The 72,089-nt window shown below is 45.1% G+C and overlaps 2 protein-coding genes and 1 non-coding gene across 3 annotated transcripts; 1 reads left to right on the forward strand and 2 right to left on the reverse strand.

Moving 5' to 3' along the window:
- Positions 1 to 16,095: 16,095 nt before the first annotated feature.
- Positions 16,096 to 22,199, reverse strand: EEF1B2 (eukaryotic translation elongation factor 1 beta 2). The gene is made up of 6 exons (XM_077275757.1): positions 21,876 to 22,199; positions 20,025 to 20,147; positions 18,792 to 18,927; positions 17,877 to 17,943; positions 17,239 to 17,364; positions 16,096 to 16,306 (listed from the first exon to the last, which is right to left on the reverse strand). Exons 1-6 carry the CDS (start codon positions 21,953 to 21,955, stop codon positions 16,152 to 16,154), a joined length of 687 nt encoding a protein of 228 aa, XP_077131872.1. The 5' UTR covers positions 21,956 to 22,199; the 3' UTR covers positions 16,096 to 16,151.
- LOC143786408 (small nucleolar RNA SNORD51) lies at positions 19,851 to 19,926 on the reverse strand. Its single transcript, XR_013218294.1, has one exon. It is a non-coding gene; the product is annotated as a small nucleolar RNA SNORD51 (small nucleolar RNA).
- Positions 22,040 to 52,244, forward strand: NDUFS1 (NADH:ubiquinone oxidoreductase core subunit S1). The gene is made up of 20 exons (XM_077275756.1): positions 22,040 to 22,381; positions 25,267 to 25,325; positions 27,157 to 27,248; positions 28,581 to 28,688; positions 29,159 to 29,235; positions 29,382 to 29,463; positions 30,073 to 30,203; positions 33,534 to 33,719; positions 34,323 to 34,457; positions 34,551 to 34,665; positions 36,815 to 36,960; positions 40,531 to 40,659; positions 40,865 to 40,994; positions 41,725 to 41,885; positions 45,463 to 45,617; positions 45,901 to 46,076; positions 46,722 to 46,856; positions 46,935 to 47,007; positions 48,929 to 49,574; positions 51,592 to 52,244. The coding sequence occupies exons 2-19, from the start codon at positions 25,271 to 25,273 to the stop codon at positions 49,018 to 49,020; spliced, it is 2,178 nt and encodes a 725-aa protein (XP_077131871.1). The 5' UTR covers positions 22,040 to 22,381; positions 25,267 to 25,270; the 3' UTR covers positions 49,021 to 49,574; positions 51,592 to 52,244.
- Positions 52,245 to 72,089: the final 19,845 nt, after the last annotated feature.

Here is a 72,089-nt window from a genome sequence, read left to right on the forward strand (position 1 = left end):
CGGACCGTCGACACAAAAAAAACTACATGTAACTTTTTTGTGCGACGTGTCCCACATATTTCAGTGCCACGTGCCACGTATTTAAGTGACACGTGCCACGTATCAAAGTGCCACGTGCCACATATTTCAGTGCCACGTATCAAAGTGCCACGTGCCACGTATCAAAGTGCCACGTGCCATGTATCAAAGTGCCACGTGCCACGTATCAAAGTGCCACGTGCCACATATTTCAGTGCCACGTGCCACGTATCAAAGTGCCACGTATCAAAGTGCCACGTGCCACATCTTTCAGTGCCACGTGCCACGTATTTAAGAGACACGTGCCACGTATCAAAGTGCCACGTGCCACATATTTCAGTGCCACGTGCCACGTATTTAAGTGACACGTGCCACGTATCAAAGTGCCACGTATCACGTATTTCAGTGCCACGTATTTAAGTGACACGTATCACGTATAAGTGCCACGTGTCACGTATTTAATTGCCACATATTTAAGTGCCACGTATCAAGATTTTCCATGGAGAACAGACACATCCAGAGATATGTCTGCTCTCCACGGCTGCAGCAACACACTGACAGGAGCCATAGTTCCTGTCGGTGTGTCACTGCGCATGCGCGAGCGAGTTTACCGGCGGTCATTGACCCCGGCACTCTCGCTTAACGGCAGTGCTGCGTGGGAAAGTTCAACGCAGCTGTACTGCTGTTAACCGAGACGCCGGAGTCATTGAACTCCGGAACAGTACGCGATACACTGCTAGGAGCTTCGCTCCTGGCAGTGTATCGCCGGAGAGCAGCCGATCGGCGTGGGACACTCGTTTTATGGATTCTGCGGACAGGGAGTATGAATTTGGTTTATTATTTTTGGATTTTTTCCTGGAGGATCGAGGGCTTCGCCTACAAGTGTGCTGTTGGTGAGTATATACTCTGTTATGTGTTGTATGTACTGTGTGTCATGTATGTGTATTGTGTGTAGGTGTTTTGTGTAACTTTACAATTGTGCTAAGTCGCCGGACACAGGGACAACTCTCCCATCCTAATACCGGATGGGAGTAGTAGTCCCATACGGCGACTTAGCACAATGGTGGCACTAGCGTCGCATGGGGACACACACACGCACACACACGCACACACACGCACACACACGCACACACACGCACACACACACACACAGAAGGACTCCATGCTGCTTCACTGGGGGGCGGGGGCTTCCCTCTTCCTGTCCGACGTCACGTCCGGTCCTGGGTGTCAACCCCTCCGTACAAAGACGCCGACACCCAGGACAAAGGCGCTGTGTGTGGAAGGTAATATGGGGCCCTAGGGGGATACGCAGACACGCCGCTGCGTAAAGAATTGACATGTCAATTCTTTTTACGCCGGCGTGTTTGCAGACAAAAGCGCCGCGTTTTTTTGCGGTGTGTCTGAACGGCAAAGTGAATTTCTCATTCACTTTGCCGGCAGACGAAAATGACATTGCGCATTTTTGAAAAGCGCCCGCAAAATAGCGCTCAAAAATGCGCTATGTCTGAAAGTAGCCTAAGGCTTCTTTCACACTTGCGTCGGTACGGGGCGGTCGCAATGCGTCGGCCCGATGTACCGACGCACGTTGTGAAAATTGTGCACAACGTGGGCAGCGGATGCAGTTTTTCAACGCATCCGCTGCCCAGTCTATGTCCTGGGGAGGAGGGGGCAGAGTTACGGCCACGCATCCGCGGAAATGGCGGACGCGACGTACAAAAAAAAGGTTACATTGAACTTTTTTTGTGACGACGGGGGCTAAAGTTATGGTTAGGGTTGGGGCTAAAGTTAGGGTTGGGGCTAAAGTTAGGGTTAGAGTTGGGATTAGGGTTAGGGTTTGGATTAGGGTTGGGATTAGTGTTACGTTTGGGATTAGGGTTGGGATTAGGGTTAGGGTTGGGATTAGGGTTAGGGGTGTGTTGGATTTAGGGTTTTGATTAGGGTTATGGTTAGGGTTGAGATTAGGGCTGTTTTGGGGTTAGGGTTGTGATTATCGTTAGGGTTGTGATTAGGATTATGGATCGGGTTGAGATTAGGGTTAGGGCTGTGTTGGGGTTAGGGTTGGAGTTAGAATTGGGGGGTTTCCACTGTTTAGGTACATCAGGGGGTCTCCAAACATGACAGCCAATTTTGCGCTAAAAAAGTCAAATGGTACTCCCTCCCTTCTGAGCTCTGCCGTGCGCCCAAACAGTGGTTTACCCCCACATATGGGGCATCAGCGTACTCGGGATAAATTGGACAACAACTTTTGGGGTCCAATTTCTCCTGTTACCCTTGTGAAAATAAAAACTTGGGGGCTAAAAATCTTTTTTGTTGGAAAAAAATATATTTTTTTATTTTCACTACTCTGCATTATAAATTTCTGTGAAGCACTTGAGCTTTCAAAGTTCTCACCACATATCTAGATAAGTTCCTTAGGGGGTCTAGTTTCCAAAATTTGGTCACTTGTGGGGGTTTCTACTGTTTAGGTACATTAGGGGTCTGCAAACGCAACATAACGCCCGCAGACAATTCTATCAAAGTCTGCATTGCAAAATGGCGCTCCTTCCCTTCCGAGCTCTGCCGTGCGCCCAAACAGTGGTTTACCCCCACATATGGGGTACCAGCATACTCAGGACAAATTGGACAACAACTTTTGGGGTCCAATTTCTCTTGTTACCCTTGTGAAAATAAAAATTTGGGGGCTAAAAAAATCTTTTTTGTGGGAAAAAAAATATTTTTTATTTTCACTACTCTGCATTATAAACTTCTGTGAAGCACTTGGGCATTCAAAGTTCTCACCACATATCTAGATAAGTTCCTTGGGGGGTCTATTTTCCAAAATGGGGTCACTTGTTGGGGGTTTCTACTGTTTAGGTACATTAGGGGTCTGCAAAGGCAACATAACGCCCGCAGACAATTCTATCAAAGTCTGCATTCCAAAATGGCACTCCTTCCCTTCCGAGCTCTGCCATGCGCCCAAACAGTGGTTTACCCCCACATATGGGGTACCAGCATACTCAGGACAAATTGGACAACAACTTTTGGGGTCCAATTTCTCTTGTTACCCTTGTGAAAATAAAAACTTGGGGGCTAAAAAATCTTTATTGTTAAAAAATATATATTTTTTATTTTCACGACTCTGCATTATAAACTTCTGTGATGCACTTGGGCATTCAAAGTTCTCACTACACATCTAGATAAGTTCCATGGGGGGTCTAGTTTCCAAAATGGGGTCACTTTTGGGGGGTTTCTGCTGTTTAGGCACATCAGGGGCTCTCCAAACGCGACATGGCGTCCGATCTCAATTCCAGTCAATTTTGCATTGAAAAGTCAAATGGCGCTCCTTTGCTTCCGAGCTCAGCCATGCGCCCAAACAGTGGTTTACCCCCACATATGGGGTGTCGGCGTACTCAAGACAAATTGTACAACAGCTTCTGGGGTCCATTTTCTCCTGTTACCCTTGGTAAAATAAAAATTTGGAGGCAAAAAGATCATTTTTGTAGAAAAAATGCGATTTTTTTATTTTCACGGCTCTACGTTATAAACTTCTGTGAAGCACCTGGGGGTTTAAAGTGCTCACCACACATCTAGATAAGTTCCTTAAGGGGTCTAGTTTCCAAAATGGTGTCATATGTGGGGGGTCTCTACTGTTTAGGCACATCAGCGGCTCTCCAAACGTGACATGGCGTCCGATCTCAATTCCAGCCAATTCTACATTGAAAAAGTAAAACGACACTCCTTCTCTTCCAAGCTCTGCGGTGCGCCCAAACAGTGGTTTACCCCCATATATGGGGTATCGACGTACTCAGGAGAAATTGCACAACAACTTTTGTGGTCTAATTTCTCCTGTTACCCTTGTGAAAATAAAAATTTGGGGGCAAAAAGATCATTTTTGTAGAAAAAATGAGATTTTTTATTTTCACGGCTCTACGTTATAAACTTCTGTGAAGCACTTGGGGGTTCAAAGTGCTCACCACACATCTAGATAAGTTCCTTGGGGGGTCTAGTTTCCAAAATGGTATCACTTGTGGGGGGTTTCCACTGTTTAGGCACATCAGGGACTCTCCAAACGCGACATGGCATCCGATCTCAATTCCAGCCAATTCTGCATTGAAAAAGTCAAACGGTGCTCCTTCACTTCCAAGCTCTGCGGTGCGCCCAAACAGTGGTTTACCTCCACATATGGGGTATCGACGTACTCAGGAGAAATTGCACAACAACTTTTGTGGTCTAATTTCTCCTGTTACCCTTCTGAAAATAAAAATTTTGGGGCAAAAAGATCATTTTTGTAGAAAAAATGAGATTTTTTATTTTCACGGCTCTACGTTATAAACTTCTGTGAAGCACTTGGGGGTTCAAAGTGCTCACCACACATCTAGATAAGTTCCTTGGGGGGTCTAGTTTCCAAAATGGTATCACTTGTGGGGGGTTTCCACTGTTTAGGCACATCAGGGACTCTCCAAACGCGACATGGCATCCGATCTCAATTCCAGCCAATTCTGCATTGAAAAAGTCAAACGGTGCTCCTTCACTTCCAAGCTCTGCGGTGCGCCCAAACAGTGGTTTACCTCCACATATGGGGTATCGACGTACTCAGGAGAAATTGCACAACAACTTTTGTGGTCTAATTTCTCCTGTTACCCTTGTGAAAATAAGAATTTGTGGGCGAAAAAATCATTTTTGTGAAAACAAATGCGATTTTTTATTTTCACGGCTCTACGTTATAAACTTCTGTGAAGCACTTGGGGGTTCAAAGTGCTCACCACACATCTAGATAAGTTCCTTGGGGGGTCTAGTTTCCAAAATGGTGTCACTTGTGGGGGGTTTCCACTGTTTAGGCACATTAGGGGCTCTCCAAACGCGACATGGCGTCCGATCTCAATTCCAGCCAATTCTGCATTGAAACAGTCAAACGGTGCTCCTTCACTTCCAAGCTCTGCGGTGCGCCCAAACAGTGGTTTACCTCCACATATGGGGTATCGGCGTACTCAGGAAAAATTGCACAACAAAATTTGTGGTTAAATTTCTGTTTTTACACTTGTGAAAATTAAAAAAAATGGTTCTGAAGTAAAATGTTTGCAAAAAAAAGTAAAATGTTAATTTTTTTCTTCCACATTGTTTTAGTTCCTGTGAAGTACGTAAAGGGTTAATAAACTTCTTGAATGTGGTTTTGAGCAGCTTGAGGGGTGCAGTTTTTAGAATGGTGTCACACTTGGTTATTTTCTATCATATAGACCCCTCAAAATCACTTCAAAGGTGATGTGGTCCCTAAAAAAAACATGGTGTTGTAAAAATGAGAAATTGCTGGTCAACTTTTAACCCTTATAACTCCCTAACAAAAAAAAAAATTGTTTCCAAAATTGTGCTGATGTAAAGTAGACATGTGAGAAATGTTATTTATTAACTATTTTTTGTGACATATCTCTCTGATTTAAGGGCATAAAAATACAAAGTTTGAAAATTGCAAAATTTTAAAAATTTTCGCCATATTTCCATTTTTTTCATAAATAATCGCAAGTAATATCGAAGAAATGTTACCACTAACTTGAAGTACAACATGTCACGAAAAAACAATCTCAGAATCAGCGGGATCCGATAAAGCGTTCCAGAGTTATAACCTCATAAAGTGACACTGGTCAGAATTGTAAAAATTGGCTCGGTCATTAAGTACCAAATTGGCTCTGTCACTAAGGGGTTAATAGTAATCCCAAAGCAGCTCGTAATTAATGGTCAGTTGCATAACAATGCCGTACAATATAAACAGGAAGGTCCATATCCTGGGATATTCTGATTCATGTTGAGAGTTCAATTCAGGATCAGGAATGCAACAAATTCTGACAAAGGGACATACGATATGACTGGAGGCATATGTAGATAAGTATGGGTACAGTCCAGCCCTTGTTAAAGAATAAGTTGACACTGTAGAAAAAAATGAAAAGAAATATAAAATTAAAATCAATGACATGAAAAACATTATAAGGATCCAAATGTGGTCAGGGAGATGCAAGAGAATGGAAAAGTTAGGGCGAATGTCTAATCTCAAGAAAGGGATTGCTGAAATGAGTTACAAATACACTCACCGGCCACTTTATTAGGTACACCATGCTAGTAACGGGTTGGACCCCCTTTTGCCTTCAGAACTGCCTCAATTCTTCGTGGCATAGATTCAACAAGGTGCTGGAAGCATTCCTCAGAGATTTTGGTCCATATTGACATGATGGCATCACACAGTTGCCGCAGATTTGTCGGCTGCACATCCCAAAGATGCTCCATACAAGGCAGGATGGATCCATGCTTTCATGTTGTTTACGCCAAATTCTGACCCTACCATCCGAATGTCGCAGCAGAAATCGAGACTCATCAGACCAAGCAACGTTTTTCCAATCTTCTACTGTCCAATTTCGATGAGCTTGTACAAATTGTAGCCTCAGTTTCCTGTTCTTAGCTGAAAGGAGTGGTACCCGGTGTGGTCTTCTGCTGCTGTAGCCCATCTGCCTCAAAGTTCGACGCACTGTGCGTTCAGAGATGCTCTTAGGCCTACCTTGGTTGTAACGGGTGGTGATTTGAGTCACTGTTGCCTTTCTATCAGCTCGAACCAGTCTGCCCATTCTCCTCTGACCTCTGGCATCAACAAGGCATTTCCGCCCACAGAACTGCCGCTCACTGGATTTTTTATCTTTTTCGGACCATTCTCTGTAAACCCTAGAGATGGTTGTGCGTGAAAATCCCAGTAGATCAGCAGTTTCTGAAATACTCAGACCAGCCCTTCTGGCACCAACAACCATGCCACGTTCAAAGGCACTCAAATCACCTTTCTTCCCCATACTGATGCTCGGTTTGAACTGCAGGAGATTGTCTTGACCATGTCTACATGCCTAAATGCACTGAGTTGCCGCCATGTGATTGGCTGATTAGAAATTAAGTGTTAACAAGAAGTTGGACAGGTGTACCTAATAAAGTGGCCGGTGAGTGTATGAGGCAAAGCTTAACGCCTCATTGAGTCCCTTTGGTACCATGGTATCTAGGCGCACTATCCAGTTTACCTCTCGTTGTGCCAGCCGTTTCTTATTGTTGCCTCCTCTAATTCCCATATGTAGGCTCTCAATTTCCCTGACTTGGAGAGACCCCACGTCTCAGTTGTGATGTGTTCTAAAGTGATGCGGTATTGTCTTCAACTCAGAGGGGTCGACCACCATCCAGGCAGCGCAAATATCTCTTAGGCTGGTTTCACACTTGCGTTTTGATCTGCAGCGTTTTAGCGCTAAAAAATGCATGCGTGTTTTTTTCTATACTTAACATTAAAAACGCATGCGTTTTTTAGCATGCGTTTTGACGCATTTTCGGCAATGCATGCGTTTTTTGACGCGTGTGTTTAGTTGCAGAAATGCAACCTGTAGTAATTTCTAGCGGCATTTTTTTGCCGCAAAAAAACGCATGCGTTTATTCGCGGCAAAAAAATGTATTGCTGTCTATGTAAACGCATGCGTTTTTAAGCACATGCGTTTGCATGCGTTTTTAAACGCATGCGTTTCTATAGAAAAACACAAGAAAACAAAAAAAACAAGAAAACCCTAACCCTAACCCTTGGGTTACTAGGGATCCTAACCCTAACCCTAACCCTAAGGTTAGGATCCCTAGTAACCCTAGGGATCCTAACCCTAACCCTTGGGATCCTAACCCTAACTCAAACCCTTAGGGTTAGGGTTAGGATCCCTAGGGTAACGGTTAGGGTTAGGATCCCTAGTAACCCTAGGAATCCTAACCCTAACCCCAGGGATCCTAACCCTAACCCTTAGGGTTAGGGTTAGGATCCCTAAGGTTATGGTTAGGGTTATGGTTAGGGGTAGGGTTAGGGGTAGGGTTTGGATCCCTAGGGTTAGGGGTAGGGTTAGGATCCCTAGGGTTATGGTTAGGGTTAGGATCCCTAGGGTTATGGTTAGGGGTAGGGTTAGGATTAGGGTTTGGATCCCTAGGGTTAGGGGTAGGGTTAGGGTTTGGATCCCTTTATCACCTTGATGGTGGGGGGTGGCTTATCAGTGACCTGGTGACCAGGACATTCTTCTAATAAAAAGCTACCCCTAACCCTAGGGATCCTAACCCTATGTAATTCTATTAATAGTGGGTTTTCTAGTTGATTTTGATGATTGGCAGCTGTCACACACTTCTCAGCATGCGTGTCAAAAACGCAAACGCAGGAAAAAATGCATGTAAACGCATCAAAACGCCGCTTTTTTTTCTGCATGCAAAAACGCATGCGTCTAAAAAACACAGCGTTTGCATGCGTTTACATGCATTTTTTCACCACCTGCGTTTTTTTAAAAAACGCTGCAGATCAAAACGCAAGTGTGAAACCAGCCTAACGTGTTCGCACACCCTGACTCTAAGCTCCCTTGGAAGTAAGGCCTATATAAATCCGAGGACAAGCACATGTGGCATAATAGATGACATTACTCGTGCCACAAGTAATGTGCTAACAAATGAAATTGTGTTAAACCGCACCCTCTACCTCTATGCCTTCCATAGGCCAATGTGCAGCGCACGTCAATGCCAGGGGGTCAACCCAGCTGTATAGTCCAATTCAATTCCAAAGAAAAGACAGCGCCAGCATGTTCAGTGAAGAATGACTTACATCTTTATTCTGCCCTCTGCGGCGACGTTTCGGTTAAAACAACCTTTATCAAGCACAGTCAAGCACATGTCCCAACCACCATTAAATACTATAAGCACCACCCCCCATTACATAGACCACCAATGAGAGAAGGCACCATGATATAAATACATTTAAAAACATCCAAATATACAAAATACTATACCAAATATTAGAACAACAACTCCTGCCCCCAAGTAAAGGTAGATAGGGTCCGATCGCTAAAACGTTAGGAGATCAACCCTCTAAACTGTAAACAAAGTTCCCCACAGAATCGCATAAACAAACTGTGATCATCCAATTAACATCGCGCATTTTCCGGTAACTAAGAGACGGACACACCCTCCACAAAACGTCACTAGCACCCACAATCCAATGCGAGGTCAGACGAATGCGGAAGTGGAGAGAATCACTGCGCAAGTCCTTTTCCAAAGTCCTTACTGCGCATGTCACAGAGCGTCCAAGCATGTTGCCAAGGTGATTCCCGTCCAGTTAGATCCTCAATTGTTCACAAGTAATGTGCTGTCTGATGTTGAATTGTTTCAGGCCATGTGATGATTCGAAGAAGGAGCTGCGCTGTATATTAGCGCAAGCCATACATACAGTGGCCACACTGGAAACACCCCAAAAGGGGACCCCGAGTACCAAATATGTTCTTGATAGGTTGAACATAATGACTACTAACTAGGAGGTTGCCAATATTGGGTGCTCTTCTAGAGGTCATGGCAGGAAAATCACCCAAGGTGGCCCCCAGAGCGGGCTCCGTTTTTAAAATGGACCAGTGTTTATTCAAGATGTCCCTGATGTTCTGCCACTCGTGATTGTACGTGCTGATAAATCTAATAGTATCATTATTACCCCTTATATTACGATTTTTCGGAGTATATAGTAGGTCTCTGTGCGGGTTTTTTTTTAGCTCTATCAAACCCACGCCTGATGCTCCTACGGCTGTAACCGCGTGATTCAAAACGGTACTGTAAATCAGCGGACTGGGTATAAAACTTTTGGTCAGATGAGCAGATCCGTCTCATTCTCAGGAACTGTCCGACCGGGACAGCTCTGATGGTGGCAGGATTGTGGGCTGAATCAGCACAAATTAGGGCATTAACGGAGGTGGGCTTTCTGAAGACGTCAGTCTGGACACATCGCATAGGATCAAGTTCCAGGGTGACGTCCAGGAAGTCAACCCTCACAGGAGCAACTCCATTCTAGACACGACGGAGCTAGATGTGGCCTGTGCCTGCTGAGCACTGATACTCTGAAGGTGGCGGCCCTGATTGTAGCTCGCTGTGGCTGGGATTTTGCAGCCGGTGAGTTTTGCAGGGTGGCTTTCGAGGTGAATGTGTCTCCGCCCGTGTGCGCTAACGTGGGCCGTGTGGACGGGGCTTTGCGTGTGGAGTGTGACTATGTGGAATGGGCGGGGCTTAAAACATACACACACACTTCGCGCAATGCATCCTTGGGAACGGAGGCCGCCGCTTGCACCGCTGAGAGCCGGGGGCCGTCGGAGGGTAAGTATATCCCATATTTTTTTTTTTTATTTTTTTTTTTTTTACATGAATATGGATCCCAGGGCCTGAAAGAGAGTCTCCTCTCCTCCAGACCCTGGAAACCATCCAGGACCGCTCCCTGCACACGCCGTACCCGGCGTATAAGACGACCCCCGACTTTTGGGATGATTTTCAGGGGTTAAAAAGTCGTCTTATACGCTGGAAAATATGGTATATTAAAGGAATACTGTAGCTTCAGCAATTGTTCTAATAACATTACTGCATTGTCAGATGTTATTCGCAGGGTTTTTTTTATCACCATTAGATCTGTGCTATAAATTTCATTTTTCTCCTCCTATAAACAGATCCATCACATGATTAGAACAGTGCCCTGACATCAATCATTTTAAGATTAAAATGGAGTTTGCACAGCAGCCGTAGGCTCCATTGCTGCACACACTCCAAGTCATGACCTTGGCATTCCTCATCTGCAGGGTTCAGATATGCACCTTCTACTGTTCTGCTCTCAAAATACCATAAATGATAAGAATTTCTATAAAATATTCAGACAAGAGTTACATTGACATGTAACAAGTTTTAGAAAGATTATTATGATTCCACATATATAAATGAGTCCTTTCATTTCCAAATTATGGGTTTACAGCAGCTGCTTGTGACTGGACTAGTCTTTTCCAAGGTAAGCAGAATCATATTCAAGTAACATCCAAGGCTGTGATTCACGATAGCTTGTAATGTAAAAACTTTGAGCAATTTGTAGCTGTGGAAAAAAAATGTTGCGACTGAGTTTTTATGCCAACTTTTTGAAAATTGAGCGGAGTATTGCCCAAAAATGTTATTTTATGCCACACTACTACAACCCCTGGCAAAAATTATGGAATCACCGGCCTTGGAGGATGTTCATTCACTTGTTTAATTTTGTAGAAAAAAAGCAGATCACAGACATGGCACAAAACTACAGTCATTTCAAATGGCAACTTTCTGGCTTTAAGAAACACTAAAAGAAATCAAGAACACAAAAATGTGGTAGTCAGTAATGGTTACTTTTTTAACCAAGCATAGGGGAAAAATTATGGAATCACTCAATTCTGAGGAAAAACTTATGGAATCACCCTGTAAATTTTCATGCCCAAAAATAACACCTGCATCAAATTAGACCTGCTCATTAGTCTGCATCTAAAAAGGAAAAAGCAGCAACACGGCACTCGTACTAATAATCAGTATAGGCAGCAAATGAAGGCGGGCACCACTACTGGGGATCTCCCATTGCATGCCACAAAGGAACAGAATTGACAAAGAACACAAGAAAAAGAAGGCATGCATAAAGCGGGGATCACCACACAAAAAAGTATCAAAAGCAATAATAAATTTTATTGGAAGATAGCAAACAACACTGCAAAAAAGTTAAAAACATTTAAAAAATATACACCACAACAAATACATTGAGCCATAATGGGGTCATGCCCTTGCCAACCCCAAAAACAAAAGATCGATATAATAATGCTGAAACACATACACAGGAACACAGTTTTACCCCAAGAATAAATATAATGAATGTTCATAATAGAGTAGTCCCGAGCTGATAGATTACAGGGTGCAAAAATACTATCTCCAGTCAAATGTGGGCAAATGCATGTCCTTTAAAAAGTAAAGGCAATAAGGCCACCTACATGACTTAAGCCTAAATACAGGACTTCCTGCAGTGCAAAAATACACATGACAAGCCTACGTGGACAAATATCACTGAGCTCGGGCAAACAATACAACCTGCGCAGAGGACTTCCTAAACCGGATCCCTGTGAGAAGCAGCAGTGCAATATGGAATGAGCAGAGAAAAAGGGGTTGACTAGTGCACACAATGTTGCAAAAGATGTTTGCTATTCACAGTCAGCTGTGTCTAAAATCTGGACCAAATACAAACAACATGGGAAGGTTGTTAAAGGCAAACATACTGGTAGACCAAGGAAGACATCAAAGCGTCAAGACTGGAAACTTAAAGCAATATGTCTCTGAAACAGGAAATGCACAAAACAAATGAGGAGCGAATTGATGGAAACTGGAGTCAACGTCTGTGACCGAACTGTAAGAAACCGCCTAAAGGAAATGGGATTTACATACAGAAAAGCTAAACGAAAACCATCATTAACACCTAAACAGAAAAAAACAAGATTACAATGGGCTAAGGAAAAGCAATCGGGAATGTGGATAACTGGATGAAAGTCATATTCAGTGATGAATCACGAAACTGCATTGGGCAAGGTGATGGTGCTGGAACATTTGTTTGGTGCCGTTCCAATGAGATTTATAAAGATGACTGTCTGAAAAGAACATGCAAATTTCCACAGTCATTGGCTGCATGTCAGGTAAAGGCACTGCGGAGATGGCTGTCATTACATCTTCAATAAATGCACAAGTTTATGTTGATATTTTGGACACTTTTCTTATCCCATCAATTGAAAGGATGCTTGGGGATGATGAAATAATTTTTCAAGATGATAATGCATCCTGCCATAGAGCAAACACTGTGAAAACATTCATTGAAAATAGACACATGAGGTCAATGTCATGGCCTGCAAATAGTCCGGATCTCAATCCAATTGAAAATCTTTGGTGGCAGTTGAAGAAAATGGTCCATGACAAGGCTCCAACCTACAAAGCTGAACTGGCAACAGCAATCAGAGAATGTTGGAGCCAGATTGGTGAAGAGTCCTGTTTGACACTCATTAAGTCCATGCTTCAGAGACTGCAAGCTGTTATAAAAGCCAGAGGTGGTGCAACAAAATACTAGTGATGTGTTGGAGTGTTTTTTGTTTGTTTTTCATGATTCCATAATTTTTTCCTCAGAATTGAGTGATTCCATAATTTTTTCCCTATGCTTGGTTAAAAAAAAGTCACCATTACTGACTACCGCATTTTTTGTTCTTGATTTCTTTTAATGTTTCTTAAAGCCAGAAAGTTGCCATTTGAAATGACTGTAGTTGTGTGCCTTGTCTGTGATCTGCTTTTTTTTTCTACAAAATTAAACAACTGAATGAACATCCTCCAAGGCCGGTTATTCCATAATTTTCGCCAGGGGTTGTAGAACATTTGAATAAATGCACTTTAGTCATGCATGTTGGGGTTTCAGAGAAACTTTCAGAAGCTGGCCAGAAACTATGTCTTGGAGGACACCCTAGACGGACGTGTGTCGAGACCCATCAGTCTGGGGCAGCGTGCACAATCTACTGGGGAGACTGTATGGCTGTCTTTTCAATGTAAAACATTTGGCTGCAATAGCGCAGCCAGTGCCCAATTCATGCAGCCCATGGTTCATGTAAGGTGACGCTCATGGCAGGTTCCTTTTAAATTGGAGGCTGTGACAAATGCACAACAGAGGATTGTGTCATTCATAGGCAGTGGGAATAGTTTGTATATTGGGGGGTCCTCATTCCCCCTGTACCCATCACTGACTTGTATTGTTTTAGATTGTACTTTTATTATTTATACCCCTTTCACATGTAAAGCACCATGAACTAAATGGTGCTATAAGATTAACATGCACTGGTCAAAAAAAATGAAGGGAACATTTAAACAAAATAATGTAGCTTCAAGTCAATCACACTTCTGTAAAAGAAAACTGTCCATTTATGAAGCAACACAGATTTTGAATCAATTTCTCCTGTTGTGCAAATGGAACAGACAACAGGTAGAAATGAAGGCAATTAGCAGGGCAACCATTATAAAGGAGTGGTTCTGCAGCTGGTGACCACAGACCAATTCTCATCCTCTGACTGTTTGAGTCACTTTTGCATTTTATTATTGCTCTCACACCTAGAGGTACTGTACAGTAGTATGGAGGTAGTGCTGCTCATCTAGCATGGCACAGCAATGCAAGCTGTGACAAGAAGGGTAGCTATGAGCAGTGTCCAGAGCATGGAGCACATACCAGGAGACTGGATGGTTGCTGTAGGAGAGCAACAACCCAGCAGCAGAACCACTACCTACTCCTTTGTGTTGTGAGCAACAGGAGCAGTGCCAGAGCCCTGCAACGTGACCTCCAGCAGGCCACTAACATCCATGCGTCTGCTCAAACTGTCAGAAACTCCATGAGGGTGATACGAGCACCTGACGTCCACAAGTGGGTTTTGTGCTTACAGCCCAACACTGTGCATGGCAATTAGCATTTGCCAGATTCAACATTGGCACCCTGGGCTCTTCACATCTGGAGAACATTCTGCAACATACTCCAGCATGACCAGTTTGGCAGTGTGTCAGTAATGACGTAGGGAGGCATTTCTGGAGGGCTATAGCCCTCCATGTGTTACGCAGGGGCACCAGAATGAGATTCTAAGACCCATTGTGAAACCATATGCTGGTGCAGTGGGACAGGGTTCCTTCTGATGAATGACCATGCCAAGCCTCATGTGGCTGAAGCGTGTCAGCAGTTCCTGCACAATGAAGGGATTGATGCTATGGACTGACCTGCCGATCCCCATTGAATGTAACCTAAGGGTGTGTGTCCACAGCCGTATTACATCTGGAATAGCTGCGGATTGAACGCTGCTTGGAGCCGCAGCGTTCAGATATTACAGCATAGTGGAGGGGATTTTATGAAATCCTGTCTCCACTATGCGTGTGATCACGCACCCAGCAGCACTGCGTTTCCAGACATGCGGCGCGTCTTTAGAACGCAGCATATCCGCCGCAAGGTAAAACACAGGGTCCCATGTGTGGGGTGCGATGATTCTGGATGTGTGCAATGAACATATCCGGAATCAGAGTCTACAGAAGGGGGTGGGGCTTTGGGCAGAGCAAGTTTTCAACTCCGTCCATTCTGAATGTGGACACATACCCTAACACATGTCTTGGTCCAGCCATCATTGCCACTTTGCACCACAGACGGTCCAGTTGACTGATGCTTTAATCCAGATCTATGGTGAGACAGGGTGTATGTGTCCAAATCTGCGCTACTGATAAAGCTATGAAGAATATCTTCTGCCATTCATCTTTATTTCAAACAGGTTAATAGTCAGCGCGTGTCAAGGTCATGCAGGACCTCTTTCCTCAGGACAAAACCTTATGGGTTTTATCCTGAGGAAGAGGTCCTTCATGACCATAAAACGCATTGACTATTAATCTGATGTTTGAAATAAAGCTTTGAAGAATATCTTCCGCCCTTCATCTTTATCAGCAGCGCCAATTTGGACACACCATTCACCATTATCCTCGGTCCCTGGACCCAAGTCCAGCAGCAGCTGATCAATGCTTTTTATATGTTGCAACAAAACAAGGTGAGCGTACCTCTCCCCAATGCACCCCATGTTTTTAACCAGTTAAGACCCTATTTGCACTTAATTTGCTCTCCAGATTTTCTACTTTTAATCCAGGTCTTTGAGATCCCTCAGAACATCCACCATCTCATAAGAAGAGGAATTTCTACTGAAGTTGGATCAGCCTGTTAGTCGATTTTCCACTTTGATTTTGAGTATCATTCCAAATCCAGGCCTCCATGGAGATATTTTACTGTAATGAATAAAGATTTCCAACTGGAATATTTCAGTAATACCTAGGATGTGGTATTTTAGTGTTTCCTTTATTTTGAGTAGTGTATTAAAAATGCATGACAAAGCAGTTGCATTATTCACCCATGGGCTCCAGGTTAAAAATAACGACCCCAATAGTCCACCAGTGCCTCAAGAACACGCTTCTAATTTGTCTGGAATACCCATTCCATGCAAGGAAAAACAAAAACAAACACCACACAGACTGGGGGTCGAGTGCGTTACTGGGATCAAATCCCATCAAGGAGTTTGTATGAGTTTCCTCACACAATCCAAAGACATACTGATAGGGAATTTAGATTGTGCGCTCCAATGAGCTCCAATGAGGATGATCGTAAAGAGCTGCAGAATATGATGCCACTACTGCATAAGAAAAAAACCCACAAATACAAGAGACCGCACATCTGATGTTACAGCAAGTTTATTAAGTGCTCAAAAAGAAAAAAAAAAATTGTGGAATTAAATCTTGTTAAATGCAGCAACATCCATAGACTGTACAAAGTCCTCAAATGCTGTGATCTTTTCCTCCAGAACATCTGTGCCAACCTTGTCATCTTCCACAACACACTGGATTTGCAGCTTCTTGATGCCATACCCAACCGGAACAAGCTTGGCTGTTGGGAAGAAAATGGTGATAAGAATTCTATAGCTTAACAGATATTTTACCTTGCATATAGAAAGACTGAAAACTACTACATTTGTGTCTCTTACAGAAAAATACTACCAATAAGAGGTCCATTGCATTTCCTGCAGAGCAAACCAGAGTCAAATACATTTTTCAGAAACACTAAACATTGCAGCCATCAGGAAATCTAGTACAGGATTTTTCAGACTAAGACGCACCCCAAATTTGCAGAAGGAAAAGGAAAAAAAAAAAAAAAAAAAAAATCAGTGTCAATTGGAGGTGCATCTTACAGTCTGAAGTCAGCTTACCAGGGAGGGGGTTCATATTGGTAGCACTGGTGGGGTGTGGTCACAGGGGCTGTTCAGTGGTCCGGCGAAATGACTCCATCCCAGACTGATGCGGCAGGTTCAGTGGTACTCTGGCGTGGGGGGCTCCACTAGCATTTTGTGAAAGCCCAGAGCCCCACCAGCACATCCATTACTGCGAATACGGTGGCCTCTGGGAAATGGCCGCCCCAGTGGCCATCACAGTAATGGATGTACGGACAGCTCCAGGCTTTCACAAAATGCTGGCAAAGCCCTCCCGCACCAGCCTGGTAAGGGAATGTGATCATTGCCCTGCAGCGTCGGACAGCCGCAGAATTGCCCGACTCCTGCTGCTTCACACTACTTTTAAGTATATTCCGACTAAGATGTACCCCAATTTTCCCCCAAAAAATGTGTCTCATAGTCCAAAAAAATACTGTATCAACTCAATGGTGAAAACAAAGTCCTGCAGTCCATCTACAAAGCCTCTAGTTGTGGCACATCAGAAATAAAAGAGTCATCATTACCATCAGCCGAAAGATGGTGATCAATTTAGCTCATCATGTATGCCACAAGTTCTGCCCTGTAGTCCACATGCACACTGATAAGTACTTACATGCGCCCCAAACCAAGCCGTCCATCTGGATGCTGCGGACACATTCTTCTAGCTTTGCCATATCTGTTTCGTCATCCCATGGCTTCACGTCAAGCAGGATGGAAGATTTAGCAATAAGTGCTGGTTCTGTGGAGAATACAAGACATTAGCCAAGCAGATCTACAAACAACCACCTCTACAATAACTAGAGGCTTCAAACATCAGCTAGTGGCCTCAAGCCAAAAAGATCACAGTAATTCACAGATGAACATATGTCGACTCTACAGACGACTCCCATCAGAGTAACTGAAAGGAAATGTCTGTAGAACACATTTCTGTGCCACAGGAGGAATGCTGGAACTGCCACATGGCCACACAATTCCAGACCAGTATCTGTGGACAAACCCTTGGTTCTCCAGGATTCATTACATGAAGACCGAGGCAAGCCGTGCACATCACTGAATATTAGATAGCCTGGTCACAATTAAAGGCATTACTTTGTGTAATACCACCATCGCCAAGCTGTGATGCCAGTAGTACAGCACTTTTCCCTTGCTGACGCTTCTCAAGCACAACACATTTTAGAAGTTAGATAACTCCTTTAATTGAGACACAGGTTTGTCAAGATGAGCACTAGATACAAAGTGCAGGCTACTTACTTTTGGATTTCTTTGATTCGTATTGTGCTAGGCGCTCCTCTCTAATGCGCTTGGCGTCTTCATTTTCCTGTTAAAAAAAAAAAAAAAAAAAAAAAGTTGCAATAGTTACAAGGTGAACCCAGCACCAACAGGGTAAAACCACGAGTGCCAACTGGTAAACTCAGAAAGAACGTGTGCATCACGTATCAGCCGAAAGATGGTGATTGAGTTCAATCATCACATTACCAGTCAGATGCAGCAACAATCTCTTATCTGCTCATGGGGGGCTCTTACTACACAGTTCAGCTCCCATTAGCTTGTGCCTTTTTTCTGGTTCCAACAGTGACACTTATTTAAGTTAAACTTGCACCTTTAAATAGTTAATTTTGTTTGCCATAATTCTTGCTGTCGTGTTTGTTATTCCATCAAATTCATTTGCAGTTTATAAAAAAAAAAAATAAATTATATATATATATGTTTTTTTTAAATAAATAAAGTTATGTGCCATTGTATTCCAGAAACTTCAACAGGAGCAGGGAAGGAAAAAAAAAAGTTGGCTCCTGCAATTGAAGACCACCGTGGGACATTTTAAAAGGAACTCTCCATTTTGTTTAAAGAAAATATTAACATTTGCACAAACATCAACCAGAGTGCACCATGTTGAGGAATATGATGAAAATGTCACCAGCAGAGACAAATAAAATTGTAATTAAAGCAGCTTATGAATTGGCCTACTTAAACTGCAAGCTTTCCCACAGTTGCATCCAAAGAGGGGAGCGGCCCATTAAAATTAACCTCCAACACAAGCTTGAGTTTTATCAGATTGACTTCATGCAGACAAATTAAGGAAGATTAACCATTAAGATTTATATTGGAAAATTAAATTTACTCTTGGCAGCAATTGAGTATTCTGTTAACAATACGAACAGCATTTACCTCCTCCTCATCATCTGAGCCAAATAAATCAATGTCATCGTCATCATCATCTTTAGCGTTCTTAGCAGCACTGTCTGTTGTGTCTTCTATATTCACTGGGCCATATTTTCCCAGGGGTTTCTTCACACCAGGTAGGCTAAAGAGAAAGACTGAATCATTCACTTGCATTACAAAAATATTGTTCCCAGTTTATATGTGGAATAAATGTTGCATATTCTATCCTCTTATTAAAGATGTTGCCCAGTGACCTAGCCACATCAGTGGACTTCTGGTTGGAGTCTCTTGACTTGTACTCTGGTGCCGACTTGCGGTAATACACTGCCAAAATTAAAACTGCACGCAAGCTTTTTTTTTTTTTTTTAGCATTAAAGTGATGCTTCTACTGCAAGGTCCCTGCCCCAGGTCTTGCACACACCAACTTTCCCAGCACCACTCCAATCCCATGGCGCAATCTTGTGACAGCAACATCTAACTGGCCGCAAGTCATAAACTACGTCACAAGTGCTCAATGCAAGTCTATTATTGACAAAACCCTCATACTTCTGGATTTGCGACCGCCGACTCGCTCCCAAACACACTGCCGGAGACAGACTGGTAGATAGGTGGCGCTTTAAGCCTGCAATATATACATCTGCAGTGTGGTGTACTTACATACCACAAGCAGGAGAGTTGTAATCTTGCCATATCTGGCCAGCTAAAGGTCAGAAAATGCAGTATTCCTATACACACCAGGGTATGGAGTCACTGTCTACCTCACCAGAACATACCTTTGCAGTACCCTAACATGCTAGCCTGGCCGCAGTCAAAGGAAGTAAGATTTCATCTGACATAATCAGACCCTTATAGACACTGTGTGCAGATCAGGAGCTTCTCCTGGCGTACAGACTAAACGGAGGCCATCAACTTCATCTGAACAGGTCTTTAAAAGAAAAAAAAAAAAAAATCCTCGAAAGAGATGAAAATATGGCGTTTTATGTGTCCATTGTTTAGCTTTCGACATTTTTATCATGTTAACATAGTATAAAACATTGCACCCATAAAGGTGGCAGCAGGCCATAGCAGGTCAAGTCAGAAAGAACATGTGCATCACATATCAGCCGAAAGATGGTGATTAGTTCATTCATCATATTAGCAGCCCACAGTGACCGGTGTAGGAGATACATGGAGCTCCAGAGGAGCGGGCCACAATACACATCTAAGCGGCATTGTCCCGGACTGCCAGGACTCACTTACCTGCCTTTTTGCTTTTCGTAAGACTTGATGTGGTTGTACCAACGAAGCGCATGGAATAGATCAGCCGGTGGAGCGCCAGACAGAGCGTCAAAGACAGCTACATCAGCCTGGGAGGGCACGTACCTAAGGAGGACAACATGGGCACAGGTCAGTCATGACTGCAAGTCCGCACAGAACCAGGTCTACTGCACAGAGGAGCCGACGGCCTGTGTGTGATCAGAGCACGGGCAGAGGGGTAAAGCCATGTGCACTCCAATATTGGGGGAGGCTACCTCAGTATGTGTAAGCCAAGACCAGAAGGGGGTGATACAGAAGTGGTCACAGGCTTCTATCATACTTTTCCTCTGATTTTGGCTTACAAATACTGTTAAACACTGACCAAATACTGAACGTGTGACCATGGCCTAAATGTTAACATTCACCCAAGTGTTGGCAGCTTCTTTCTGAACATAAAAAGGACATTAGCCCCACAACCAACACAGGGGAAGTTAGGTTTTTACTGACACTTGTGGTTAGTAAAAAGTGCGTGACTCCTGCACTCCATATGGCGGAAACTGCAGAAGCCATCGATACAGTGGAGAGTCCCAAGCCGCCATACACCATGTGACCAGTAATGGGGCACACATGGCTCAGTAAGGACAGCAGTCCTGTGCGCTGGGTGATACGGCGGGCAGGGGCTCACACTGCCATACACCATGTGACCAGTAATGGGGCAGACATGGCTCAGTAAGGACGGCAGTCCTGTGCTGGGTGATACGGCGGGCAGGGGCTCACACTGCCATACACCATGTGACCAGTAATGGGGCACACATGGCTCAGTAAGGACAGCAGTCCTGTGCGCTGGGTGATACGGCGGGCAGGGGCTCACACTGCCATACACCATGTGATTAGTAATGGGGCACACATGGCTCAGTAAGGACGGCAGTCCTGTGCGCTGGGTGATACAGCGGGCAGGGGCTCACACTGCCATACACCATGTGACCAGTAATGGGGCACACATGGCTCAGTAAGGACAGCAGTCCTGTGCGCTGGGTGATACGGCGGGCAGGGGCTCACACTGCCATACACCATGTGACCAGTAATGGGGCACACATGGCTCAGTAAGGACAGCAGTCCTGTGCGCTGGGTGATACGGCGGGCAGGGGCTCACACTGCCATACACCATGTGATTAGTAATGGGGCACACATGGCTCAGTAAGGACAGCAGTCCTGTGCGCTGGGTGATACGGCGGGCAGGGGCTCACACTGCCATACACCATGTGACCAGTAATGGGGCACACATGGCTCAGTAAGGACGGCAGTCCTGTGCGCTGGGTGATACGGCGGGCAGGGGCTCACACTGCCATACACCATGTGACCAGTAATGGGGCACACATGGCTCAGTAAGGACAGCAGTCCTGTGCTGGGTGATATGGCGGGCAGGGGCTCACACTGCCATACACCATGTGACCAGTAATGGGGCACACATGGCTCAGTAAGGACGGCAGTCCTGTGCGCTGGGTGATAAGCCGGGCAGGGGCTCACACTAATACAAGAAACACTAAGAGTTCACCACACCAGTGAGGAAAACTGTTAGGTGCAAGAGACTAATGAGACCTCACAGCGGGTACTGGAAACAGCATCTCAGTATGCATAAATAAACGCAGCGTGTGAACCCAGCCTTACTCACAGCCGTGCCTCTGCCCTCACCACACATTACTGATGGGCCAGTCCTACAGGAGCCCGCGGCGCCATCGTGCTACGTGGCCGCCTGGTACACCGAGAGCGCTCCCCAGCACGTGTCCAGCAGCAGGCCGGGAACAATGGCCGCTGCCGCCGATCGCTCCACGCAGACAGGTATCAGGCACTGACCCCTCGATGTAGCTTTTGTCGGCCATGAACTCGTTGAGGACCCTCAGGCCGGCCGCGGACTTGAGATCTCCGAAGCCCATGACAGTTGTAGAGAGGAGGCGTGCGAAAGAGAACTACGGGCCCGGCGCCGCGCCTTATATAGTCAGGCGGGAGCACGTGACCCAGGGGGAGGAGCGCAGCCGGGCCTCGGAGCTGTGACCCCAAGAGCTAACGGGGGCCACGGGCTCTAATACCGGAATATTCCCGGTAATTCCTCTCCGATTCATAAACTACGAAAATGCAGTCACCAGCGTAGAAAGGTTTACTCTCACTGCTCAGCTGTATAAAGACGACCCGCTGCACTACCGGAAGTTGTTGTAGCGCTCTCCGGAAATCACCGAGTGTTCGCTACAAGTTCCGAGTGTCTCCGGAGATTGCCGAGTCCGCCATATTGACCGGGGTCAGATAGACTCTGCTGTGGGCTGTCAGGCCAAGTAGCTGCAGAACCCCGAAGGGCAGAAAGCGGGGTGAGTAAGGGGCGTGGGGGACGTGCGGGCCTGAGGTGGCTGCAGGGGCCGCAGTGTAGAGGGGGCGGCCGGAGGCGGAGAGACGCGCGGGGTCACTGCCGTGTCCTTGACAGCTCTGACTGCTGGTGACTGCGCTGCTGCCACAGTGCCCGGGGGGTCTGCAGCCGGCACCACCACAGTGCCCGGGGGGTCTGCAGCCGGCACCATCACAGTGCCCGGGGGGTCTGCAGCCAGCACCACCACAGTGCCCGGGGGGTCTGCAGCCGGCACCACCACAGTGCCCGGGGGGTCTGCAGCCGGCACCATCACAGTGCCCGGGGGGTCTGCAGCCAGCACCACCACAGTGCCCGGGGGGTCTGCAGCCGGCACCACCACAGTGCCCGGGGGGTCTGCAGCCGGCACCATCACAGTGCCCGGGGGGTCTGCAGCCGGCACCATCACAGTGCCCGGGGGGTCTGCAGCCGGCACCATCACAGTGCCCGGGGGTCTGCAGCCGGCACCACCACAGTGCCCGGGGGGTCTGCAGCCGGCACCATCACAGTGCCCGGGGGGTCTGCAGCCGGCACCACCACAGTGCCCGGGGGGTCTGCAGCCAGCACCACCACAGTGCCCGGGGGGTCTGCTGCCAGCACCACCACAGTGCCCGGGAGGTCTGCTGCCAGCGCCCCCGCAGTGCCCGGGAGGTCTGCTGCCAGCGCCCCCGCAGTGCCCGGGAGGTCTGCTGCCAGCGCCACCAGAGTGCCCGGGAGTGCTGCTGCCAGCACCACCAGAGTGCCCGGGAGTGCTGCAGCCAGCACCACCAGAGTGCCCGGGAGGGCTGCAGCCAGGACCACCAGAGTGCCCGGGAGGGCTGCAGCCAGGACCACCAGAGTGCCCGGGAGGGCTGCAGCCAGCACCACCAGAGTGCCCGGGAGGGCTGCAGCCAGCACCACCAGAGTGCCCGGGAGGGCTGCAGCCAGCACCACCAGAGTGCCCGGGAGGGCTGCAGCCAGCACCACCAGAGTGCCCGGGAGGGCTGCAGCCAGCACCACCAGAGTGCCCGGGAGGGCTGCAGCCAGCACCACCAGAGTGCCCGGGAGGGCTGCAGCCAGGACCACCAGAGTGCCCGGGAGGGCTGCAGCCAGCACCACCACAGTGCCCGGGAGGGCTGCTGCTGCCAGCTCCCCTGCAGTGATGTGGAGATTCTGGATAAGTTTTTCATTTCCTGAAGTGGGTATTTATTCTCCTTTCTGCAGCCTTTTGATTGGACAGGGCCTAGTTTGGAGTGGATTCCATCAGGAGCTTTTCAGGACCTGAAGTAGACAAACGCTGAAAAGCCTGAATATAAGAACAGCAAAGTGGTTTCTCAATAGAAGTAACTAGGAAATGCAAGTTTTGTATTATGTCTGATATCCAATTATTGTGGATAGAACATGTACCCATTATATCCCGTGGTTCCACGGTCCCCCACTCTTTGATTGACAGCTTTGGCTTTAAAGAGGATCAGATCAATGAAAACAAGCAGAAGGGAAGGTGTACTCTTCATTTGATTGACCTCGCCATGATGCACCGAGCGCCTGTACTTGATTTGAACAGTCATTCTGAGCAAACAATATTTCCAGCTAAGAGGATCCATAAGTTATAGGAACTGAAAGACATGAAGATGAAAGAGCATCTATCACTAGGACCTTCACTGTCCTAAAGTCCATGGGAGTCAGGTCATAGTTCCCATCAGAGAAGATTTTAATGGTGGAAGGCGGGATCTGTGCAGGGCGTCTACTTCTCCCCAACATCTGAGAGCAGAGCCTATGGGATAAGGTCAGGAAGGCATTATATGGGGTGTGATACGTTGCTACATGCTTTCTCGATGTGACTACAAATGGCTTCTGCTATGCCCCGAATCAAAATGTGTACGTTATAGATTTAGCATTGATTGCAGGGTTGTTCTCCACGCTTCTCTTAGGGCAGCACGGTGGCTCAGTGGATAGAACTGCAGCCTTGCAGCACTGGGGTCCTGGGTTCAAATCCCACCACGGACAACATTGCAAGGAGTTTGTATGTTCTCCCCGTGTTTGCGTAGGTTTCCTCCAGGTTCTCCGGTTTCCTCCCACGTTCCAGACATACTGATAGGGATTCTAGATTGTGAGCCCCATCGGGGACAGTGATGACAATGTGTGCAAGCTGTAAAGTGCTGCGGAATATGTTAGCGCTATATAAAAATAAAGAAATAAAGATTATTATTATTATTCCCTTGCACCTTATAAATGCCGCCACCCCCCTGGGCCTACATGCAGATTAGCCCTATTCAGCGGGGTCTTCAGTAGTGACCTGGGACTTCTCTGTGGAATCCACAGCAGTAATGAGTTCACTGTTGCACCTAAAATCTGCACTGTGCTCATTATTCTGCACAGATATTTTCTTGTAGAATCGGTTTACTGAATTTACTTCGGTTACTTGCAGATTTGTGAACACGACATTTGATGAAAATATGTAAACTTTTTTTTTATAATTTAAAATGTAGCCAAGTGCTGAGCTTTGCGGACCAGCCATATGCACAAGTTGTGAACGTGACTGATTCTGTGTACAGGCCCAAGCGCTCGCCGCATAGCAGAAGATGGGAGGATCAGCTGCTAGTTACATGCTAATCCGAGGAGACTAGCCGTGCTTATACAGAAACCAGGTGTCAGAGTACAGTTCTCATCTGCACTGGCGCATCGTCTACCATTGGTCCATGTGCTGTCAGTTACCCGCATGTAACCAGTGGGCGCTCTACAGGGCGAATATTCTGTTTTATTTGCTTTCTAGTTGTTTTTCTTTAGTCATTGCACAGACAATATAGTAGCATGATAATCTTAATTCTAATTAAGTCATGCTTTTATATGTCACGTCTTGTTTTTTTCCCTCAGCACTATGCTGCTTCTCCCTGCCGTGTGCAGAGCTCTGACAAATGCCACTAAAAGCAATGGTGAGTATGCGCTGGGTGGTTAGATGGAAATGATGCTTGTACACAATGGAGGATTTATTACAGCTAGCACCAGAGAAATGCTGAAAAAGGAAAGCCGTGCCCTTAGGCTAGGTTCACATTACGTTAATAGGTTAACGCTAACGGACTGCGTTGCACGGCGAAAATGTGGCAATTAACGCCGTGCAACGGGTCCGTTAGCGCACCCATTGCCAGCAATGTGATTTTTCCCTGTAGCACATCGCTAGCGCATGCCATTTTCGGCACGCGCTAGCGATGTGCCGTTCTTTTGTGACGGACCTCGGACGCTGCTTGCAGCGTCCGAGGTGCGCCCGAGGTCCGTTCCTCGCTAGCGCAGATCGGGGATCTGCGCTAGTGGGGACGCCGAACGCGGACCCTAGAGAAACATTGCGTTAACGCAATCCGCTAGCGCTATGCGCTTAACTGATTGCCCTAACGCAATGTGAACCTAGCCTAAGGTATGAGACCACCGCGTCTTCTGAGCTCAGGCGAAACCGACAGCTTTCTCAAGTAGAAGATGCTTCAGGAAACTCGTTTTTTTTTTTCCTGTAACATCTTGTCTCCTTTTATTCAGTCTCTTTATTAATGTTTTTCTGAGGGTTTTTCAGAATATTTTGGGGATTTGTTTGTTGCTTTTTTTTTTTTCTTCTTTTCAGAAGTTTTTTCATTCCATTGAAAAATGAAGAAACCAGTAACATTTTTATAATAAAAAAAATAAATAAACAAGTTGGAAAATGCTCCAAAAGACATCTGGGCGACTGCTGGGCGTTATTTCAGCATTCCTTTTGGCTTGTATTGTACAGTGGAAAACACCAGAAGAATAGACGTTACTTTTTTTAACCTATTAATGTTAGAAACCTGAAGTGGTTAAAAGACATTCAAGACACATGAATACATGCAGAACAAGTCGTTTTTACGTAGAAGTGCTAACGTTCATTATTCTTAATGTTTAACTATAAGTTTTTCTAGCGGATTCTGCCTGAAGAAAGACGTCATGTGTACATGGCCTTAGGGTTATTGGCTGCTGTTCCATTCTTCCCTTATACTAGCTTTGATAAATATTCTATGATCATTATCTCCAGTTTTTTTATATGCTGCATATCCCGCCCCCGATTACTGCGTTGCCTATCCCGCCCCTCGGTAACTGCGTTGCCTATCCCGCCCTTCGGTTACTGTGTTGCCTATCCCTCCCCCCCCCGGTTACTGCGTTGCCTATCCCGCCCCCGGTTACTGCGTTGCCTAACCCACCCCCCGGTAACTGTGTTGCCTAACCCTCCCCCGGTTACTGCGTTGCCTATCCCGCCCCCTCGGTTACTGCGTTGCCCATCCTGCCCCGGGTAACTGTTGCCTAACCCACCCACCGGTAACTGCGTTGCTTAACCCTCCCCCGGTTACTGTGTTGCCTAACCCACCCCCTGGTAACTGCGTTGCCTATCCCGCCCCCGGTTAGTGCGTTGCCTATCCCGCCCCGGTTAGTGCGTTGCCTATCCCGCCCCCGGTTAGTGCGTTGCCTATCCCGCCCCCGGTTAGTGCGTTGCCTATCCCGCCCCCGGTTAGTGCGTTGCCTATCCCACCCCCGGTTAGTGCGTTGCCTATCCCGCCCCCGGTTAGTGCGTTGCCTATCCCACCCCCGGTTACTGCGTTGTCCTATGGGACTTACCTGTCTGCTTGGCTCAGTTCATTTGATATTTTTGTATCAATCTGTCTCAGATTTTTTAAAATCTTCCTTAACAAAAAGCTACCGGTACTTTACTTAGATTTTATTAATATTTTCTGTTGTGTTTTTTTATACTAATTTATTTCTTTTTAATAGTCCGACAGACAAGCACAGCTGCCAGCAATCTGTTGGAGGTGTTTGTGGATGGCAAACCGGTAATGGTGGAGCCTGGCACCACAGTGCTGCAGGTACGCTCCAGTTACTCTTTCTTCATTTCTTTTCAGTATTTAGGATTTATATAATTTTTTTTTTTTTTACAATGAATGCTTACCCAAGAATTCTTCTTAAAGGGGTTATCCAGCGCCTCTTGGTCACACGTATGGAGAGTTATAGTGCACCCATCCTAGTCTGATTAGTAGGGCTCTAGGCGAGCACAAGGACTGGAACTCCAGATGTATGGGGCACTAAATAACACCTTTTACCTAAAGTTAGTTTTGTGTGTCACTCTGAGGTTGTGATTTACCATCTTTATATATTTAGGTCTATTTATCGATACTAATTCTTAGACCATGGACATTTACGGTAGATTATGTTATAATGCTCCTGATTTATCACAGTGGTTCAATCTGGCGCCTCTTTAGACTTTCTATTCTAAAGTCATACCATCTATTAGTTATCTTCCTTCGTGGGAGACATTAGCACCAAATCTTTTTTGCATTGTAGGCCACGTTCTTTTCCAGCGACACAAGGACGGTGTAGAAAGGGTCTAAAACCCTTTTATTTCACTGCTGGAGTGGTATCACTAATGTATGTTCCCTGCCCCTAGTAAAATACTTACTAGGCTCCATCTTCTGTTCTTAGCGGCGCTTCAGTCCCATTCTGCCATCTTGTGACCACAGTTTCCTGACTGACCAGAAGTCAGAGTTAACGGTCACCAGCTTTCAGTGTAAGTATATGGGATCCTCGTCCTGGATATCATACACTTACATTGAGTAGTGATTTTTGGTCCGCCCAGCAAACACTTTTTTTTTTTTTTTTCGGCAAATTGTTCCAGAATTTTCATATTTAGCTTAGTAAATCTCCCCTCAGTGGGCTGCAGCACATAAGATTCATTTCCCATGTCAAACACATTTCCATTCATATCTTCGGTGAGTGATTTGCCCTCTTTTACTTGTTTGCCCACCACGAAGGTCAGTGACCTCTGGCTTGTCGCATGTTTCTATCCTTTGTTCCTAAACAGCAATTCTATTGTTTTATTTTGTTCGACCTGTGTGACTCTTCTCTTGGATTTCTCTTGCATACACTATTATTATAGCTCAGCTGTGTTCACATTTAGCTTTTGTTTTCCTTTACGTTCGTTGCTTTCCTGGTACATCGGTTGAACGTATCCAAAGGCCACCATTCACCCAGGAGAGTGTCACTTTCTTTTGTTTTATTTCGGTATAGTCCAATAAATCAGGGCAGTGGTCATAATTTCCATCCGAGTTACAAGAGATTTTAATAAATGACTGAGAACTGTAATTTATTATTGTAAATTTGTGTTAAAGTAATGAAACCTGCCTCATTCGTTCTCCCCTCAGGCATGCGAGAAGGTGGGCATACAGATACCGCGCTTCTGTTACCATGAACGGTTGTCAGTAGCTGGAAATTGTCGCATGTGTCTTGTTGAGATCGAGAAAGCTCCCAAGGTGTGTAAAGCTATAAGTCCATCACCCAGACATCTCTTTAGCTGCACCCGGCAGTTCTATTACCTCCAGTAGTTACAATGTTCTGTTCTGCTCTATGGAAGTAATTTATTAAGACCAATGCCTGTCCATCCCCGTGCTGTCAGTGCGTGAGAAATTGTAATCTATGGGGAATTTCATCTGGTGAAGCTTCTGTACATTGTAGTTTAGTAAATTTGTGGTGCTGTGAATCTCCATGCCCCATTTTGTCAACATGACCTACTTTTTAGAAGCATTGGAGCTGTGCACAAAGAAAAGCAATGTATTTGCACTTGTTTTTGAGTTGTGGCACCAGAAATGATAAAAACTTCTCTGTGCATTGTTGTTTTCATGATATAGAATACTGATTTATTAACCTCGTATTATGTGTAAAACAGCGCCAAAGGTTTGCACTTTAAAGGAATCTCACAGTACAACTTTTCATCTGTTCTCAGCCGGTGGCAGCTTGTGCTATGCCCGTCATGAAAGGTTGGAATATATTGACAAATTCAGAAAAAAGCAGAAAAGCAAGGTGAGCAAGCCAGAGGGTCATTGAACATGTATATCAGTGGTAATGGCTTAAAGTAGTTGATTTTAAAACACGAATTGAAGGAAAAGCTAAGACTGCACACCAATTTCTGTGCCTATAATGACCTGTCCACTTTTTGCTTCAATTAGGGAAGGAGTAATGGAGTTCTTGTTGGCAAACCACCCATTGGATTGTCCTATTTGTGATCAAGGTGGAGAATGTGACTTGCAGGTAAAGTTTGTCAGTGTAAATAGTTAGAACTTGCAGAAAGGTATAATTTGCAGCGTTGGACCTCCTATGAACAGTTCTCCATGCTGCAGATACTGCAGAAGTGGAGTAGACGCGCATATATTGCAGTAATGTACGGTTTAATATGTGTTTGTACTATTCGTAAATGAATAGTAAAGGGTTTTTCTTAAGTTTAAAAGTTATCTCCTATCCACAAGATAAAGGATAATGTTCTGATGGCTGGGTGTTCTGTTGCCGTGGCCCCCACCAATCCTGAGAACCAAGGCTCTGAAGAGCCCCCGGTGAATGGAGCGCAGGTCGTTCATTCCCACCACCGCACCATAGATTGCCAAGTGCAGCGCTTGGCTGAGATTCTGGGCTCATATTAGAGTTAATGGAGAGGCAGTGCGTGTGATCAACCTCCGCTACATTCAGCTGATGCTCTGCAGAGCCTCAATTCTCGGAATCGGTGGTGGCCATGATGGCTGGATCCCCAGCAATTGGAATGTTCTCTCTTTTCTTGTGGATAGGGGATAACTTGCAAACTTGAGAACATCTCATTAAGCCCAATGAAAATGAACTGTGTAACATATCTTTTCTTCTCTCTTGTAGGATCAGTCAATGATGTTTGGTAGTGATAGAAGCAGGTTTATGGAAGGAAAACGTGCTGTGGAGGACAAGAACATCGGACCCTTAGTGAAGACCATCATGACACGTTGCATTCAGTGTACCAGATGTATTCGGTAATGGCCTGTTATTGTATATTACTGATCTATCTATATAATTGTCTAAGGGGTACTTCCGTCTGTTTGTCTGTAACTTCTGTGATGGAAATCCCGGGTCGCTGATTGGTCGTGGCCGGCCGGCCACGACCAATCAGCGATATTGGGGTGGGCTTTAAACACCGCTTCACTTTTTAGTATTGATGCTGCCTATGCAGCATAAATAGTAAAAACAGATAATGTTAAAAATAATAATAATAAAGAAAACATTATATTCTCACCTTCCGGTGTCCGCCGCAACCTTTCCCGCTCCTCGCGACGCTCCGGTCCCAAGAATGCATTGCGGCAATGACTCGAGATCACGTAGCGGTCTCGCGAGATGATGACGTAGCGGTCTCGCAAGACCGCTACATGATCACGAGTTATTGCCGAAAGGCATTACTGGGAACGGAGCATCGTGAGGAGCAACGCTAAAGGCCTGGGCTGGATCCGGGGTGTTATGATCTGGTGACCTTGGAGCCGCATGAGAGACTTTCTCAGGAGTAGGTGGTACCTGTACTGACCGCAAACCCTAAACTAACACCGCAACTAGAAGTAGCCATGGGATGTACCTAACACGCCCTAGACACCTCGACACAGCCGGAGAACTAAATACCCCTATAGATGGAAATGGGAATTCTATCCTGCCTCAGAGCAGAACCCCAAAGGATAGGCAGCCCCCCACAAATATTGACTGTGAGTATAAGAGGAACGACACACGCAGGCAGAAAAACAGGATTTAGCAAAAGAGGCACTTCTAGCTAAATAGAAAAGGATAGGACAGAATTCTAAGCGGTCAGTATTAAAATCCTAAAAATATCCACAGCAGATAATACAAATATTCCACATCTAACTAAAGACATAGAAAGTATATCTGCATCTCCTGAGAATCCAGCATGACTGAAAAATCCAAACAAAGTCTAAGCTGGACAAAAACACAATAAATTGCACTGAATTGCAAAGCACACTGCATGTGTGCACAGAGACAAAAAAACAGACACTTATCTGAATTGGCAGCATGGTATGAGGAGCCAGAGAGAGATGCAATCCCTCCAAGTACAATGGACAACTGGCACTGCCTCATGGAGCCTGCACACCTAAATACCTAATAGAGCTGCAATCAGCAGAAACACCTGCCCGGATTACAACCCCAAGACAACTGCACTACCACCAACAACCACCGGAGGGAGCCCAAGAGCAGAATTCACAACACCGGGGGCCGACAGAAGGTGAGTATATAACTTTTTTATTTTAATTGTTTGTTTTTTTAACAGGGATATGGTGCCAACACTGCTATATACTACGTGGGCTTTGTTATATGCTATGTGGGATGTGTTATATACTGCGTGGCCCGTGTTATATACTACGTCGCTGTGCTATATACTACGTGGGGTGTGTTATATTCTACGTGCCCTGGGTTATATACTGCGTGGCCTGTGTTATATACTGCGTGGCCTGTGTTATATACTGCGTGGCCTGTGTTATATACTGCGTGGCCTGTGTTATATACTGCGTGGCCTGTGTTATATACTGCGTGGCCTGTGTTATATACTGCGTGGCCTGTGTTATATACTGCGTGGCCTGTGTTATATACTGCGTGGCCTGTGTTATATACTATGTGGCTGTGCAATATACTACGTGGGCTGTGTTATATACTGCGTGCCCTGTACGTCGCTGTGCTATATACTACGTGGGGTGTGTTATATACTACGTGCCCTGTGTTATATACTGCGTGCCCTGTGTTATATACTGCGTGCCCTGTGTTATATACTGCGTGCCCTGTGTTATATACTGCGTGCCCTGTGTTATATACTGCATACATATTCTAGAATACCCGATGTGTTAGAATCGGGCCACCATCTAGTGTTATATAATAGACTGGCTTATGCCTCTTATTGCTTAATATCCCCTACTCGTATGCTCTACCAGATCATATGGATGTTAAAGAGGGAGACTTTCTTGCTCAGGACCTCAATGGAGCGTGTCTTCCAGTTTGGCTGACCTAGTGCCTCTATGTGTAATGAGGATGACTATTCTTTTCAGTGGCCTGCACAAATTGTTACAATTTGTCTGTAGCTGATCATTGGAGGCAAGATACGATGAAGCTGCAATTCCGCTACTCCTGTTGCTGGAAATACGCATGCAGAATTGGCATGCATATTCCCGCTAAACACTAGCGTTTTGCAAGCATAATTACCTTGCAGAATGCTAGCGTTTTCCAAGCGATCTGTAGCATCGCTAGGAAAACTGATTGACATGTTGGTCACACTTGTCAAACCTAGTGTGTGACAAGTGTGACCAACTTTTTACTATTGATGCTGCCTATGCAGCATCAATAGTAAAAAGACATAATGTTAAAAATAAATAAAAAATCGTGATACTCTCGCCTTCCAATGGCCCCCGCAGCCTTCCCTCTCCTCGCGATGCTCCCGGCAGCTCCCATTCCCAGTAATGCCTCGCGGCAATGGCCCCAGATGACGTAGCATCACGCGAGACCACTACATCATCACAGGTCATTGTCGCAAGGCATAACTGGGAACTGGAGCATAGCAAGGAGCGAGAAGGCTGCTGGGGCTGCCGGAAGGTGAGAATAATTATTTTATTTTAATTCTTTTTTTTTTTATTACAGGTGTATGGTTTCCAGGGCCTGGAGGAGAGTCTCCTCTCCTCCACCCTGGGTACCAACCGCACATGATCCGCTTACTTCCCGCATGGTGAGCATAGCCCCATGCGGGAAGTAAGCGGATCAATGCCATCCTATGTGTGCGGAATCGCAGTGATTCCGCACAAAGAATGAACATGCTTAGTTTTTCTCCGGAATGCGATTCTGCAGCGGGAAAAAACGCAGCATGTGCACAAAAAATGCGGAATGCATTAAAAATGATAGGATGCTTATGTAAGGTTTTTTTGGCGGAAAACGGCCGAAAAAACGCAAAAAAACCTGAACTTGTGCACATAGCCGAAAAGTATTAGTCAGTGCCCCCATCCATGTTTAAACGGGGTGGGGGCTATGTGCTATGTACAAAATTGTTGTTGAGAGCCAATAAAGTTTTATCATTTTTTCAGCTCTAGATTTGTAATTTTTCCAATAATTATCAAGTAATTTTGATCAAGGGCATACAGAAGATAGCGAAATAAACCATGTTACCGATTTTTTTTTTTTTATTTTTTTCTTTTTTTTATAGGAAATGCCTAATATAAGTATACTTACCCAGTATAATTGTAATGTCCAATCGTTTAAATCTATAATTTGAGCTCAAGACATTTTTTTAAATGGTGTCTGGTTCTTGTAAATGGGGTCTTTCTTCACAGATTTGCCAGTGAGGTTGCTGGTGTTGATGACCTTGGAACAACAGGGAGAGGAAATGACTTGCAAGTTGGAACTTACGTAGAGAAAATGTTTATGTCAGAGTTGTCTGGCAACATCATAGATCTGTGCCCTGTTGGAGCGTTAACTTCCAAACCATATGCATTCACTGCTCGACCCTGGGAAACTAGGTACGTAAAGATCTGAAACTTGTGAATTTTATGTTCACTATGCTTAACTGTGAACACTAGTTAAATTGGTTATTTTTTATATTGGGTATAAACAGCTGAGGAGAAAAGATAACACCCCTATTTTTGTGCTATCTGGTAATAATAATCAAGGATGGTATGAATATTTACTAACCTGATCCCAGGTTGTATGGCTGCTGCAGATCCACGGGTGATTTCACCATAAAAAAAAAAATGAAAAGTCTGTGGTCTGTATCCGCGCTGCCAGATGATACAGAAACGTCAAATGCCGGAGATAATATAAAATGACTTTTGTTTTTATTTTTGTATGCAGTTCTAAGTGTAGCCCACTTCTTCAGGAAACAAAAACCCTGACTAATAAATGGATATGGTTTTTGTTTCCTCAAGAAGTGGACAATCAGACCAGAAACTTTCCATTTTTTAATTTATTGTTTATGTAAGAATTAATGAGTCAGTACTATAGGGAATTGTCTCCAACAGTTGGACACAATAAACAGGACATTTATCACTTTTTGATATGTTTTGTATATCCACTGAGAAAACCCTAAAGAAGAACTTTAATTATTTGTCTGACACTGTAAATAGGAAAACCGAGTCCATTGATGTCCTGGATGCTCTGGGTAGTAACATTGTGGTCAGCACTAGAGGTGGAGAGGTGATGAGAATATTGCCTAAAATGCATGAGGATATCAATGAAGAATGGATTTCTGATAAAACCAGGTTTGTTTTTTTTTCCCCATCATTTCCTACTTTGCATCTAGCCAACAATATTTTTAATGTTCTATGCAAATGATATAATTTATCTGTGAACAGATTTGCTTATGATGGGTTGAAGCGTCAAAGACTTACTCAACCAATGATCAAGGATGACAAAGGTTATCTGGTTCCAGCTGCATGGGAAGATGTACTGACGAGGGTGGCTGGAGTGGTAAGCGTTATGGACCTCTAAAATAACGCATGCATTAAGTGTAGTGCAAGAAACATGAAGAATGGATTCCTAAAGAGGTTGTCCCATAAGTACAAACCCTATTCGTGTTTCTTGTCAGGACATAAACATGTCATGGTAGGGGAAGAAGGTACTCTCCTTGTGACCCCCTCTAACTAGATAAGAGGGTTATTACAAAGTGCCTCCTATTGTAGAGGACTACGTGACCTTGTGTTACATGCAAAACTGTGGAGGTGGATGTGTAGTCAGTATAAAATGGACCGACTCTGACTGCTAAAATACATAACAAATTGGGTGCAGGAGTACAATGCAGGATGTGATGTAAATGTTGTCATAAGAATTTAGGAAAGTTATGAAATGTCCTATAAATGTCTGTTCTATTTCTGATTTAAGGATCTCGGCTTTTAATTGAGATTAATCTGTGCTGCACTTTATGTGCATGCTCAGTAGTGACCGGTGCTGGGGAGTCGTAGATGAGATGATTCTGTGCTGCACTTTATGTGCATGCTCAGTGGTGACCGGTGCTGGGGAGTTGTAGATGAGATGATTCTGTGCTGCACTTTATGTACATGCTCAGTAGTGACCGGTGCTGGGGAGTCGTAGATGAGATCATTCTGTGCTGCACTTTATGTGCATGCTCAGTAGTGACCGGTGCTGGGGAGTCGTAGATGAGATCATTCTGTGCTGCACTTTATGTGCATGCTCAGTAGTGACCGGTGCTGGGGAGTTGTAGATGAGATGATTCTGTGCTGCACTTTATGTACATGCTCAGTAGTGACCGGTGCTGGGGAGTTGTAGATGAGATGATTCTGTGCTGCACTTTATGTACATGCTCAGTAGTGACCGCTGCTGGGGAGTCGTAGATGAGATGATTCTGTGCTGCACTTTATGTACATGCTCAGTAGTGACCGCTGCTGGGGAGTCGTAGATGAGATGATTCTGTGCTGCACTTTATTTACATGCTCAGTAGTGACCGGTGCTGGGGAGTCGTAGATGAGATGATTCTGTGCTGCACTTTATGTGCATGCTCAGTAGTGACCGGTGCTGGGGAGTCGTAGATGAGATGATTCTGTGCTGCACTTTATGTACATGCTCAGTAGTGACCGGTGCTGGGGAGTCGTAGATGAGATGATTCTGTGCTGCACTTTATGTACATGCTCAGTAGTGACCGGTGCTGGGGAGTTGTAGATGAGATGATTCTGTGCTGCACTTTATGTACATGCTCAGTAGTGACCGCTGCTGGGGAGTCGTAGATGAGATGATTCTGTGCTGCACTTTATTTACATGCTCAGTAGTGACCGGTGCTGGGGAGTCGTAGATGAGATGATTCTGTGCTGCACTTTATTTACATGCTCAGTAGTGACCGGTGCTGGGGAGTCGTAGATTAGATGAATCTGTGCTACACTTTATGTACATGCTCAGTAGTGACCGCTGCTGGGGAGTCATAGGTTTGGCTTACCGACTTCACAGCCCTGGTTACATGAAGCCATTTTTTACTATATAATAAAATATAAAAACATTACAAGTATATTCAGACAAATATCCCCCCCCCCCCCCCCCAATCCCAAAGAAAAAGATCTAACACAGTAACATCAAAGGAAAAACAAGTTATTGCTCTATGAATATGGTGAGGAAAATCAACAAAAATGGGCTGAGCCCTTTGGTGAGTTTACTGGGTGTCACTACTACACCACAGTTAAGGCGATCATATTGTGACCCAGAGGGTTCTGTGACCACAACAAGGAAGTAAAAAAAAAAAAAAGTCCAGCCATAGTAGATTTTTTTTTTTTTGCAAGTCACAGTTGCAGTACCCTCACGGTCGTAATGTGATTCCATTCACTTGTATTGCACTTGTGATGTAGCAGTGACAACCAGCAAAATTTGGTAACATGAAAGTTTTTTCTGCCCAAGTTGCCATGTAGTCCTAGCCTAATGGCATCCCTCATTTCTTCAGCTTCCTCAATGGGGTTTTTAGCTCCTGGACCTACAACTATTAGTTGATTGCCAAGGGGTCCTGGTGAAGACGTTCATTAGGTGGGACAACCTCTTTCAACGTGGTGCAATACATCTTGTGTATATTGTGGCAGAACCAGTTATACAATCGTTACCAATTATAAATCTTCTATTTTAGTTGCAGTGTGTCCAGGGCAAAGATGTAGCTGCTATTGCTGGAGGCCTGGTGGATGCTGAGGCTTTAGTTGCTCTCAAAGATTTGTTCAACCGTCTGAATTCGGATTCTCTGTGTACTGAAGAAGTTTTCCCAAATTCTGGAGCTGGGTAATAGACTTTACATTAATTGTCTAATAAAAATAGTACTTCAGTTTTATTTTAACGTCTTCCTACCTAAGTCAATTTTCATCTTCTATCCCAGTTATTCTGACATTGTTTTTCCATTACGCATTTTTCTTTTTTAATGTGAAATTTAGGTTGATGTGATTTTATTTTTATTTATAAAAAACCTCTGAAATATCAAAAAAATGTAGAAAAATTATCAATTTTTGAACTTTGAATTTTTTGAGCTTTTAAAACAGTCACACAGCACAAAATAGTTAATAAATAACATTTACCAGATGTCTCCTTTGGATGTTAAGGTACCTTCACATGGAGCGACGCTGCAGCGATAGCGACAACGATGCCGATCGCTGCAGCGTCGCTGTTTGGTCGCTGGAGAGCTGTCACACAGACCGCTCTCCAGCGACCAACGATGCCGAGGTCCCCGGGTAACCAGGGTAAACATCAGGTTGCTAAGCGCAGGGCCGCGCTTAGTAACTCGATGTTTACCCTGGTTACCAGCGTAAAATGTAAAAAAAACAAACACTACATACTTACATGCGTCCCCCGGCGTCCGCTTCCTGCACTGTGTGAGCGCCGGCAGTAGCAGGGCACAGCGGTGACGTCACCGCTGTGCTGTGCTTTCACTTTCACTTTGCGGCGCTCAGTCAGTGTGGGAAGTGGACGCCGGGGGACGCATGTGAGTATGTACTGTTTGTTTTTTTTACATTTTACACTGGTAACCAGGGTAAACATCGGGTTACTAAGCGCGGCCCTGCGCTTAGTAACCCGATGTTTACCCTGGTTACCAGTGTAAAATATCGCTGGTATCGTTGCTTTTGCTGTCAAACGCAACGATACACGGCGATCGGACGACCAAATAAAGTTCTGAACTTTATTCAGCGACCAGCGACATCACAGCAGGATCCTGATCGCTGCTGCGTGTCAAACTAAACAATATCGCTAGCCAGGACGCTGCAACGACACGGATCGCTAGCGATATCGTTACAAAGTCGTTTCGTGTGAAGGTACCTTTAGACTTCAAAATTTAGAGGCCTTTAATTGGCTTAGACTTTGAGGAGCCATAAAAACAAGATCCCATTTTAAAAACTTAAATTAAAAAGTAACACAAAATGGAATGAAAAAGATTCTCCACTAAAATGTTTCTTTAGCCCCAAATTTTTCATTTACATTTTTCATTTTCATTTGTTTGGTTGTCTGATCAGAAAATTGCATTTTGTATGTGTTTTTTTTTTGTTTTATATTTTACAACATTCACCATAGGGGTTAAATCATGTGACCCTTTTATAGTTAGGTTGTTCCAGAAGTGACCATTTTTTTGCATTTTAACTGTTGAAACATTTTTCTGTTTTTCTTTTTATTTGATCCTACACCTAGATAATGTTGGAATCACCTTTAATAAAGTCACCGCAGAATAAAGTTAATATGTCATTTTTATTGCACAGAAAATATCATAAAAAATATTAGACGTTGTCCGGGCATCTAATATTGATGACCAATTTTTAGGATAGATCATTGTCAGTAGGGGTCTGACACTCGGGACCACAACTGACCAGATGTTATCAGTCCTGGGGCTAGCTATAGGAAATTGTTGAATAGAGCTGAACAGCGCTGTTCAGTGTCTAGCCACTTCTGCCGAAAATCGCACATCAGGGGGGAGTAGGTGACCTATAGCTCTCGGCAGAGGCGGCTACACACTGAACAGAGATGTGCTCTTTGACCCAATGGGCCAAAATTATTAAAGGGAACCTGTCACCCCAAAATGGAAGGTGAGCTAAGCCCACCAGCATCAAGAGCTTATCTACAGCATTCTGTAATGCTGTAGGTAAGCCCCTGATGTATCCTGAAAGATGAGAAAAAGAGGTTAGATTATACTCACCCAGGGGCGGTCCCGCTGCGGTCTGATGGGTGTCGCGGTCCGGTCCAGCGCCTCCCATCTTCTTACGATGACGTCCTCTTCTTGTATTGACGCTGCGGCTCCGGCGCAGGCGTACTTTGTCTGCCCTGTTGAGGGCAGAGCAATGTACTGCAGTGCGCAGGCGCCGGGAAAGGTCAGAGAGGCAGACAAAGTATGCCTGCGCCGGAGCCGCAGCGTGAAAACAAGAAGAGGACGTCATCGTAAGAAGATGGGAGGCCCCGGCCCGGACCGCGACGCCCATCGGATCGGACCGCTCGCCCAAGTGAGAATAATCTAACGTCTTTTTCTCATCTTTCAGGATACATCGGGGGCTTACCTACAACATTACAGAATGCTGTAGATAAGCCCCTGATGCTGGTGGGCTTAGCTCACCTTCAATTTTGGGGGTGACAGGTTCCTTTTAAGGGCTGTCCCCCCAGATAATTAACCACAAAATCCTCCTGAGGAAGCTATACGCGAAATGCGCATCATGGGTGCTGCCACATAGGTTTATGCTTATTTTCACATATTGCTTATTATGGGAATTTTATCATGGTCTTCTTGGTTCATATGTAGTTCAGTCCAGGAATATTCCCTCTTTCTCTTTTTTAAATCTTCTTTTCATATGGCATTCTATGAGATTTGTCAGACATTTTTCTCTATTATGCTATTTTATAGCCTACATGTCATCTAGTTTTAACAGACACCTGCCTCTGGGATACTTATGCCGATATGTTTGGATCATGTTTGCTTCATTGTGGTATATTATTTGCTTTATTTAGGTGTTTCTGCTTGGTAAGACTGTATTTGTTCCACCCTTCACTTTTGAGGTGTATATGCAACTCCTCTCTGCATATGAATGTTTAGATTGCTATTGATATGTGTCTTTACAGGCCTTGTGGGTGCCTTGCCTGTGTCTGATACCCTCATTTTTAATGCTTTTATATGTGTTGTGATTACTTAATAAAGATTTGTATAGTTAACACATGACAACAGCTGATCAGTGGGGGTGCCAGACACCCACTGACCTGACATTGATGACCTATCTGGAAGATTTGGCATCAATATTAGAAGCCCAGACCACCCTTTTAAACGGGTTCTCTCATCGGAGATTGTCCGCTACGAGCTGGAAGGGCCTGTGATCTGGTGAATTAATTTGGACAAGGAAGCAACAGCCAGGCAGACATTCATAGGAAATGTGGAATGACATGACTGGGAGTGTCTCGTTGTGGCTCACGGAGCGCGATCCTGAGCAGGGGGCTACTGGTTTTGTATATAGTCACAGGGTCTCTTGATGAGACAGCCACTTTTGAGCTGCATGTTGTATTAAGTTGTGTTTGTGGGAGAATCCCTTTATCACTTGTCCCAAGGATATGTTGCTGAAAATTTGGGGTCTGTGACCTTGACTACATCCAAGTCAGCCCCATAGACTTTGAATGGAGCAGCAGTGCACACACTGACCTGCGGATCCATTCACTTGGAGAACGTGAGGCCAATCATTCTCGTGATTGGTGGCGGGACCCCCGGCAATAAACAATTTATCACCTATCCAGCCCGTGGACACGTCATAGGTTGTGATTGTGGGACAACTGTAACTTGGCATTAAGTTGCTGTGGTTCCTTAATCTTTTTTTAAATATTTCTTCCCTTGATGTGTAGCTCTGACCTGCGATCAAATTACCTGCTGAATTCAAGGATTGCTGGTGTGGAGGAAGCTGACGTCTTACTGCTTATTGGTACCAACCCACGATATGAAGCGCCACTATTTAATGCAAGAATTCGCAAGAGGTTTGTCTCTTTTTACCCGGTTATCCCCCATCCGGCTCCGAGTGTCCCCACTGATATCCGCTGCATGATATGGCCCCTTCATGGTGGTGGCATCAGATGTGCTCCTAATACGAAAAATGTACATTTCTTCCAGCTGACATTTTATTATAATACTCAAGTTGCTGAAAATCTTAAAATGAATTAACCATGTGTGTCTTCTGATAAGCTGGCTTCACAATGACCTCCAGGTGGCTGTGGTAGGAAGTCCTGTCGATCTGACCTACACTTACGACCATTTGGGAGAGTCCCCTCAGATAATCAAAGATATTGCAAGTGGGAAACATCCGTTTAGTAAGGTATGTCCAGCTCAGGATAGTCTGTGCCTGCCAGATGTAGAGTATAGCCATTACTACAAATGGGACAAACGATCATTGCTGAGAATTGTGCAGTGTGACAAGATGATGTTGTAGACCATGGTTTCTTTGACTGGCATGTTATAGATATGTTGTCATTTTTTCTTTGAGTATGCATCATTCCTATGAAGATATTGCAGCCATCATATGAGGAATACACCAGTGCTGTACGCTTCTGAGAAAGTGGAGGTGTTGGGGCATAATTTAGTGCCAGCAGCAAAAGGGTTTAAGTGCAATAATAAATGTCCCTAATGTCTGCTGCCGTCTCTGGAATCAGTATTTGTTCTTGCAGTTAGAGGTTTCCCAGAGCTTCTCACCTCTGTATCGGGAGGATCGGCCACTGCTTCCATTGCTTCTGATAAATCTCCCGCTATTTTCCAATTGTAATTAGCTGACCGTTGTGTACAAGGCCTGCTGATCCCTAGAAGGTGGCCATTGCAAGATCCGCAGCGCTTCTCACCACCCGATGCCGAAATGAGGCCCTGGATGACCCCTTTTAAATAAAAAAGACCACCAGTCCCCAGGTGTAAAGCAGACAGTTTTTATGCTTGCGTTATTCCTGATGCTTCACTGATTATAGTGTGTTGTATTTTTTTTTTTTGATCACTCATTGGTTACTTGGAATAACTGCATCTCTGTAAAGTGATTATCTTACTTCTGTATGTATTTGTAGGTTCTTAACCAGGCCAAAAAACCCATGATTGTGGTAGGCAGCAGTGCTTTGCAGCGCAAAGATGGGGCAGCAATCCATGCCGCTGTATCCACTCTTGCCCAAAATGCCAGGAGCAGTAGCGGGGTCTCAGAGAATTGGAAAGTGCTGAATATTCTGCAGAGGTAAAGTTTGGATAAAGCAACACTTAAACTAAAACGCCAAGCTATAGCTCCTCCTTAACTATTTTGCTTTACTTAGCTTCTTGTGATGATGATTATTCCTGAAATATCATCAGTTTATAGCTCTGAGGTCAGAAGTGTCGTGGTACAACAAGGATGGCTCCATTGTTTGGTACCAAAGCCACCCTGCAATCTGGCACTGAAAAGTAACTACATATTTGTTTTGTATAAACCACAAAAGGAGGAAAAAGAGGATAAAACCTCCACTATTCTAGAAAAAACAGAAAATCAGTCAAGGACAATCCTAAGACCATCTCCAGAGAGCTGCAGCATGAACTTGCTGCAGATGGTGTCACTGTGCATCGGTCAACTATACAACGCACTGTGTTTTTTTTGCCGCCATGCATAACGCCTTTTTGTATTACCAAACAACTCAATCTTGGTTTCATGAGTCCACAGGACCTTCTTCCAAAAAGAAATTGGCTTCTCCACATGTGCTTTTGCATACCTCAGCTGACTGTTTGTGGCATGCTTGCAGAAACGGCTTCTTTCGCATCACTCTCCCATACAGCTTCTCCTTGTGCAAAGTGCGTTGTATAGTTGACCGATGCACAGTGACACCATCTGCAGCAAGTTGATGCTGCAGATCTCTGGAGGTGGCCTGAGGATTGTCCTTGACTGATCTCACCATTCTTCTTCTCTGCCTTTCTTATGTTTTTCTTGGCTTGCCACTTCTGGCCTTAACAAGAACTGTACCTGTGTTCTTCCATTTCCTTACTATGTTCCTCACAGTGGAAATTGACAGGTTAAATCTCTTAGACAGCTTTTTGTATCCTTCCCCTGAACAACTATGTTGAATAATCTTTGCTTTCAGATCATTTGAGAGTTGTTTTGAGGAGCCCATGATGCCACTCTTCGGAGGAGATTCAAACAGGAGAACAACTTGCAAGTGGCCACTTTAAGTAGCTTTTCTCATGATTGCATACACCTAGCTATGAAGTTCAAAGCTCAATGAGGTTACAAAACCCAAAAAAGTGCTTTAGTAAGTCAGTAAAAAGTAGTTAGGAGTATTTAAAACAAGAAAATGATAAGGGTGCCCATACTTATGCACCTGTCAAATTTTGTTTGAATGCAGATTGCACATTTTCTGTTAGTACAATAAACCTCATTTCAAGGCAGAAACATTACTGTGTCCAACAGTTATTAGATATATGAAACTGAAATAGCTGTTGCAAAAAAAAACATTTTTATAAAACATTAAGCTTAAGATTAATAGGGGTGCCCAAACTTTTTCATATGACTGTATGGTCACTCTTCCTGATGCTTCCTGACATGTATGGTCACTCTTCCTGATGCTTCCTGACATGTATGGTCACTCTACCTGATGCTTCCTGACATGTATGGTCACTCTACCTGATGCTTCCTGACATGTATGGTCACTCTTCCTGATGCTTCCTGACATGTATGGTCACTCTACCTGATGCTTCCTGACATGTATGGTCACTCTTCCTGATGCTTCCTGACATATATGGTCACTCTACCTGATGCTTCCTGACATGTATGGTCACTACCTTGTGCCTCTGTCATGTATGGTTACTCTACCTGGTGCCTCCTGACATGTATGGTCACTCTACCTGATGCCTCCTGACACGTATGGTCACTCTACCTGATGCCTCCTGACATGTATGGTCACTCTACCTGATGCCTCCTGACATGTATGGTCACTCTACCTGATGCCTCCTGACACATATGGTCACTCTACCTGGTGCATCTGTCATGTATGGTCCCTCTACCTGATGCCTCCTGACATGTATGGTCACTCTACCTGATGCCTCCTGACATGTATGGTTACTCTACCTGGTGCCTCTGTCATGTATGTCACTCTACCTGATTCCTCCTGACATGTATGGTCACTCTATGTGATGCCTCCTGACATGTATGGTTACTCTACCTGGTGCCTCTGTCATGTATTGTCACTCTACCTGATGCCTCCTGACATGTATGGTTACTCTACCTGGTGCCTCTGTCATGTGTGGGCGCTACCTGGTGCCTGTGTTTATGTATGGTCACTCTACCTGATGCCTCTGTTTGCCTTCCATTGTGTTGTTCATTGAGAATGATGTTCCGGTCTATCTGAATCTAAGATGGACACAGCAGTTGCGTATGGAGCAGTGGTAAGTCTTGAGCCTCCCCTGCCATTCCTGTGCTGTGGTGGTTTGGGTCACACTTGCCACTAATCCATTCGCCACTGCACGAGCCATCTTGGATGCATGAGGAGGTTGTGTAAGGGAATCGGAGGGCTCCAGAATGTACCTATATATGACAAATGTGTAGTTACTTTTCAGTGCCATTTAGCATATAAATTGGCTATATGGACAGTTTAGTAGGGAAAACCTTAACCGTTCCTCATATTGCCGGTCGATGTAGGTGTACATATGACTTGCTTGTATTAGGGTTTTGGCTACATCAATTGTAACTTGTTGCTCACAGTTCAGACTTAACATGTTTTCACCAGACAACCCCTTTATCACCGGGGTCTCACCTCTGGGACATGCACTGATCGACAGAATGGGGAACCTTTTTTACCCCTTAGAATAGAGGAACAGTGCTCATGCACCCCGACCACCATTCTCTTCATTCCCTTGGGGACTGCTGACCGCTGTGCTAGGCTTTGCCAGCAGCCCCATAGAGCGTGCTGCTCCAATTTTTAATAGTGATACAGCTTTCCCGATTAGTGCTGGTCTCAGGTGTCGGACTCCCACCAAACAGTAAGGCCTCTTTCACATTTCCGTTTTTTGCCATCCGTCGTTTTGGCAAAAAAACGGATCCTGCAAATGTGCCTGCAGGATGCGTTTTTTTGCCATTCACTTTTATTGACGACGGATTACGACGATTGGGCACACGTCGCATCAGTCGTGCAATGGATGCGTCGTGATTTTGCGGCCCGTCGTGACGAAATAACGTTCAAGGGAACGTTTTTTCCGTGTGTCGAATCTGCCATTTCCGACCGCGCATGCGCGGCCTAAACTCTGCCCCCTCCTCCCCGGAACTCATAATGGGCAGCGGATGCGTCGTAAAACTGCATCTGCTGCCCACATTGTGCACAACGTCCGTCGGGCCGACGGTTTGCGATGGGCCCCGTACCGACGGAAATGTGAAAGAGGCCTAAGTTATCACCTTTCCTGCAGATAGGTGATGACTTATTTTCACCAGACAGCCCATTAGTAGCATTGAAGTATTGCTATAGGAAACTCCTGTTTTTTTGGCGATTGTCCTGTACATTCACACATGTGTATTCCTAGTTTTTAGTTTGTAGTCTTGGCTTTCCAATTGTAGGCCCAGCATGAGCATATTGATGTTTTATCACAGTGGGCCATGAGAGTGGTTTGGTCGGTATCTGGCCAGGAACAGTATTTGCACTATGGATTATTCTGTCCATATCCCAAATATCAAGCACCACATGCTCTTAGTTTGAGTCCTCTCAAAGTGAACGTTAAACTGCATCCTGATGTGTAGATAAGATATTGGACCCCAGTTTGGGACAGAGACCAATATGTTCAGTCTTTCAATGTCTCACCAGAGTTGCCAGCCAAGTTGCTGCGCTAGATCTGGGCTATAAACCGGGGGTGGACACAATACGCAAAAATCCTCCAAAAGTTCTCTTCCTGCTTGGTGCAGATGCTGGATGCATCACTCGTCAGGACTTGCCGAAAGGTTGCTTCATTATCTACCAAGGTGAGTCACTGAGGCTTGTACTATATTCCCTGCGTCCAGTCTATATATACTGTGTATGCAGTCTGCAACTGAGACCTCTGTGTCACCGCACACATTCTCACATGCAAAGTTACAGATATTGCAGCTGCATCCTCCTCCCTCCCTGTCTAGTATTCATTGTATTACACTGGCTTTGTTGGAGCCTGAGGAGGTTTCTGAACCACTATACACTCTTAAGTTAAATATGATCTTTTCTAATAAGATTATTATTCCTTCTATGTTATATTCTACTCCAATTACCAAGGTCATCATGGAGATGTAGGGGCTCCTATGGCAGATGTCATACTACCCGGAGCTGCTTATACAGAAAAGTCTGGTACTTATGTCAATACAGAAGGCAGAGCGCAGAAAACATTGGTTGCAGTCAGTCCACCTGGAATGGCAAGAGAAGACTGGAAAATCATCCGGGCCCTGTCCGAGGTACTATGATGAAATCACATGCTTCCCTAGAGGCTAATGGGCAATGTTGCTGTAACAAATGCCTGTCCACTATACCTGTTTTATCAGTGTAGCTTATACATGAGACAGGTGTAGGAAAATCCTGTAATGTGCCTGTGGGAAAGAGTTAAAAAAATGGAAAAATGGCCAGTCTCAAACAGTGATGGGCAGTCCAGCTCTTTTTGGTGATCCGGCTCTCATGGCTCCGCTCACCAAAAAAGAGCCGGCTCTTTTTGGATCCTAAATGGATCCCTATTGAATAGCTGTTCAGGCGTCCGAAACTCCGCCCACCTACCGCAGAAACTCCGCCCACTTCTTAGAGCAAATTAAATTGAAGAATGGGCGGGGTTTTGCTTAGGTGGGCGGAGTTACACATGCCGAAGTCTGGGATTTTACGCCCAGTGAGAGCCATTCAGGAAATTTAGTGGCTCTCACTGGCGTGCCGGCTCCCATCGTTCACAGCAGGGAGCCGGCTCTTTGTGTCGGCTCGTTCGCGAACGACACATCACTAGTCTCAAATGGGTTAATAAATATTTTGGAGGAATGGTCCAGCACGGAGTTATGAAACGCTGAAGAAACTGTCTGATCACTAATCTTACATTTATCTGACATTTTTCCGTCTTACAGTTGGCAGGCGTGACACTCCCATATGACAACCTCGATGCTGTAAGGAACAGACTACATGAAGTGTCTCCTAACCTGGTGCGATACGATGATGTGGAAGAAGCAAATTATTTCAAGCAGGCCGCAGAGCTCTCACAGGTACTCAGAATGGCACGCTGGCCAGAAAGTCGCCTGGAAATCCCAGATCTCAAGTAATGGTTTTTCTTTGGATTTCAGCTTGCGACCCAGCAGCTCCTCGCTGACCCATTGGTTGCTCCTCAGTTGTCAATTAAAGATTTCTATATGACAGGTAAGTCAGGGATTAATTGTCTTCTAGCATCAAATAGAATGGTCACTATATAAATATATATTCGTCAATAAATAGGCTTGTGTTACAGATCAGCAAAGGTTCATTATTCACTGGTGCTGTGTACTGGGACCAGAATAGAACTGGTGTGAGCCAGCACAGCCGAAATAATGATGACTGTTCATTAGCGCAGAATCGCTACTGATTTTCCATCTAGATTTTTGGATGTAAAGCTTGTAGTGGAATAAGGTAAGATGAAAGTGGATGAGATCTGCAGCAGGTCAGTTCCTGTGTGCTGCAATGGAAAGTCAAAATCTGTAACAAACCCCAGTTGCTGCAGATTGTGTTGGGGCTACTCACAAATGTGTAGTGAAATAGGCAAGCCCAGCTGTGTTGAAAATGTTAATACCCTTGGGAGTATAAATTGTTAGCATAACAGTGCAAATATGAAATGATGTCACAAATAATAAAAACACATAGGCAATAAACTAATATGTACTAAGAATACCTTAGGGGGGTGTGCACACTGGGTGTTTTTGCTGTGTTTCTGCAGGTGAAATTGAGCTGAAACACTCCAGATCCTCCTCCAAACCTCAGTTTCTTGTACAAAAACTTGGCCATGAGACTCCGATCAGTCTTGTTCTGCTTCTTTTAACCACTTCAGAGTTTGAGAACTGTGAAATAGTTAACTGAAGTTACATGCTCATCCGACAGACTGATTCTGCTAGGAAGTCACTCGCTAGTTATAGTGTAAAGTATACAAAAAAAGATGCCGGCAGCAGAACCACTGCAATAACAATGGCAAATTTCCTAATAAAGCTGCTTTAGGAAAAAAATGCTGTCTTTTTCTAATATTATATTTGCCTAAGAAAACCTCAGTAAGTTTGCCGGCCTATTAAGACACCATGTACACATACTTTGAGGGAATTTTTCAGGCTGTGATTAGTGACTGCAGGCTGTCAATTGTGCCAGTGTGTGATGTGCACACTGTCATGACTCGCTGACTTTTTTTTTTGTCATTAGACTACAATACAAGTATGTGGTTTTCATGGTTGTGGTCACGTGTAGAGTTGAGCGAATTTTTCAAAATTCTGTCCCGATTATGATCGGTGGCGAATATTATTTTTGCAATATTTGCTGAACATCATTGGAGTCAATGGGAGTAAGAATGAACAAACATGTTCAGAACCGATCATCAAACAAAAAATTCGGCACGAATATAGTACCAATATGGCAAAAACAGATTCGGCGACCGTTTCCTAACATATTTGTTCAACTCTAGTCACGTGCCGGCTAGAGTCTCTTTTGTTTTTCTCAATGACTTACGACTCGTGACTGCTGACAAGGTAAGTGCTGGGAAATCGTGATAGTTTTTGCATTGCTCACTTCCACAAGTTGGCCGTCTGCTATCACATAGGGTGGCAGGAGACTTTTCTTCTCAGGCCAAAAACCCCTTTTATTTACTGTTGAAATGAAATAGATTTACAAATTGGTTATAAAACTGATCAATACTGTATTACAAACTGTAACCGGGGTTGTCAAAGATTTTGTTATTTTGGAATGGTGCTAACTAGGGATGAGCGAATAGCTATAGCGCTTCCCGAATAGCTCCATCGGGAACCCGGATAACCTGGAGCGCTCCCGATAATCAGCTGTTCCGAGCCGCAGCTGCATGTGTCGCGGCTGTGTGACAGTCACAACAAACAGGCTTTCCGTGTATGTGTTGTGACTGTCACACAGCTGCGACTCATGCAGCTGAGGAGCCGAACAGCTGATTATTGGGAGCGCTCCAGGTATCCGGGTTCCTGATGCTGCTATTCGGATAAGGAGTTATCTAAAGCTATTCGCTCATCCTAGTGCGAACTAGAAAACGTCTTGTATAGCTGTATTCAGGCCTCATTGTTGGCTCTGTCTTGTTCTGCAGATCCCATTACCCGTGCATCACAGACTATGGCCAAGTGTGTAAAGGCCGTGACTGAAGGCGCACAAGCCATAGAAGAGCCATCCATCTGCTAAACTGTTATCCAGCAAACTGTTAAGATCTGTGTTCCGCTCACTGAATTATATCAGGAAATGAAGCTGATTATTGCTTTGCTCTTTGTAGGACCAGTGTCAGAGCACTTTAGGATTTTGACTTTTCATCTGTGCTTGTTTTGAAGCAACTTCTATCTTGAGGCACACCAAACATCCAAAATTGTGTGTACAAACTACTTCTAATCTTATTAAATGGTTTATTACATATACTTCTGGTGCCTGACATCTGTGCTCTGGCTGTCTGTATTACTGATGGTGTAAACCCAAGGCACGTTCAGCAAATGTCAGTTTTATCAGGGCAAGTTCATCATATATATATACACACTTCTCATTGCCATCAATGTTGGACTTTCACCTGCCCAGACATACAGTTGTGTGAAAAAGTATTTGCCCCCCTCCTGATTTCCTTTTTTTTTTTCTTTTGCATGTTTGTCACACTTAAATGCTTCAGATCACCAAACAAATTTAAATACTAGAGAAAGATAACACAGGTAAACACAAAATGCATTTTTTAAATGAAGGTCTTTATTCTAAGGGTACCGTTACACAAAACGATTTACCAACGATCACGACCAGCGATACGACCTGGCCGTGATCGTTGGTAAGTCGTTGTGTGGTCGCTGGGGAGCTGTCACACAGACAGCTCTCCAGCGACCAACGATGCCGAAGTCCCCGGGTAACCAGGGTAAACATCGGGTTACTACGCGCAGGGCCGAGCTTAGTAACCCGATGTTTACCCTGGTTACCATCGTAAATGTAAGAAAAAAAAAAACCGTACATACTCACATTCCGGTGTCCGTCAGGTCCCTCGCCGTCTGCTTCCCGCTCTGACTGACTCCCGGCCGTAAGGCAGTACAGAGCACAGCGGTGACGTCACCGCTGTGCTCTGCTTTCACTTTACGGCCGGCACTCAGTCAGTGCGGGAAGCAGACGGCGAGGGACCTGACGGACACCGGAATGTGAGTATGTACGGTTTGGTTTTTTTTACATTTACAATGGTAACCAGGGTGAACATTGGGTTACTAAGCTCGGCCCTGCGCTTAGTAACCCGATGTTTACCCTGGTTACAAGCGAACGCATCGCTGGATCGGTGTCACACACACCGATCCAGCGATGACAGCGGGAGATCCAGCGACGAAATAAAGTTCCAAACGATCTGCTACGACGAACGATTCTCAGCAGGGTCCCTGATCGCTGCTGCGTGTCAGACACAGCGATATCGTATGGATATCGCTGGAACATCACGGATCGTGCCATCGTAGCGACAAAAGTGCCACTGTGAGACGGTACCCTAAGGGGAAAATAAATCCAAACTTACAGGGCCCTATGTGAAGAAGTGATTGCACCTTCCTTAATTTATGTTTTAACACTGGTTTATCACATCTTTGGGAAGTTCAAATTCCCTAGCCACACCCAGGCCGTATTACTGCCACACTTGTTCTCAATCAAGAAATCACTTAAATAGGACCTGCCTGACAAAGTGAAGTAGACCAAAAGATCCTCAAAAGCTAGACATCATGCTCTGATCAAAAGAAATTCAGGAAAATCGAGAAACAGTAATTGAGATCTGTCAGCCTGGAAAAGGTTATAAAGCCATTTCTAAAGCTTTGGGACTCCAGTGAGAGCCATTTTCTACAAATGGTGAAAACATTGAACAGTGGTGAACCTTCCCAGGAGTGGCCGGCTGACCAAAATTACCTCAAGAGCACGACGACAACTCATCCAAGAGGTCACAAAAAACCCCACAACAACATCCAAAGAACTGCAGGCCTCATTTGCCTCAGTTTAGGTCAGTGTTCATGACTTCACCATAAGAGAGAGGCTGGGCAAAAATGGCCTGCATGGCAGAGTTCCAAGACAGAAACCACTACTGAGTAATAACAACATAAAGGCTTGTCTCGGTTTTTCTAGAAAATCTCTTGATGATCCCCAAGACTTTTGGGAGACTACTCTGTGGACTGACGAGACAAAAGTTGAACTTTTTGGAAGGTGTATGTCCCATTACATCTGGCGTAGAAGTAACACAGCATTTCAGAAAAGGAACATCATGGCAACAGTAAAATATGGTGGTGATAGTCTGGGACTATTTTGCTGCTTTAGAACCTGAAAGACTTGCTGTGGGAAGTGTAACCATGAATACTACTGTCTACCAAAAAATTCTGAAGGAGAATGTCCGGCCATCTGTTTGTGAGCTCAAGCTGAAGCGCACTTGGGTTATGCAGCAGGAGAATGATCCAAAACGTACCAGCAAGTCCACCTCTGAATGGCTTAAGAAAAGTTAAGACTTTGCAGTGGCCTAGTCAAAGTTCTGACTTAAATACTATTGAGATGCTGTGGTATGACCTTAGAAAGGCGGTTCATGCTCGGAAACCCTCCAATGTGGCTGAATTACAACAATTTTGCAAAGATCAGAGGGCCAAAATTCCTCTAGAGTGTTATAAAAGACTCATTGCCAATTCTCGCAAGTGACTGACTGTGTTTGTGGCTGCTAAGGGCGACCCAGCCAGTTTTTAGTTTTAGGAGGCAATCACTTTTTCACACAGGGCCCTGTAGGTTTGGATTTCTTTTCCCCTTAATAATGCTCTCATTTAAAAACAGCATTTTGTGTTTACTTGTGTTATCTTTGCCTAATATTTATTTAAATTTGTTTGATCTAAAACATTCAAGTTTGATAAACATGCAAAAGAATAGGAAATCAGGAAGGGGGTAAACACTTTTCACACAACTTTTGGTCTTCCTGGAAGATAGGTGGCCCCATACGTTTGACAGCTGCTCCCCTCAATAACTCAGTATTTGCATCCTGCTAACTGCCATGTTTGGAGCAGCTGACAGAATTTATTCAGTCCACAGCTCTTTGTTTAAGGTTTCCATTACATTGGAATCTCAAAGCCAGGACTAGATCCAGTAGGAAGGAGACATGTATGTATTTCCTTTTTACTTTCTTATCCTCTTTAATCCATTCTCTGCTTTGTCTTAAAAGAAAACCTGTTTTTATGAGACTTTGTTTTTTCTTTTATGGCTGCTGTGAGTTCTCAGGTTTTCAGATATTTCCTTATATTCCTGGTGAAATCTGCCTTTCAGTTCTTCGCTTTACAAATGCTACTTACAGGTTGCAGTCCTTATAGTACAAAAAGGGGAACACAATTTAAAATGTTCTTACCAGTCCTTTGTGGCCATAATAAAAATAAAAAAACGTGAAACACGTATTTCCTATTTTTCTTACATTTTTCCTCTATCAACAAAAAATGAAATGTATATAAAATAATGTACTAAGCGCCATATGTCGCAAAAAAGAGGCAAATATTATCTGAATATCCAAATGAGAATTTTTCTTTTTTCAGCGCCGTTGTAAAATCACATATACAATAAAACCTGAAAATGTGCCTGGTGAGGAACTGGTTAAGGACCCAGTGACTTTCAATTCTTCAGCTTTCCTTTTTACCTCCACTTCTTCCAAGAGCCATAACGTTTATATTTTTCAGGTGACCTAGATGTATAAGGGCTTGTTTTCTTTTGTGGGACAAGGTATTTTTATGAATGACACTATTTATTTTACTATATCTTTTTCTGAAAAGCAGGGAGAACGTTCCAATTGTGGTGAAATGTTTTTTTGTTCTTACGGTGTTCACTGTGTGATGGCTAATACCTGGCAAAATCATTGCACAGGTCAGTATTATTATGGCGTTTGATGTTTTTTCAGACATAATCCGCCGGGAACTCGCCTAAAAAAAGGGAACAAAAAATAATGCATAAAAATGACATTGCTACGGATATGTCATCTGATGTCGCTTCCTTTATCCGCTTCAGGGTTCAGAAATCATACAGCAGTTAAAAGAAATGGCATGCATATTTTTCTGGCGGCTTTTGCTAGCAACTGTCCTAACCCCCAGCAAAGCTGCTTCGGGAAAGACTTCTGTTCTCTTCTGAAGCAACTTTGCCTAGGAAAACCATCTCCATGTCTTAAAGATGTCATATGAACATAAACTTAAAATGTTTATGAATATATTAGGGGTGAAAAAAAATTCACAGCTTTATTAAAAACAAAAAAAAAGGAAAAAATTGAAGTTTTGCTTGTGACGCTATTTTTTTTTTAAGATCCAATTTTTTAAAAAAAATGTGTCGATAAAGCAGTTTGAGGGCTTGTTTGTGGGCAGAGCTTATATTATTATTGCCACCATTTTGGCGTAATACAATGTTGTGAACGCTTTTTTTTTTTTACACTTTTTTTGGGGAAATGCGGCAACTAATGGATTCCAATTCTGGTGTTATTTTTTTTGCGGGGGCATTCACTGTTTGGGATACATATTTTTATATGTTGTTAGTTTAAGCAATTGAAAAAATAGCAATACCAATTTGTTTTTTCATTTTGCTATTTACATTTCTAAAATCCTAATGAGAAGAACTGGAATATAAGATGCTATTCATACAACATGGCTTCCCATTGCTGGTTGTCCATTAATCAGGGTCCCGGTCCTGCTCAGCCATTATTCACATTTACGTTATTTGACATAAATTCTATGGTAACGTTTTAATACTAGCTGTAAGGACCGTCCAGAATAGGGGGTCACCATAACATTGTGGGATAGCTTGTAGTTTTGTTTTTTTTTAATCAAAATTATGTTACCTTACGTACCCCCATTTTACTATCGTGCACAATTGCTATTTATTTACTGAGGGCATTTGCTCATTTTATTTTTGTATCTAGTTATGTCTATTTACATTCATAGAAACGGGGCGATTGGGAGGGACTGCAGAGCTCCCCTTTATTGCTTACCAGACAAAACTCCATGGGGAGCAATTCATTAAGGTGCTTATGCCAGAAATCTGGTGTAAACCCCTTAATAAGTAGCAATAGTTTCGTGCAACTTGCCAGTTCCTGCCAGGTAAGCCAATATGGGTGTAGTATAGGCAGGACAGGTCGTGGTCACACCCACCCAAATTTATCATAAGTTACACAACTAAAGTGGATGCCAGTGCAAAGGATGAAATTGGTGAATTTGGGCTCATTCAGACTAATGCATAATACGAATGTGTGCTTTTCAAGTAAAAGTCTGATCAATGTCATTCAATAGGGCTGTTTAGATGAACGCTTTTTTCCACACAGTAAAAAAAAAAAAAGCATGCACTATTCTCTTTTGTAACAATATAGAAGAAAATAGAGAGTTTGCTGCTGATAATAGCCATTAAAAAACAGATATACCCGGTAATTAAGGTTAATTTTTTGCTAAGATATTCAGGTTATGCGTTTCGATACCAAATTGGTGTCTTAATTTGGCCTGATGAAGATACCAATTCGGTATTGTAACGCGTCGCCTAGATATCTTCCCCATTAATGAACCTTAATTGCATCTTCTCTGTAGACGGTCATTACCAGCAGCATCCATGTCCTTCATTCTCTTCTCTAGTGTTTGGTATATTACCATGTTTTGTCCATCATTGCTCATGAAAGGAGCAGCAGCTGACAGACAAGAAGGCTACAAGTTTTTAACAGGGTTGTGCCTGCATTTGCACAACCACAGAAGTTGTCCACATTCCCCACTAATCTACCTCCATCTCCACCTTATATTGGGTTCATTGTGAAAAATATCACTATTCTCTTCTGTATCTTGGACAAGACTCACCCACTTGAATGTATTGGGTTCATAAAAAAAGGAAAATTGAATGTCATATGGATCATCAGATTTTTATGTATACATTTCCATTATTGACCTTGGAAACTGTATTTGATCATGTATATTTTTGAATCGATGTATGAAAACAAATGTCAGACAGTTGTAAACAAATGGACACATGGATGAAAATTGTACACGCTTTCTGGATGAAACATTGACGATTTTTCATACTTGTCTGTCCCCAGCTTTGCACAATGTTCAGAACTATATCTGCAGTGAATAAATGCATAAATAAATTATTAAGGAATAGGATAAATTCAGGACTACAACTTATCACATTTTTTGTTAAAAAAAACATAACATGCCTATGGCTGCATTGGTATAGGGGTAAAATACATTCATAAATCTAGAAAGAATGAGACAACAGGAAAGAAACGGAATTAAAGTCACCTGTCACAGAGTTTTGCATTCGGGTGTCAACAGGGCTGCAAAACACCTTGTAGGACAAAAAAAAAATAACTTTTTCAAAACCACTTAAGCTATGTGCATATGATGCCTTTAAAAACGTGATGGAATCGCCGAGTTTATAAGGTGAAAACAATTCAGAAAAACAGTGTTGGGCATTTTCTTGAAAAGTCTTCGCCGACACCTTTTAAGTTGGTTTTCTGACAACTCTGCCACTGGTGTCTTCATGCTTTCAATAATGTGGCAAGGGAGATTTCCAAACAAAGCCGCTCAAAGAATGAACATGCTACTTATTTTAACCACTGCACAATTTCAGAACCCTGAAGAGGTTAACAGAAGTAACATAAGACGGAACACGTGCACAGCAAGGTCGTTTTGACATTGCTGTACATTGTTTGTTTTGTGGCGCTATTTTAGGCAGAATACACCTGTAAAAATGTTGTATGTACATACAATAAAGGTGTGGTCACTCGGAAGTTTTTTTTTTTTTTTAAATGTTTGGAACAGAAACTCTCCAATTCCTTCTCAAAAACTTTGAGTTTTTGCTCCAAAAACTCAGCTAAAAGACTGTACACATAGCCTTGAGGTATTTTTAATACACTTACAGTGGCTTGTAACAGTATTCACCCTCTTGCCTTTTTACCTATTTCTCCTTCGCCACATTGGGGGACACAGGACCATGGGTGTTATGCTGCTGTCACTAGGAGGCTGACACTAAGTTAAGACAAAAAGAGTTAGCTCCTCCCCTGCAGTATACACCCTCATGCTGGCTTCCAGAGACCCAGATGAAGCTAAGTGTCCGTAGGAGGCACACTGGATTTAAAACTTCTTTTCTGGACGAAGGGGCGACAGAACCTTTCAAGGCTCCGATCTCCCCGAAACAACAACAGGCGAGCACGGGAGTTTTACCTCTCCGTATCCTCTCCTGCAACGTGGGATGCCACTGCCTGAGCTGACCTTTTTGGGCGACGGGCCCCTTCAAGGGCACCGATCTCCCCCCTACTTTACAGACAAGCACTGGTGTGTCACCTCAAGTATCCTCTTCTGCAGCCAGGCCTTTTTTGCCGGACATCTGCCCTGCCCACCAGGTCTCACCCTCGGCTGTTCAGAGGCACTCTTCCACTGTGGCGTCCGTGCAGCCCCCACTGCATCACCACTGAAAATGAGCGGATGATGGAAGGAGGCGGACGGTTCCTCTCCACCCCCCTTTTTATGGGGATGGTGGATGGAGGCTCCCCAAACCCTGCACTGTCCTATTTACCCCGGGCACCTTCATTTTGGAGTAAGTGCACCAGGGGTTGTTTTTTTCCGGCGGTCACATGTATTTGGAGGGCTCCATAGCGGCAGGATTCTCCCCTGAGCGCCGCGATTCTTTTCCCTGCGGTCCGCGGGTGCGCGCCGGCTGAGGCCAGAAATTTAGTCCCCGGCTTCGGCCTTGTGTAGGCCGCACTCCGGTAGGCTCCGCCCACCTCACGCATAATTTCTGCGGCTCCGCCCACGCTTCTGGCGCTTCGCTCCCTGCGAGACTACCCACAGACTCGGCAGCCATCTTCCTTCTGCAGCACGCAGCGCCGGCCTCCTTTTCTCCACGGAGGTTTTTCCCACTCAGCGCCACCTATCCAATTGCGGGGCACAGGAGACGGCACTAAGTGCTTCCCTGCAGCGTTACCCCTCAGCTTCCACTAGCAGCCTCTTTTCATCACGTTGGGGTACAACATGTCGCCGGCAAGGGTTAAAAAGACCACTAAGGTACATACCACCTTTTTCTCTGCGTGTACCACCTGCCAGGCTCCTCTCCCCTGGCCTCAAAGCTCCCCGCTCTGCGCAGCCTGTGATGCCCAATGTGCCCAGGAGCCCTCCGACGCTACCGACCCCAGTATATCTAGCCCCCCTGAGTGGGCTGCGTCACTGTCACAATCCATGGCTTCGCTAGCCAAAGTGATTGAATCCCTTCACGACCCCTCTGGGGAGCGGGGCGTTCGTTTTCCTGGGTTAAGAGACCCCTCTATAACAGGGGAATCATCGGCCAGCAGGGGCCGCTCTCATCCGAAGGCGGTTCGGACATCCAAAAAACGGATTCGCACTACCTCTCCTGAGCACCACGCCATTCAGCCTCTGGTAGCTCCACTTCTCGCTCACCTTCTCCAGGGGTTCGAAGCGATCACGACTGAGTATTTCTGAGGCGTCCATGGGCCCGGATTCTCCGGAGTTCCGATCAACTGTTGACTCCCTCATTGAGGCTGTCAATCATTTTTTTAAAGGTTAATGATGACCCTAATTCAGATCCGGATCACGCAGTTTCCTTTACGAGAACCAAGTGATCCCATAAGGTGTTCGCCTCCCATCCAGATTTCCTAGAGATAGTTCAGCGGCACAGGGAGCGACCGGATAAACGCTTTACGGGGAAAAGGCCCTGGAATCAAAGTATCCCTTTTCCGCAGATCTGGTCCAAGATTGGACGGAACCACTGCTGGTAGATCCTCCGTTATCTCGTTTGGCTACCAAAACACTGTTATCAGTACCTGACGGGGCTTCAATCAAAAATCCCACAGAACGCCAGTTAGATTCTCTGACGCGCTCAGTGTATAAAGCCTCCGGTTCCTCCCTATTTCCCTCCTTCGCTGCGGCATGGGTCGCCAAAGCAATGGTTTCCTGGGCAGATGCCCTTGCAAAATCCATTCAGGAACAGGCTCTTCCGTCTGAGGTGGCGGACCTCGCCCAACAAATCGCTATGGCTGCAGATTGTGATGTACGCGTCATTAGACGCAGCAGACTGCCACAACCGCGGCTTCAAACGCCATCACCATCAGGAGAGCTATTTGGCTTAGAGTGGCGTACGGATTCCTCCTCCAAAAAGTCTCTGATTTCCCTTCCCTTTCAGAGCGGACCCCTGTTTGGAGAAAAATTGGACCAACTTATTTCCGATAAGGAGGAAATACAGGAGGGAAAAGCAAGTTCCTCCCTCAACACAGGCCAAAAGCTGCTTTTCAGCGCCAACAGCATTTTCGTTTTCGCCCCTTTCGCAGTAGCCCTTTCTGCTCCACAGCATCATCCAGATCAGAACGATCTACACGCACAGACAGAGACTCTCGACCTTCTTACAGACCGAATCAGTCCTGGCGAGGAAAACCTAGACAACCCAGAACCAGAGGTTCTAGGCCTTCCAGATCTCCGTCACAATGACTCGGGGAGAATTCCAGTCGACACCACCGAGGTAGGCGGACGCCTGCTTCTTTTTCGACACGTCTGGCTTTCCGTCATCCATGATGAATGGGTCAGTGGGTCAGAGACCTGGTGTCTTCTGGTTACAAAATAGAATTCTCCGCCTCCCCTCCAGCTCGTTTTTTTCCCTCTCGTCTCCCAAGTTCGGGAGCTCAGTCTCGCGCTGTTCACTGCGCCATCGAATCCCTCCGCCAAAACGGGGTCATCATTCTGGTTCCGGAACGTGAGAGATTCAGAGGTTTTTACTCAAACCTCTTCGTCGTGCCAAAAAAGGACGGGACGGTGCACCACATTTTGGACCTGAAGCTCCTAAACAAGTATGTAAAAGTACGGCACTTCAGGATGGAATCCCTCCGGTCTGTCATCTCCTCGATGGAAAGAGGCGAGTTCCTAGCATCAATAGACATCAAAGATGCTTATCTTCATATCCTAATCTTTCTGCCTTATCAAAGGTTCCTCCTCTTCGCCATCCTAGAGGACCATTTTCAATTCACGGCCTTACCCTTTGGTCTTGCCACGGCGCCCAGGGTATTCACAAAGGTCATGGCGGCTGTCATGGCCATTCTACACTCCCGGGGAGTGGTCGTGTTGCCATACTTAGACGACCTTCTGATCAAAGGTCCGTCTTATCACGCCTGCGAAGCAAGCGTCCGCATTACGTTGGATTCCCTTTCGCGCCTGGGCTGGTTAATCAACTTGGACAAGTCCTCCCCTGTTCCAGCTCGACGGATCTCTTTCCTAGGAATGATCCTGGACATGTCCAAGGGGCTGGTTTTACTTCCTCGGTCCAAGGCCCAAGCGCTTCAGCAGGGAGCCCGGACGCTCTGTCGCCCTTGTCCGCAGTCCATTCGGTTTGCCATGAAGATCCTGGGGAAGATGGTGGCTGCAATGGAAGCTGTTCCCTTCACCCAACTGCATGTCCATCCCTTACAACAAGCTATACTGGACAATTATGACAGGAGTCCCTTAACCCTCGACCGGCCATGTCCTCTGCCCCCGCGGATCAGGCAAGCGCTCAAATGGTGGACTTTAGAATCATCTCTCAACCAGGGGAGGTCTTTTCTCCTGATCCATTGGCTGGTGGTGACTACCGACGCCAGTCTCCTCGGCTGGGGAGCGGTGTTTCGCCACCACACTGCCCAGGGGCATTGGACGATTTGGGAGTCGAAATTTCCCATAAACATTCTGGAGATCCAAGCTATCAGACTTGCCCTGAGACGTTTTCACTTCCTGCTCGCGGGTCACCCAATCCGAATTCAGTCGGACAACGTCACAGCGGTGGCGTACATAAACCATCGGGGTACCCGCAGCAGGGCGGCGATGCAGGAAGTCTCCCACATTCTCCGTTGGGTTGAGACCAACCATTCCACCATTTCTGCAGTGCACATTCCAGGCGTTGAGAACTGGGCGACGGACTTTCTCAGCCGTCAGGGTCTCGTCTCGGGAGAGTGGGAACTCCATCAAGAGGTTTTTCAACAAATCTGCCTTCGCTGAGGAACTCCGGACGTGGACCTGATGGCGTCCAGACTGAACGCCAAGGTCCCCAACTTCATAGCACGTTTTCGGGATCCCCGGGCCATCGGGGTGGATGCACTGATTTCCCCATGGCACCGGTTCCGATTCCCGTACATGTTCCCTCCGCTTCCTCTGTTGCCGAAAGTGATCCGAAAAATCAAGATGGAGGGGGTTCCGGTGATCCTTATCGCCCCAGATTGGCCACGTCGCACATGGTATGCAGAACTCGCTCATCTCGTATCCGATGTCCCCTGGCGGTTACCAGACTGCCCAGATCTGCTGCGCCAAGGACCGATCCACCACCAGAGCTCAGGGGCCCTACGGCTTGGCTGTTGAAACCTGGATCCTAACTCAAGCAGGTTTCTCCCAGCAGGTCATCACCACCATGATCAGCACTCGCAAGACGTCTTCCGCTCGCATCTATCACCGCACCTGGAAAGCCTTCTCATGGTGCAGGCTCCGTGGTCGCCCCCCTCTCGTTTTCTCCATTCCCTCCATTCTGGAATTTCTCCAGTCCGGCTTGGATTCCGGCCTGGCGCTCGGTTCCCTCAAGGGTCAGATCTCAGTGTTATCGGTGTTGTTCCAGCGTAAGATTGCTGCTAACTAGCAAGTCAGGACCTTTATTCAAGGGGTCTCCCACGTGGTACCTCCTCACAGAATGCCGTTAGAGACCTGGGATCTCAATTTGGTCCTGAGCGTCCTTCAGGAATCTCTGTTTGAACCTCTGCAGGACGTCCTGTTGACCATCCTCTCCTGGAAGGTTGTCTTCCTTGTGGCAGTAACCTCTATCAGGCGTGTCTCGGAGTTGGCCACAGTATCTTGCCGGGTGCCTCGCCTTTCCTTTCCTTCCACCAGGACAAAGTAGTCTTACGCCCATCTCCGGCTTTTCTCCCTAAGGTGGTTTCATCCTTCCACATTAATGAAGATATCATTCTTCCCTCCTTCTGCCCACAGCCGAGACATAGGATCGAAAAGGCCCTTCACACCTTGGACGTGGTACGGGCCCTCAGGAGGTACGTTTCTAGGACTGCTCCCTTCCACAAATCGGACTCCCTCTTTGTCCTCCCAGAGGGTCACAGAAAGGGTTCAGCCGCGTCTAAGGCCACGATAGCCAGATGGATCCGATTGGCTATCCAAGAATCTTATCGGGTCAGGGGCAGACCTATCCCGGCGGGGGTTAGAGCGCACTCTACTCGGTCAGTGGGTGCTTCCTGGGCCATTCGGCACCAGGCAATGGCGGAGCAGGTTTGCAAGGCCGCAACATGGTCTAGCCTGCATACTTTCACAAAGCACTACAATGTCCACACTCAATCTTCCGCGGATGCGGCCCTTGGCAGACGTATTCTGCAGGCGGCCATTGTGCACTTATAGTCAGATGGTACAGAGTTATTTGGTTGTATTGTTCCCCACCCAGGGACTGCTTTGGGACGTCCCATGGTCCTGTGTCCCCCAATGTGGCGAAGGAGAAATAGGGATTTTTGTGTACTCACCGTAAAATCCTTTTCTCCGAGCCACTCATTGGGGGACACAGCACCCACCCTGTTAGCCTTATGGCTCGTTACCTTTTTGGTTCTTGACTTTCTCTGACATGTTATACTCTGTTATGTAATATATTGTTATTAATCTCCTACTGCTTTTGCACTGAACTGGGTCTCTGGAAGCCAGCATGAGGGTGTATACTGCAGGGGAGGAGCTAACTTTTTGTCTCAACTTAGTGTCAGCCTCCTAGTGACAGCAGCATAACACCCATGGTCCTGTGTCCCCCAATGAGTGGCTCGGAGAAAAGGATTTTACGGTGAGTACACAAAAATCCCTATTTTGTTGCATTACAACCTGTGTTTAAATATGTTTGTAATATCATTTGTGTGTGACATATCAGCACTAAACAGTCTAAGTTGGTGAAGTGAGAACAATATAGACATAAATTAAATTTATGGGATCAAATAACTAAAAATTGTCATGTGCATATGTATCCACCCCTTTTGTGATAAAGGCCCTAAAATTTATGTTGCAAGCAACTACCTTCATGAGTCGCATGCTTGGTGAAAGTAAATCCACCTGTGTGTAATCTGTGTCACATGTCTGCCAGTATATACACACCTTTTCTGAAAGGCCACAGAGGCTGCAACACCTATTAAGCAAGAGACACCACAACCAAACACCAAGAAGACCATGGAGATCTCCCAAAAAGTCAGGGACATAGTTGTTGAGAAGTACAAGTCAGGGATGGGTTATAAAATAATATCCCAATCTCTGATGATGCCCCGAGGCACCATCAAATCCATTATCATCAAATGGAAATAATATGGTACCACAACAAACCTGCCAAGAGAGGTCCACCCAGCAAAACTCTCAGCCCGAGCAGAAGGGCATTAATAAGCGAGGCAACATAGAGACCAAAGGGTACCCTGAAGGAGGTGCAGAGTCCCCAAGCAGAGCCTGGAGTATCTGTTCATACAACCGCAATAATACAGTCCATAGAGGTGGTATTTATGTAAGAGTGGGCAGAAAAAAAGCCTTTATCTGCAAATTTTGTACAAAAAGCTCGTTTTGAGTTTGCCAAAAGACATATCGAAGACTCTCCAAACGTATGGAGAAAGGTGGAATAGTCAGATGCGACCAAAATTGAACTTTTTGGCCACCAAGGTAAATGCGATGTCTGACGCCAAACCAACACAGCTCATCACCCCAAGAACACCATCCTTACCGTGAAACATGGTGACGGCAGCATCATGCTGTGGGGATGTTTTTCGGCAGCAGGGACAGGGAAAATGGTCCGAGTCAAGAAGAAGATGGATGGTGCGAAATACAGGGATATTCTTAAGCAAAACCTGTTTCAGTCTTTCAGAGATTTGAGACAAAGATGGAGGTCTACCTTCCAACAAGACAATGACACAATGACCATAAAGCAACACTCAAGTTGTTTAAGGGGAAACATGTAAATGTTTTTGAGCGGCCTAGTCAAAGTCCAGACCTTAATCGAATTGCATGTCTGTTGTCAGACTTGAAGGTCTGTTCACCAGAGGAAACCATCTTACATGAAGGAACTGGAGCAGTTTGCCTTGAAGAATGGGACAAAATCCCATATGCAAGATGTGGAAAGCTCATAAAGACTTATCCAAAGCAACTTGCAGCTGTAGTTGCCGCAAAAAGAAGAATGTACAAAGTACTGACTTTAGGGGGGTGAATAGTTTTGCTCCCTGAAGTTTTCAGTTATTTTGTCCTGTTTGTTTGCTTTACAATAAAAAGAAAACCACATGTTCACAGTTGTAGGCATGTTTTTTACATGAACTGATGCAAACCCTAAAAAAAAAAATTAAATTCCAGGTTGTGAGGTAGAAAAACACGAAAAGACCAAGGGATGTGAATACTTTTGCTAGCGTCTTACAGCTCCAGCAAAGCTGGCATTCACAGGGGTCTTCAACAGGTTCCGAACTGTCATGAAAACCGATCAGTGCCCTGTGGTTGCACCAGTGGGCTGTTAGAACAAGAACCTACAAAAAGAGGGGACGCCAATGCCCAATTGAATCAAATACACCAAGGTTACTTACCGGTAGCCTTTTTTCCGGAACCCATGACGGCACACCTGGGAGAGAGGGGATCCGCCCAGTCAGGACAGGAAACCCTACTGAAAATAAAAGGGCGGTACCTCTGTCGCTTCAGTTGGTTTTCAGAGCATGAGAGGCCCCCCTGGTTAGTATACATGGCAATCCATCACCACATCATATTAACTAAAAAAACACCCAAAACAATAGTGCACGCCGAAAGGGGGGGAATATACGGGTGTCGTCATGGGTTCCGGAAAAATCGGCTACCGGTAAGTAACCTTGGTGTTTTCCCTTCCCCCATGACGGCACACCTGAGAGATTTTTGTAGAATGAAACCTTAGGGAGGGACCACCGGTTGTAGTACCCTTCTACCAAAGGTTAGGTCAGCAGAGGAAGAAAGATCTAGCCGGTAGTGCTTGAAAAAAGTTGAGGGTGAGGACCAGGTAGCGGCCTTGCAAATTTGATCAATTGATACCTCAGCCTTTTCTACCCAGGAGATAGCCACGGCTCTGGTGGAGTGAGCCTTGATGCCTTCAGGAACCAGAATGCCACCGGCAGGGTAGGATAAACTAATGGCCTCCCTGATCCATCTAGCAATGGTACTTTTAGCTACCCCGCACCCTCTTTTGCTACCCTGAAAGGCTACGAATAGGGTTTGGTCTTTCCTCCACTGACTAGTTATAGACATGTATTGTAACATAGATCTTCTTACATCTAAGCATGTGGAACTTTTGTTCCCCTGGATTTCTAGGATTACTACAGAATGATGGTAAAATAATCTCTTGACTCCTATGGAACTTTTGAACCACCTTGGGGAGATACGCCGGGTCTGGTCGTAGAACGATCGTGTCATCAAAAACCTGAGTATAAGGAGGGCATATTGACAGGGCCTGTAAATCACTTACCCTACGTGCCGATGTTAAGGCTACTAGTAGAACCATTTTAAGGGTAAGTAACTTAGGTGATAACTCCTGTAAAGGCTCAAAAGGGTCTTTAGTTAGGGCTTCTAAGACTAAATTTAGATCCCAAGGGAGGGATTTTTGGGATAACGACCGGTTGAGATCTGCTACAAGATTTTATGAATCGTGAAACCCATCTATTTGAGGCAAGATTACAGTTATATAGGGCCCCCAAGGCTGAAACCTGAACTTTAAGGGTGCTGGTTGCTAACCCAAGATGTAATCCTGCTTGCAGAAATTCTAGGATAGGACCCACTGGAGCCACGTCCCCCAATGGTTCACCCAGGAAGTAAAATTTTTTCCATGTCCTACCATAGATCCTAGAGGTTATGGGTTTTCTGCTTTTCAATAGGGTGGAGATTAACCCTGGTGAGAATCCTTGGCGACTTAGTAACGCCCTCTCAAATTCCAGGCTGCCAGATGGAAGCCCTTCACTTGAAAGTGGGTCACTGTATTAGGGTTGAACAATTAATATAAATGTTCAATTCTCTAGTTGCCTACTCCTGGCCTAATGGATATTGATCATGTGCACTAAAGAAATACACCAGACACAGTCAGCTGTAACTCTCCTTGATCAATGTGTGGCTCAGCTCCAAGAAGGGGATTTATTAGTGAAAACACAATGTTATATATCTCCTGTAAGGGGGCTCGGTTAGCTCTAAAATGGGAGTGATCGGATGTATTCCATTGGTTAGTGGGTTGGGCATGAGCAAGTCCATGGGCGGATCCATGAGGTCATCAAGGTGGGTTGGTCCGTGAGGTCATCAATGTGGGCGTCACTGTGGGTGGATCCATGAGGTCATCTGGGTGGGCGTCATCTTGGATACCAGACCGCATGGTCTGCTAAAACAGGAAATGGCAGCCATCTTCAGTGTCTTCATTGTTCATCTTGGATACCAGACCGCATGGCTCTGGTATAGGAGATGGCAGCCATCTTAAGTGTCTTACTTTGTCTGAGGAAAACTTATGTAAGGTTAAACAATACATGTTATGGGTTACTTCTCTCAATTACCTTATGTGTTGAGGTTAATTAAGTATTTGATCTTATGGCTCTCCTCAACAGTCACCCCTAAATACTTTATTAACCTTTTCTTTTATCTTGATCCCACCGTGGTTCCCTAACCCATCGATGTTAAGTGTTATTATGACATCAGAGGCTTCATGACAATATGGATGCTATAGACACCAGAGAATGTGTGACCGATTATGGGTATACTGCTGAGGTATATCGGAGCGTGTTACCAGTGTCCTCGGGACTTCCCAACCTGCTGGATCTATTACTCTCCAATCTCCCATCTCCATGGTTCCTTAAAATACACATGTGACTAACCCTGATGTACACATCCTAGATCTGACCGTCTTGCCCGGGAGGGGGGGGAATTGGAGTTTTCACCAGTTTGAGACAAGTTTTCCCTTGTGGAAAACCTCCCTTTGTAGCTGGACTTTGACAAGCAGGTCAGATCCTTCTCTGTCCCTAACTGTCTAACAATTTTATAATGTGAGAGATGGATCCAGGAGGCGCTCAGCAACTCTGACTGAAGTAGGAGTAGTCAGGAGCACTTGGTAGTGACCCTCAAATCTCGACTCCAGGAATGTCTTTCTGATGAACGTCTTTACCAGCATGTAGTCACCAGGTTAGAAAGTATGGGTACCGTCACTGGAATCTGGACCTGGAATGGATGATAAAACTTGTACATGTGTTATTGACAGTTCTTTAGTAACAACAATTACATATTTTACAAGAGTATCACTTCCTAAGGCTAGCTGTTGTGGAAAATATTGACCCAACCTCGGAGGCCCCCCAAAAAGAATCTCGTATGGTGTGAGTTTAGTGGGACCCCTTGGAGTGTTTCTGACTGAGTATAAGGCAATGGGCAAAATGTCTGTCCAAGGAAGTCTGACCTCCTGACTGGCTTTCAGTATTTTATTTTTGAAGGTGCCATTCAGTCTTCCTACTTTCCCACTGCTCTGGGGTTGATATGGAGTATGTAAACCCAAATAACCAATGTTCATAGTTCCTTAGACAGTGCTGCAATGAATGCGGGTACTTGGTCACTCTCAATTACCTCTGGGACCCCATATCTGCATACTACTTCATGCATCAGTCTCTTAACAGTCACTCTGGCAGTCATGTTGGTTACTGGATAGGCTTCGGGCCATCCTGAGAACATGTCAGTCACTACCAGTACATACTCGTACTTCCCTACTTTTGGCATTTGAATGTGATCAGTCTGAATCCTCTGAAAGGGATAAAGTGGTTTAGCCAAATGTTTCTGAGTAACTTTCTGAGGCGGTGCTGGATTGCATGTTGCACACACAAGGCAGGACTTGCAATATTTTTGGGTAACAGTAGAGATTCCAGGTGCCATATAAGTCTTCCAAATTAGGTCATTCATCTGATTCTTGCCTCTGTGGGTGATACCGTGTGGCCATTCTGTCACTGAGGGGTACAGATTACGGGGTAGACCTTTGTGTTCACCCTCCAGACTCCATCTTCATCCTTTTTTTAGCTCCTCCTTTCTGCCATGAGTTCTTTTCATCATCTGATGTCTTGTCTTGATGTAGATGGATGATCCTCATAAGAGAGCCTTTAGTCCCTTCTTCAGTGTCTTGTGACAGGTACACCGCTGCTTTTTCTTTCCCGAATGGATGCACAGCATAGGTTTTTGCTGTTTTGTCAGCAAAGAAATTCCCCCTTGCTTCTGGAGAATCCAATCTCCCGTGAGCTTTGATCTTGATCACTGCAACCTCCAAAGGTAGATCTAGAGCGGCCACAAGTTCTTGTATGATAGCAGCATGTTTTACAGGAGTTCCACTGGGCATTAGGTATCCTCTGGCTGCCCAGATACTGCCGAAGTCATGAGCCACTCCAAAAGCGTATCTTGAATCCGTGTAGATGTTGACCACCTTCTCCGTCGCTTCCTGACAAGCCAGCATCAAAGCTTTAAGTTCCGCTTCTTGTGCAGACATGTGCGGTGGTAGCGATCCAGCTGAGATGATCAGGTCATGTGTAACCACGGCATATCCCGTATGGAATCTTCCTGTTTCATCTGCAAATCTGGAACCATCAGTGAAGAACGTCACGTCAGCATGTGGGAGTGGGTCTTCAGACACGTTTTTCTGGGAGGCTACTTCTTCATGCATTTGTTCAAGACAGTCATGATCCTCTGAGTGTGTAGAGGCATCTTCTCCGAGAGCATCAGTATCATCCACATCCCCCCTGGAAAGAGGAAGCAGCGTGGACAGTTTGAAGATGCTGCAGCGGACAAGAGTGACATTATCCGGAACCAAGAGTCAACATTGGAGTCTCATATGATGCTGCACCAACAGATGTTTAGGTTCCAACAATAGCAATTATGTCGTGTGGAGCCATTAAGAGAACTGGATGTCCTCAGATGATATCAGGATTTGGGATTCCAAGAGCTGGTGCAGACTGTATGGCCTGTTTAAGACCGTAGAAAGCTTCCACGGATTTTGTTCATAGTGGAAACGCTGACGTCTTGAGGTCATCGTACAATGGCTGCATCAGCTTTGAGGCATCTGGAAACCTTTTGCGACAATAATAATTGATAGGTCAGCCAACTCATCCGAGGCCCTTGTCTTAGGTTCTTGGCAGAACAAAATACCAGAGTCCCATGTGGTGTCACTGGCAAGTGAGGCATCATTGAATGCGGCCTCCATAACAGGCCAATATGCATTGCCCGCTTTAAGATTTGCCAGGGAAATGAGATCTTGCCACGTGGCTGAGTAATTCCTTTGTATTTGAAGCATGCTCCTGTAGAAAGGCATCGGCTGTTTTTCTGGATCTGGAAGCTGGTTCAACAGAGTAGCAGCTTGCTGGGGTGTAAACTTGACATAGATGGTGGGCTCCTCAGACATGAGCATTGGCACTGTTGGCGGTGGCACCTGAGGCGGGAGTAGAGATGGCACCAGGAGTGCAGATGTAGTCCCTTGTGTATGAGGAGCCAGAGGAGGTAACAGTCTTGGAATGAGGGGCTCTATTTGGGCAGCTCCAGTATCATGGTGTGGGCTCCAGGTGACGCAGGCGGTCTTAAAAGCTTTAACAGTCCTGTCCTCATTAATGCGAGTTATTGCTGCACGAAGTTGTTGAGCACTAACGTCTGGATGAATAGGGTCATAAGTAGGGGTCACAGTGTGTATGATCATTCTACACAGGAGATTGCCAGCTTTAGTCACCGCTATGTCCCCAACAGCTATCTGACCACGTGACTCAACAATGATTTGACTGTCAGCTTGAATAGTCGCCCCTCCTGCTTCCACTATAGCTCTAGCTACACCTCCATTGTGCCCTAACCGAGAATTGGCAGCATTAACAATAGCGTCTGTCTCCATTGTTGTTATGTCACCCTTTCCCACCACTAACAAGGGTCCCTCAGGAAGTTCTTTTTCAAAAATAGGTTGCCAACATTCCCTCCCCTTTGTGCTTCCTGTGCTATTGGTATCCCCCTCCCAGATTGAGCCCCCCTTGTTACAGTTGCCACCGTCCCATACAGGTGTGCACTTGGCTGCGAGACAGCCTGTGAGGTACCAGGTATAGGGTTATGTAGGCTGCGTGAGAGTGCTGTTGTGGAAGCATTGGGAGGAGAGGCCGTTGCTTGGAGCATCTCATGTGGGTGTGCGGCTAAATTGGCAGTGGAAGTGACAGTAGAAAGGGTAGGTGCTGGGGACGATCCAGGTGGGAGGACTGCTGGATTCACAACAGGAGTGATAGGGGAAAGGGTTGGTGCCCCATTGGAAACACTGAGATAGGAAACATGGGTAAAGCCTTTTTATTTCCTGAAGGAATATAGTATTGGCCATCAGTGGTCATTACTGGGTAGCAAGGATTTAGCGAAGTGGTGTGTAGCCTTAGTCTGAGATGTTCACCACCAGAACCAGCACATTCGCCATCCACAACATGGCCGCCGTCAGAATTATATTTACCACCAACAAGATGGCCGCCATCAGAATTATTTTTACCACCAACAAAATGGCTGCCGTCAGAATTATATTTACCACCAACAAGATGGCCGCCATCAGAATTATATTTACCACCAACAAGATGGCCTCCATCAGAATTATATTTACCACCAACAAGATGGCCGCCGTCAGAATTATATTTACCACCAACAAGATGGCCGCCATCAGAATTATATTTACCACCAACAAGATGGCCGCCGTCAGAATTATATTTACCACCAACAAGATGGCCGCCATCAGAATTATATTTACCACCAACAAGATGGCCGCCGTCAGAATTATATTTACCACCAACAAGATGGCCGCCATCAGAATTATATTTACCACCAACAAGATGGCCGCCGTCAGAATTATATTTACCACCAACAAGATGGCCGCCATCAGAATTATATTTACCACCAACAAGATGGCCGCCATTACGTTTAGCACATGGCTCTGGGCCACCATTTTGGCTGCTATCACATTTAACACATTCGCCATTAACAAAATGGCCGCCATTACATTTACCACATGGCTCTGGGCCACCATTTTGGCTGCTATCACATTTAACACATTCGCCATTAACAAAATGGCCGCCATTACATTTACCACATGGCTCTGGGCCACCATTTTGGCTGCTATCACATTTAACACATTCACCATTAACAAAATGGTTTTGTAATACACAACTCAAAACTCTATTCTTTCTATTCCTTTTCTCTTCTACCCAATTTCCATTTTTTTTTTTTTTTTTTATACAGACTTTCAGAGACTCTTTCTCTTGCCCTAGCAATAGACAACAATCCATTATCTTCTAGGATACCTTTTTCTTTCTTTCAAGACAAGCTTCCAGTCCAGGGGCTGTAACCATCCCCCTTCTGGCATTCCACACAATTTCCACTAATGTGCATGAGTCTAACTTGCCATCTGAATTTGGCTTAGTGCCCATACGGCAGAACTGCATTAATTTCTCCATCTTTCTATAGATATACAGTATATCTATCAAGATAACAAACACCAAACAAACAATAAGACGGGGGAGATGACTCAAACCTGAGATTCTAAAGGGAACTGAGTCTGCAGTACCCAGTTCCTATTGCTTCTTGTCACGTGGTCCCTGTCTGACTTCCGTGCTCCGTACTTTACAAACCAATTATTCCCTACTTTGTCAAATTGCTCCCTAACTTACCGGTCCCCGTGCAGAGTCAATTACTCGATGTCACGGGGCAAAAAAAGAAAAACTATAAATTTAATTGGCCCAAACTGAGCCAATTGCTCCAAGTTTCAATGAGCCGCTACACAATTTATTATGCCCGAACTGAGCCAATTGCTCCAAGATTTACCGGGCCCCCTAGGCCGAGTCAATTACTCCAGGTCCTAGTCTCTCTTGTACAGAACTGAAAATCTTATCACAGGCGACAACCGTATACCACAGACAAAAATTATTTTTCTACACTTGCTTGCTTTCCTTCTCTATAAAAAAAACCTGCTTATCCCGTTCTACCACATGCTTTTCTTTCTGTAAACACTTGCTTATTCTTTCTTTCCTAGAAACCTGCTTTTCCTGCTCCAAACACAATGCTTTTCCTAACTACCAGCCATCTCCTTCTGTAAAAACCTGTTTTATCACTTGCCTATAGCCCTCTGTAGAGAAAAAAAACTTGCATCTTTTTAACTTTTAAGTCATCTCCCCTCTTCACAACATGTAACAGGCAGTAGGCAACTAAAACGTGACGGTTCTTGCAATTAAATGACCAGCAGCGGAGATACCCTTTCTGCCGTCTTACAGATACCAAGAAAACCGGACACGGTCAGGCAATCTGCACAGGATACCCCAAATGACACAGGTAAAGACTACAGATTATAAAAAAATCAGCAGACTTACCGTGCTCTGTTAAGGAGGTGATCAGTCTCCATTGTTCGGGGTACTCAGTGCATCCAGCCGTTCCACCCGCCGGTTTTCAGGGTTCAGGGCTCTCCTCTGCTGGCCCCAGGTTGGGCGGCCAAATATTAGGGTTGAACAATTAATATAAATGTTCAATTCTCTAGTTGCCTACTCCTGGCCTAATGGATATTGATCATGTGCACTAAAGAAATACACCAGACACAGTCAGCTGTAACTCTCCTTGATCAATGTGTGGCTCAGCTCCAAGAAGGGGATTTATTAGTGAAAACACAATGTTATATATCTCCTGTAAGGGGGCTCGGTTAGCTCTAAAATGGGAGTGATCGGATGTATTCCATTGGTTAGTGGGTTGGGCATGAGCAAGTCCATGGGCGGATCCATGAGGTCATCAAGGTGGGTTGGTCCGTGAGGTCATCAATGTGGGCGTCACTGTGGGTGGATCCATGAGGTCATCTGGGTGGGCGTCATCTTGGATACCAGACCGCATGGTCTGCTAAAACAGGAAATGGCAGCCATCTTCAGTGTCTTCATTGTTCATCTTGGATACCAGACCGCATGGCTCTGGTATAGGAGATGGCAGCCATCTTAAGTGTCTTACTTTGTCTGAGGAAAACTTATGTAAGGTTAAACAATACATGTTATGGGTTACTTCTCTCAATTACCTTATGTGTTGAGGTTAATTAAGTATTTGATCTTATGGCTCTCCTCAACAACTGGGCCCTGGGTTAGCAGGCATCTGTCTTAGAAGGGAGAACCATGGTCTTCTTGGCCAGAATGGAGCTATGAGGATTATTTTTGCTTGATCCTCTGATCTTCCGGATCACAGCTGGAATCATCACTATCGGGAGGAACGCGTAGGCCAGAG

This window comes from Ranitomeya variabilis, chromosome 7, assembly GCF_051348905.1.
Source record: "Ranitomeya variabilis isolate aRanVar5 chromosome 7, aRanVar5.hap1, whole genome shotgun sequence".
NCBI classification, from domain to species: domain Eukaryota; kingdom Metazoa; phylum Chordata; class Amphibia; order Anura; family Dendrobatidae; genus Ranitomeya; species Ranitomeya variabilis.

Bases quoted from the DNA above. Each gene is read 5' to 3' on its own strand.
- NDUFS1 (XM_077275756.1), top strand. From the start codon at position 25,271: ATGCTGCTTCTCCCTGCCGTGTGCAGAGCTCTGACAAATGCCACTAAA. The intron at 34,458-34,550 runs GTTTGTTTTTTT...ATCTGTGAACAG, and splicing joins TGGATTTCTGATAAAACCAG to ATTTGCTTATGATGGGTTGA. The intron at 40,660-40,864 runs GTTTGTCTCTTT...TCTTCTGATAAG, and splicing joins AATGCAAGAATTCGCAAGAG to CTGGCTTCACAATGACCTCC.
- EEF1B2 (XM_077275757.1), bottom strand. From the start codon at position 21,955: ATGGGCTTCGGAGATCTCAAGTCCGCGGCCGGCCTGAGGGTCCTCAAC. The intron at 18,928-20,024 runs GTAAGTGAGTCC...CTTTCTCTTTAG, and splicing joins TACGAAAAGCAAAAAGGCAG to CCTACCTGGTGTGAAGAAAC. The intron at 16,307-17,238 runs GTAAGTACTTAT...TCTTCCCAACAG, and splicing joins CGGCTTGGTTTGGGGCGCAT to CCAAGCTTGTTCCGGTTGGG.